This window comes from Humulus lupulus, chromosome 3 (genome assembly GCF_963169125.1).
Source record: "Humulus lupulus chromosome 3, drHumLupu1.1, whole genome shotgun sequence".
Lineage (NCBI taxonomy): Eukaryota > Viridiplantae > Streptophyta > Magnoliopsida > Rosales > Cannabaceae > Humulus > Humulus lupulus.
Window position 1 is genome coordinate 111,904,916 of NC_084795.1, and position 72,089 is coordinate 111,977,004.

The 72,089-nt window shown below is 39.1% G+C and overlaps 1 protein-coding gene and 1 pseudogene across 1 annotated transcript; one reads left to right on the top strand and one right to left on the bottom strand.

The window, feature by feature from the left end:
• Positions 1-24,798: 24,798 nt before the first annotated feature.
• Positions 24,799-59,385, bottom strand: LOC133824938 (importin beta-like protein KAP120; annotated as a pseudogene).
• Positions 59,386-61,699: 2,314 nt separating this feature from the next.
• LOC133824939 (uncharacterized) lies at positions 61,700-62,380 on the top strand. Its single transcript, XM_062257953.1, has one exon. It carries the CDS (start codon positions 61,700-61,702, stop codon positions 62,378-62,380), a length of 681 nt encoding a protein of 226 aa, XP_062113937.1.
• The last annotated feature ends 9,709 nt before the right edge of the window (positions 62,381-72,089 follow it).

A 72,089-nucleotide genomic window follows, 5' to 3' on the forward strand; every position in this document is an offset into this window, starting at 1 on the left:
AATCTACCTCGAGGCTAGCTTACCCTTCACTCCAAATCTCGTCACACCAAGCATGGGAGTAACTTTCAAGAAGACATAGTCACCAACCTCAAACTCAACTTCTCATTAGAGGAGATCAGCATAACTCTTCTGACGACTTTGAACAACCTTAAGTCTCTCTAAAAAAAAATAATTTGATCTTCCTAGTAGTACTAGCAATTTGAGATCCAATTGTGACATGCTAATCTGGTTCTGCCCATCACAAAGGTGATCTACATTGTCTCCCATATAAGGCATCATAAGGAGCCATGCCTATACTGTCATGGTAACTATTTTTATAAGTGAATTCCACCAATGACAAGTGTTCTCCCCAGCTACCCCCAAAATCCAATATACAAGAATGAAGCATGTCCTCCAAAGTTTGGATAGTCCTTTGAGACTGCCCATCTGTCTGAGGGTGGTGAGCGGTGCTGAAGTTAAGTTAAGTTCCTAAAGCTTTTTGCAATGCTCGCAAAAACCTTGACATAAATCGAGGATCTCTATCAGAAACAATGCTGGAAGGCAACCCATACAATCGAAGTATATTACCCACATAAGGTTGAGCTAGTCTAGAAACCTTATAATCCTTCCTAATTTGAATGAAATGAGCAGATTTGGTCAAACAATCGACAATCACCCAGACAGTGTCCTACTTTAATGGTGTTAATGGTAATCCCATCACAAAGTTCATCGTGATCTTGTCCCACTTCCATTCTGGTATTGGTAAAAAGGTTAAAGCAACCCTGAAGGTCTCTGGTGCTCAACTTTAACCTGATAACAAACCATACCCTTAGCTACAAAGTTTGCCACATCATTTTTCATACCTTCCTGCCAGTATTGTCTTTTCAAGTCTTGGTACATCTTTGTGCTTCCAAGGTGTACAACAAATTTAGACCTATGAGCCTCGATCATAGCAGACTCTCTAAGATCAGGGATATTTGCAACGACTAATCTTCCCTTATGGTATAAGAATCCTTCAGCATTTACTATCCATCCATCTAACTACTCACCATTTTGGATTCGATTCCATATAAGTCTAAATTTCTCATCTTGCCACTGACATTGCTTAACCTGTTGAAGTAGCACTGTGTAGCAACCACATGAGAAACACGAGCAATCTCTTTTCCTTCATAGTATGCCAAATTATAATCACCCAACATGATCGTTAATTTCCAATCCTCAAGAGCCAAACTAGCCAAAGTACCATGAGGTTTTCTACTTAATGCATCAGTGACCACATTTGCTTTTTTTTTTCCAGGATGATATTGCAAAGTGAAATCATAATCCTCCATGTACTCGACCCATCTTCTTTGCCTCAAAGTCAAGTCTCTTTGAGTAAATAGATATTTTAAACTCTTATGATCGGTATATAATTCAAACTTTACCCCATATCTGTAACATCTCCAAATCTTCAAGGCAAAAATCATTGCTGCTAGTTCTAAGTCATGTTTAGGGTAGTTCTTCTCATGTGACTTCAATTGGCGTGAAGCATAGGCAAAAAACTTGCCATTTTGCATGAGAACTCCTCCTAAACTAGTACCACAAGCATCAGTGAATACCACATATGATTCATCACTATTAGGCACAGTGAGAACAAGCGTCATAGTCAATCTTTGCTTAAGTTCTCTGTAAGCTTCTTCACAACTGTCATCCCACACGAACTTTAAATCCTTTCTTGTTAGCTTTGTCAAATGCATAGAAATTCGAGAAAAATTCTCCACAAAGCGACAATGGTAACCTGCTAACCCAAGAAAACTTGGAATCTCAGTAACGTTCGTTGATATTTCCCACTGCAAGATAGAATCTATCTTCACATGAATCCACAGTAATGTCCTCTTGATATTTTACATGCCCTAAGAATTTGACCTCAGTCATCTAGAAGTCACATTTTTCTTTCTTAGCATATAATTGATGGTCCCTCAATGTTTGCAACACAATTGTTAAATGTTCTGTATGGTCCTCAGGTGTCTTGGAATACACCAAAATGTCATCAATAAAAACAACCACAAACTTATCCAAATACGGTCTAAAGATTATATTCATAAGGTCCATAAATGATGCAGGTGCATTCGTTAATCCAAATGGCATCACCAAAAGCTCAAAGTGTCCATAACGCGTTCTGAAAGTAGTTTTAGGAATATCCTCTTCCTTAATCATCAATTGATGGTAGCGTAACCTTAAGTCAATCTTGGAAAAACACTTTGAACCTCCGAGCTGATCAAACAACTCATCTATCCTTGGCAAATGATAGTTGTTCTTAATTGTCATCTGATTCAATTTCTGATAATCGACGCACAATCGCAAGGATCCATTAGTTTTCTTGGCAAACAAAACTGGAGCTCCCCATGGATAAGTATTGTTCCTAATGTAACCTTTTTCCATTTGCTCACCCAATTTCCTTTTCAATTTAGACAAGGTGCAGTAGAAACTGGTTGAGTCCCAGGAATCAAATCAATGCAAAACTTGATCTCTCTATTAGGTGGTAGTCCTGACAAATCCTTAGGAAACACATCTGGAAAGCCACTAACCATTGACATCCAAGAAAACTTGTTTAGAGGCCTAGACTCATCCTCAATTACAAATAGACTCCCATAACACTCTGAGTTTCTTTTCCCACCTAAACATGCCTTAAGGATATAATTCTGTCTTACTGCATTCATGTTGGCTCAATATACAATGAAATCTCCACTTGGAGTTAAAAGAGTCACCATTTTGCGTTAGCAATCAACAATAGTTTGGTACTTAGACAGCCAATCCAGGCCAAGAATCACATCAGCTTGTCACATAGGTAACACTATTAGGTTTCCTAATAACTTATGCCCCTCGAACACAATACAAACTAATTTACAGATGGTTGATACTTTACCATGCCCTCCCATAGGCACACTCAACCGTAGTGCAAGACTAAAAGTTTCCCAACTCAAACCCATCACACTAACAAACATTCATGATATATAGGAATGAGATGCACCAGTATCAAATAATACATGAGCCCAAGAGTGTGAGATAAGAACCACACCATCCATAGCCTCCTCCTTGAATGAACCCTCTCTGAATCCCAGTAGAAATAGGAGTTTGAAAACTCTGCGAGTACCCCTGGTTGAATCCTGAGCCTTGGGGCTTGAGCTGATGTTGATATTGGGATTGTTGCCCTGGTGCAGGTGTGAAACCATAGGATGAAGTCTGAGACTGGTTACTCTTAGGTTGTCCTCTGAAAGGAGTAGTCCTAGCATAACTCCCTATGGGTCCTCCATGTGATGGTTGGAACCTCTGTTGCCATTGTGGGCAACTTTCTTCTTATGACCCTGTTGGCCACAACTGAAACACCCATATGGCTCCAATTCAAGTCTTTCCTGAAGATCCGCTACTATTGCTACCCCCACTAAGTTGTTGTCCTTGGGATAAACATCGCCCTTGTTTCTTCTTGTTCATTTTCCTATCATTTCTTCATTCTCGAGCCGGATTCATTCTTTCAATTCCTTCTTGATGAGCCTCAGTCTGTAAGGCTGTTGTCACACACTCATTCAAAATTCCAAAGGTCATAGGGGCAAGTGGACCCAATATTTAAGGGTTTAAGTGACAGAGGAACTACTCGATCAAAAGAGGTTGATCGACCGTACCAACATAAGCATAGGAAGAACTACAAACTTCATGTATAATTCATTTACTCACATCCATCATTTTCTAGTCATTCTGTGATATCATCAACCTATCATTGATCTTGAGCAATCAAATGATCCAATCAAGTCCTCCTATGAGATGGGTTAAATTGTTGTTATTTGAAAACCCTTCTCAAAATTCCCTCAAGTCATCCCATCAATTTCTCTCATTCTACTTAAGGCTCTCTACCAATTTGTTGCGATTCTTTCCAACTTGGACACATTAACATTACCACGATACTCTTTAGGTGTTCCCACAATGTTTAATCTCTTCTTTATCTGCCTCTACCATCTTTCAGCAATCATGGAATCTTTTCCACCTTTAGACTTAGGCATTTGAATCCGATGGAAAATCTGGAAGTGATTGCTCTATCGGGCAGCTCGATCCATCTGTTGGGCAGAAATGCCTCTCAAAGCCTCACGAATGGCGTTCACAGGGAATACAACTAGGGGAGAGGAAACCTCAGCCTCAAGGACATCATCTGCAGACCTTCTCCTTGTTGTCCTTCTTTTCGGAGGCATTTTCTTAGGTCAGTAAATCAAAAGCTAACTAGTTAGTGAGGAATGGATGCTATCTATATACATACGCCTTTATAGATCAGAATACTTTATTTTAAAATAAATTTAATCTATTTTGTGACACACTCCGAAGTATTTAAATCCGGTGCTCTGATACCATTTTTTTGTCATGACCCAAGCCTTAGGCCGTGGCAGATTTGTAATATCAATAACTTGGGTGGTCAAAGGTCAAACTTTGACCCATGTTGGATAATAGTCTTTATAAATGATCATTTCATTTATATTAAATAATACTATAATTATAAGTTAAAATAATGGAATAACTCCTATAATTATATATATAAAAATATTAGTGATAAAAGCATGATCATTTATCATTATACATAGAACAATAATATTCCCACAATTATGTTATCACCAAACAGTTAAATTTAATAAGTCATAAACACCCAAAATAATACTTAACATCCACCATTCCTCATCCCTAACTATTTCATAGCTCATTCAGATATACCGATCATTAGATTCGAAGTCGAATACATATAATGTTCAAAAGATAAGACAATGACATAAAATAGAAATAGGCTAAACACAATGGCTCCATCGATAATTCATCTTTTCCACATTCGCGTCACTAGGCTCCTGGAATGGGAGAGATAGAGGTGAGCTTATAAGGCCCAGTAAGAAAGCAACTACTAACATAGGACCCAAAAGTTTAATACAACCCCTGCATGGTTAGCTTTGAAAACAAAACATACATCATCATGTATAAACCAAAATAGAGAGAAATCACAAATAATCATAAGAGCATAGCTACAAGTGCACATCACACCGTCCACTGGATCCCTAGTTCCTGTTACCCACCATTGAAAAATCGACATCCTAAACCGGGTAGCTGGAACTGATAACCACCACAATGGGAGGGCTCAGAACACTTCCTGTATAAAGATGCAAGGTCTTTACACCTACAGGTGAGTGGACACCTGATCTACCTATGATGACACAGAGACTAGGTCGTGAAACAACAACATACACAAATCATGATCACTATGGCTCTCATCGGTATAACCAAATGCAGGTAAACATGAAAAGAAAGAAACATATTCCCTTTATATTTTAGAAAATTGGGCAGCATAACAGCTAAATTTGAATAAAACCCAACAATCATAACCTCATAAATAAGTGAACAAAAATATATTTGGCACTCAGTGCCCTCAAAACAGATCATAAAACATGCAGATTAAGTTTTCAATTTTCAAACATTTTATAAATATCAAAATTGGAATATGTTTAATGCAATTCAATACGAGTAAAATAAGTCCAATAGTCAAGTTGAGTCCCTACCTCCTTAGAATTTTCAATCCAAGCCCAAAGCGACGCTCCTAAGCTTAACGATGATCCTAGAGTGATTTAGTCCGATTTTAATATCATGTTTTTCCTACGTGCACCAAATGAGCAAAAAATTTTCATCATTGCATTCCTTATTCAAAATCGTATCCAATGACATATAATATGACCATATTTAAAATTTCAAGTTCCGAAACCTCACCCACACGGTGCACAATAGCAGTTGGTGGCGATACCAGAAACGTCGACGAATATATGCATGTCATATATCAAAACGATCCTCTCGATGCGTACATCACAGAAGTACAGCTCCTTTGCCCAAATGACCTCCGTTGTCGCCAGAAAATGCTTCCAAAGGGGCGGAGATACCCAAAATCTCGCCAAAGAAAAATGGCGAGTTGAACGGAATGACTTAGTGGGCGACGTTCCTCTCGCGATGCTGATTCCAACGATGCCACCCACTCTTCGAACGGTGGTTGGAGTTCGCTGGAAAGCCACCTCAAAGTTTCGATGACAAAACATCGTAATGGTCGTACGGGCACGTCCTTGCTTCGACGGTCACCAAACTTTAGGGTTGTTGTCGTCGCCGGTCGGGGAAGCCGCAGCACCTGCGCGTGTCGGAAATGGTGGCCGGCGATTGTTGGGTCTGGTGCCCTTGCCGAGGGAAAATCAAGGAAAGAGAAGAAGAAGAAGAAGAAGAAGAAGAAGAAGAAGAAGAAGAAGAAGAAGAAGAAGAAGAAGAAGAAGAAGAAGAATCAGGGAAGGAGAAGAAAAAGGAAAAGAAAAAAAACTGAATATTAATAAATAAAATAAGTGGGTCCCACCACTGATATATAATTTAAATTAATAAAAAAAAATTCCTTCTTTTTTTGACTTTTCAACCTCAAGTTTTACAATGGTGGTTTTGGTATGGTACCTCCTGGTATGTTGCCAAGTAAATCTCAGCCCTTGTTGCAGTCAGGTCAGTATAGTTGGTGAATCTGGGCTGGTAGGGCTGGTGCATAGGCTGTTTGTTGGTTGATGTCGACTTTGCCTTCTTTTCTCCACCCTGCTCTGCCCCTGAGGTACTCCTCTTCTTATTGTTGCCCCCATTGCTGCCCTGAGGGTTTGCGCTGTTTTTGCTTGCCTTGATAGTGGTCGAATGGTTTATGCCTTTTTCTTCCTTCATGATAGCATCATCTAGCTTCATGTATTTTTCTGCTCAGTCTAGTAACTCCTGCAAGGTGTTTATGAGGTTCCTGTGGATGCTATCCCACAAGGGAATACGATAAATGACTCCTGCCAAGATGGAAATGAACTTCCCTTCACCTCCTACCATGGATGCTCATTTTTCTTCTCTCATGAATCTTTGGATGTATTCTTTCAGGGATTCATCCTTCCCTTGCTTGATATAAGCTAGCTGATTGGCATAAACTGGTTGAATTCGTCCGGCACTGAAGACCTTGCAAAATTCCTTCCTGAACTGCTCTCAGGAAGTGATGGATCTAGGTTTGAATTTCTAATACAATTCCTGTGCTAAGTCAGAGAGAGTGGTATGGAATACCCTACACCTATAATCATGCTCCATACCAAGTAACTCCAACTAATCCTCGAACTTTCCAACGTGTCGCACTAGGTTTTCCTTCCCAATGTATGTTGGAAGTTCTGGGGTCTTGTACTTCGGTGGTAGTAAGCTGCCTGGATCTTGGCACTGAAGGGACACCCGCTTCTATGAGCCAGCTTGATATTAGAAGGTTTCTTTGTCAGGTCTCTAACAATGTGGTGAGTGCATCTATCTGAGCTTGCACTGCTAGTGGGATCGCTGCTCCAGGTGGGGTAGACTTCCCCGGCACTCCTTCTTGAGCGCTGGTCCTCCTGTTGATGACTTCCCTCAGATCCTGAGGTTGTGCATCTTTCTCAAGCCTATCGAACACGGTATTGGTGTTGTTCATCGGTTCCTTTCCCTTGAGAGGCTGAGGGTGTAGGGGTGGTAGGTTCGCCTTGCTCTTGCCGGTGCGATCCCGCGAGCCTCTCCTCCTACATGAATTTGAGACTTTGGGTGACCATTTCCATTCATGTCATGCCTCTCATATGTCTGACCTTCCTCTCCTGTGTCATTTCGTCTATCCCCTTGGGAGGGGGCATTCGGGTTGGTAACACTCTTACTCCAAGAGGAATTGTTATTCTTCTTAGTCATGGAGGAGGCAGTCTTGGACTGCGTCTCTTCATCCTGTCTCTGGGAAAGTGGCTGTAAGATCATCCTTGGGGTTTGACTCCTCCCCTGGGACTCCCTGTTTCTATTGTCTTGAATCCCTGTTGCTTTGGTGTGATCCTCACTCAAGAGTAGCAACTTTAGCTTTAGCTCAGGCTAAATGGGTAGCCGCCTCCAGGGCCACAGCAGCCTCCTGGTGCCTCCGTTCAGCTTCTTGCTCCCTCTAGATCATCCTCTGGACATGCTCATCTATATCCCCCCATTTTCGTTCAATAGATTCGCTCTAGAGGGCAGTTTTTGTAGCAAAGGCCTCCTGCCTCGCCAGAATTTGCACCATCTCCTTCTGGTGAGCATCCTATGGATCTTTCGCATCAAGTTGATCTCAAACCTCCACCCGAGGTTCGTTAATGGGATCGACGGGATCTTGAGTGGTTGAATCCTTGGGAGCCATCTTCTTCATTTGACTAGGTTTTGGAGGCATCGTACATTGATGAAAGTGTGTTTTTTGATTTCGTACTCACATTGAAAGCACCAAAATGTTGACCTGTGAAATTGGCCAACGATCGTACGTACGGTATACGACACCTTTTGAAGGAGATAAATATAAATATATGACAGGGTACAAATATCCAAACAAACACACAAAAATTTATAGTGGTTCAGCCCTGTTCTGCTGAACAGTAATAACCTAATCCACTTATTCTTTAGTATTCAATCACTTGGTTGACAATTTACAAAGATGAACTGAAGAGTTCACTTGTCACAAATTTGGCCAGAGTCTCTCCCACAAAAAATGTCCGTCCCTGAATCGTCCCCTTTAAATGAAGCCCTGGGTCATTTATTAATAGTACCCAGGGGTTGTTACATGATCAGGAAGACTGGGGATCGTGGTTTGGTACACGATCATTGGGAGTGGAGATATGTGTCCACGTCCCCATGATTATGAGATCGTGGGTCTTCTCGTTGTTTCTCTGGATCATGGTTGACGATGCACGATTGAAACCTTCGAGAAAACGCTAATTCTTGGTTGGTCTATGAGATTTAGGTGCTAGACCCGGTGACTCTTTAGAGCTTGGGTGCTAGGCCTAATGACCCTCTGGGTGCTAGGTTTGATGATTTCAGCTTGAACGAGCGTGAACTTTATCTAGCGAAGTTCATTTGGGAGTTTAGGCCAACCACCCTATGAAGAATAGGGTGGACTGACCACCCCATGCAGTGCTTGAGCATGCTAGGCCGACCACCCCTAAGGGGCTAGGGCCAGACCGACCACCTCCAGGAGGTTTTGGCCTGGTCGACTTCCCTATAGGTCCTGGACCTATCTATTTTTGTTCATTGGTCTTTTTTCAATACTTTTTCATTTTTCCATGACTGGTGATGTCGCTTTCTCATTCGCCACATCATCTCTTGGATTTTGAGGGATAACAGATCTAATAGTTAAATCTTGGTAGAATCACTTAGTAATTGAAATATGAGATATCTTAATAGAAAAGACCTTAATCCTAAAATAGTGAGTGAGAGAATCTTATATGACAATATAACCTACAATCTCTACTATTGGTTGAAAAACGTTGATTTTAGGCAACTCCTCGTTGCTGATCGTCCCCCTAAAGATGGTGCTTGTTTAGGATCTTAATAAGTAAACCTCTTAGTGATATGCTTTCGAGATGTATTCAATGTTTAACCGACTCTAAGGCAGCACTCATGAGTTAAGTCTTGAACTCGAAATAGTAGGTCATACTCATGAAAATAAATCTACCCTAGATAGATATATTTAGACCTAAAGAACGGTGAGATGTCTTGATATAACAATAATTGAGATAGCCTTGTATTAACCAGTGAACATTTTACCTCCCGAGATGCAACACTTGTTCATGTTAGTTATTACATCGCTGTACTAAAATAAATAGGTTTTTTTTTGTAGATATTCTAAAATGTTTATTTTTATTTCATAGTACAAGAATACTTGATATTTTTTGTAAGAGTGTATGGTTGTTGTAATGCCCTACTAATCCAAGATCGTTACACTGTGTGTTAAAATAATGCTTAACTCGTTAAGCGAGTCAATTGGACTCAAAAGTGTAATTAAGATTAGACAATGGTTTAGGTACTAAAAATTTTGGTAAAAAGAATTAGAATTTTCATTAAAAGGTTTGAATATACAAGGGATCCCAAACATTTTGACCCAAAATACAATTATAACCAAGAGATTACAAAAATAGCCGACCAAGGCGGCAAAGCTAGACTTATATCCTAAGTCCCTCAAAATAAATCTCGGTCTTGGAAGCCGAGCAGTTTGAGTATGTACATGCCGCCCCTACAGCTCTCCAACTCATTGCTGGTCCAATTTCTCCTTGCCATTACCTGCACCACAAAGGACCCATGAGCCAAGGCCCAACAAGAAAACTCAACTAGGCAAACAAGTATTCAATTAAGCATTAACATCAAATATATTATGCACAAATCATAAACAAACTCATATTAACTTATCAACAAATATACGACCTATGTCGAATAGGAGCATACTGCACTCTCGTAGTGGCCATGCCATAATGACCTACATTCCACATAATTATTGCCGATTAAGGCCCCCTAGTCGATCGATCACAAACAATTACACACAACAAATGCAACATATGCAGTTATAGAATAAAGACATTTAACTCTAAACAAATTCAGGGTACGGTCATAACCGTGTTCACAAGTTAGGGAAATTTCCCTATAATCTATGCATGTGTTAGTTTTCTTACCTCGAGTCCTGCGTGGAAGTTGAAATGACCTCGAGTGTGATCCTTTTCCCGAGCCTCGCGAAAATCCTAGTCACAACGTAAATGATACACTTATCAGGGATTAAATCTAGATCACAACTTCCAATCCAAACCCTAGCTCTCAGAACTGCTAACTCCAATCAATGCGATGATGAAATCATCCCCTTAGCCCCCAAGTGCCCCCCCCCCCCCCAAAAAAAAATCCTAAAGTCCCTGTACAAAAGCCCAAAAATCACAGAAACCACCAATTTGGGGACTAGCGCAGTCGCGTCTGACCTCGGCGCGGTCGCCCTGGTGGCCTAGAAAGCCAAAATTGAACTCAAAATTCTCTACTTCCTGGGACATTAGTGTGGTCGCGCTACACCCTAGCGCGATCACACTAGGTCACTAGAAACCCCAAACGAACCATGAATTTGATGTTCTTCCCCAAACCATTCTTACGACTTTCCCTTAGAAAACTAGACCTAAATAGATTTTTCCAACATATTTTGATCCCAAATCGCCTCAAATAACTTAGACAAGCCACAACTAACATCAAGACAACACAAAATCGCATCAAAATACCTTAGAACATAAAATTGTATTTCTGAGTCTCAAACTCAAACTTTCTCCCCAAAATCCGAGAATCACACCACAAATCAAGAATACCATAAGGAAAAAAAAAATCCTCAATTCAGTTTATAAACACTTTATTAACATAATTCTACACCTCAAGTAGCCTTAAGTCCTCAAAATTCAAATATCCAAACTCAAATTCCCCAAAGCTCAAGAACACAAGAAAGTTGAAGAGAAATTTAAAGTTAAGTGATTGTACCTCTGGATTTTCAAAAATCTCTGGTGTGGGTATGGTTGGACAGCTCCTAATCCTCCCAAATCCTCCAATTCTCCTAGAAAGTTCCCTCAAATCCAAGCTTTGACTTAGCCCTGTCTTTTGGTGTCCTTGAGAGAGTTCTTACAAATGAACAAGAGAAGAGTGAGAGTGCCTAGAACGTGTAAGAAGAATGGATGCCAACACTTGGCAAATTTTCTCACTTCCTTGGTCAAATGACCATTTTACCCTTACTACAAGAAAATGAGGTCTTTACCTACCAATTGTAAGTGTAGGTAAAACTAACCTAATGGTGGGTAATATGGTTTACCTACTAATATTGAATTGGTAGAGACTTGTAGGTAAAGGTTAGTGGGAAAGAGTCTTTACCTACACTTATTAATACTGGTAGGTGAAAGAATTAGTGGATCCCACTATGTTATAAATCAATTGATGAGTCATCAGATGACATGTTTGATGACTTGTCATCCTACGTGTCTCTTGACATGGTTTCCATAGTAGCATACACGTGGCATACGTCAATACCGCCACTTGGCATCTTGTGGTTGCTCCACGTGTCAAACAATAATTTGTCCACGTGTCATTTGATAATTAATACATATGTCATCATTTGATATAGACCACGTTGCATCATTTTATTAGTCCACGTGGCATCAGTTTATTAGTCTACGTGGCACAATATTATTGGACCACGTGGGGTCATTTTATTAGCTCACATAGCATGATTTTATTGGTCTGTTACACAATTTATATTTTGGTCAAATTTAATGGTTATGTGTAGGTAAAAGATAATAACAGTTATTTATAAATGTTCTATATTAGAAATAAACTAGAAAAAAACCATACAATCATCTTGTGACTCCCGAACCAAACTCAAATAAATTATTTAACATTAATAATAAAATAAACAAATATATATTATAAATATTCATTGCTTATTAAAGATGAGTGTTAAACTAAATACATTTCATAAAAAATATCAACAAGTCTATTCTTCACTTTGAGATTATTACACGAGAGCATCCTTTTTCTCGAACTTGTGAATGATGATGATGGCTTTGTGAGGTGGACAACAACGATGGTTGGAGGTGGGGTTCGGGTTGGCAACAATGGGAAAATATAATTAATCTCAATAAAATAATTATCCCCAATTGAATCATCATAATGATTTCAGAAAATATTATTATGGGCATTTATGACACTTGATACACCAGCATATATTAAGAAACAAATATATGAACACATCAAGTCCCATAATCACCAACATAAAATAAAATTATTTATCAACATCACAGGCAAAAAAAAAAAAAAAAATCAAAGTAGAATAATGATCCAAATCGGAAAAAGAAAATATAAGTCAACATTCAAAACTATTTAATATGCAATATGCATCGAAAACTAGAATTCATGTGATAAAACAAAGAAGTTCATATGCAGTATATATGAACATGTATATAATGATGAAGATAGTACAAACTAGATTCAAAGTTTAACATAAAAAAACTCAAAATAAAAAGTAGATGTCTCTTCTCCTTTTTAAAAAGAAAAACAGATTCATGTATATAATCAATGAACATAATACATAACACATCTTGGAGCCTCAGAACATTTGAAACAATAATCAAGACAATGAAACAAAACTCTAGAACACAACTTAATACCTCAAACCAATAAAGCACATAAACCTCATTAAAGTACTTAATATATCAGCATAGCCAAATTATGCAGTTGAGTATATACCAAATTTATAAATCTAATTCATATTTGAAAAAGAGCATTGGACTTTGGATATGCCATATATTTATTAGAAAAGGAGCAAATAATTATGTCAAACCTTATCTTAATAAAACAATAAATAAAGTTTAAATATGCAAAAAGAATAATAAAAACTAGTTTCTTAATTACATATATAGACAACAAGCATATAAGTTAGTTCAAACAAATCCAAAATTATGTCAAATTCAACAAGCATAAAGATTATGATGTTACAATCAAAGAATCTCACCAAAATCAGTTTTTCACCCATACTCAAAATCTCATATTACATTCAAGCCAATTAGTCAACAACCTACAATATAATTTGACATAAATCATTTAATAGATTTGAATAACCACAGAAAAAACTAAAAAAAAATCATAGAGCTACTCTCATTAGAAATAATACATCATAAGCAAGCATGAGAAAAGAGTAAGACAGTAATGAATGAGTTACTCTCATTAAAAACTAACTGAACCCCATTTGGATAAGGAAGCAATTAATCTACATAACAGTGGAATAAACATTTAATTTCTCACTAACATATATCACCCATTGATTCATTGAATCCAAACTTTTAATGTCAAAATCACACAAAATGCAAAGAACTGATAAATGTTCACCATCACAATAGGCAATATTACACAGATAATAAAAACTCATCAAAACATATAAATTATAAAAACTCATCAATATTAATAACTATTGCTTTCAAACAAGATAAAAATGAAGATATACAAGATTCTAGAGCCACAAACTGTGACATTTAAAGCTTTTCATCTAAACACAATCAAGCTTGTAATTCATAAATACAAGAAGTATCCAAAGCCTAAATGAAGACAACAATGAAGAAAATACAAACCAGAAAGCAGAGTCCCTAATTTGAATACAAATCATTTAAAGTCCCTTAAACATGTTCCTTAGTTTCAATTTTTGTTGTCCTCTTTTAATTATATTGTTTAAACTTCATTGACTATGAAGGTAATATGTTCTTAAAAAAGTATGACACATTAAGGTAATATGTTCTGAAAAAAGATAGATCATATCCAAAAATACTCAAGCACTAGAAATTTAATCTCATAAAGAGATCAAAGACTATATCTAAAATAAACCAAGACACAAGCTGCAAAGCATTGCTAATAGACACACATATATACAAATTTAAGCTAATAGACATTAAAGGAGAAAGAAGTATTGCTTCACTAGAAATCAGTACCAAGCTGCGACACCACTGTCAGAAGAAAAATGCCAAAAACCAACAACATAGCAAGATGTAAACAGAACCACTCGAACTAATTGTTACATTAGATCAAACACTTGCACACAATAAATCTGAATACAAATATCATAAACAAAGTACCAAACAAAACAATTAAATCAAATCCTTTCACAAAAGAGATCCATTTAAAACATATTTATTGCTCAAAACAGAACCATACCTTAAAACCTAAGAGCAACACTAAATCTGAATACAAATATCATAATCAAAGTACCAAACAAAATATATTAAATCAAATCCTTACTAAAACAGACCCCTTCATATATAGACAATAAAACAGATTCAATGCTCAACCAAACCTTACAACCAAAGAGCAATACTGAATCAGAATACAAATTCAAAAATCTCAAATCCAAAACATATGGCAGTACATAAACATAGAAAAAATATGCCTCAGATCAAATAACAGAACCAAAACATACTCAAACACATAAAAATTGCCTCAAAAATTACAAGTCATCATTAATCATTCAGATTTTGGGGATTTTCATAAATAGTATTATGAATATACCTCAACCAACAATCCACCTAGTCGTTCAATCCACCAAGCCTCATCAATCCGCTACCAGCAATTGTAAGCCTATTCTTGCAACAACACTATCTGAATTTTTTTTTTTAACAAAAGTAAAATACAACAATGTTTTGAGGCAGATAACACAATAAAAATAAAATTAATGGACTTACAAATTGGTAATGGCTGAAGCAGAGAAGATCACAAGAAAAAAATCAATTGACTTACAAGTCGAGTAAAGTAAAGGCAAGGAACGATGACGAAACCAATAGCAAGTATTGTTGCATAGACTACAACAACTGCGGCAACAGAGAGCAAGAGGGATTTGACGAAGAGCGAGGCAGCGGAGAGCAATGGTTGATGTGTGCGAAAAAGAGGGAGGTGATTGGGTCTAACGAATAGGGAGGCGGAAGGGTTCATTAATGGGGAGGCGACTGGGAGAAACAGTGTTCGTTGATGGGGAGGCGGCGGGGAGGGACCTGGTTCATCGATGGGGAGGCGACTAGGATGAAGCTGGTTCATCGATGGGGAGGCGGCTGGGATGAACCTGGTTCATCGATGGGGAGGCAGAGAAGAGAGGTGAGTGCTGAAGAGAAAGAGAGATTCGAGATTTTGAGTGATAGTGCTTTTAGGTTTAGGTTTATAAAAGATTTATTTATGTTTTTATTAAATAATATTTATATTTATGTTTTTTTATATATAAATGTATATGTGTTGACCCATAATTTGGTCAACTGACACGGAGTCAGAATATGTTTGATATAAATGAATGTGTTGATAATAACGTAATGACGAAAAAGTAATAAGAACACGATATTTTTATAGTGGTTCGGCCCCAGGATCTGGTAATAACCTACGTCCACTTAGACTGTTATTGATATAGGAATCAAAGGAGTGATCAAAGAACAAGGGCTCAATGAGTTTCACTAGCCTCTGAAGAACAATACAATATTCCAAGGAGAATTACTCTAATCTCAAATAATTCAAAAGCCAAAAAGTCCCTTCCTTGAGCTATCTTTTGCTATTTATAGGCTTATGGGGGATTACAAAAGATTGTTACAAATACTCTCCCCTGAATCATCGGATATTCCGGAGATTGAGTGAGTTAAATTCGGGATTTACAAAGATCTTCACAGTAATGTTACTTTGTATGCGGAACCATCGACCAGGCTGGTCGCAGGTAAGACCGGGCTTACTGCTTCTAGTGCATCCTCTAGTTGATACCCTAGCAGAGCTCTTCCAGGTGTCAGCCACGTGTCTAGGGATCACTTTCCATGTCATTAATGCTAATTTTTGGATAACATTTGCCCCCCAAGTTTATTTATCACGAGTAATAAATAAACTTTTGAGCGAACGACTCTTCGGTAACCCCACCATACGTGTCAGAACCCTTCGTGTGTTCTTGGAAAAAGTAACCTACTTCAGTCTAATCATGACTTTTCGGTTCCCCTGTAATAATTCGACGGCCATTCTGCTTCCCCATACTTCGAAAAAGGGAAACTGATGATTACACCTTTTCAATGCCATAGACAAACTTATATAATACCTTCGAAATCTTCCTTTTCTCTTTACGCACACCATTGTCCTCACAAGAAACCCTAAAAACTAGAGTTTTAACCTTCTCCGGAGACCGTTCTTCCGCATTTTCAAGATTCAGTCCGAGAGTTCCCTGACCTCCGAAGACCCTTTTTCCATCTCCACGATCATTTTCTTGGTGAGTTTTCGAATTCTTATGCTTCAAATTTTCATGATGCATGCTTTTGTATGTTGACTGTTTGAGTTCATCTGTTTTTGGTTTGAGACGCTTGTGAGTAGAATATTTTGTAGGCAAAAAAGGGTCACTTGTTAGTGTAATAGTCGGGATCATACTTTTAGGACCTAAAGTCGAAGTAAAAATTCGATCTTTAGGCTAGTTGGAAAATAGGTTTTTTCCCGCCCTAAAGGGAGTTGAAAAAGCTTTCTTGAAAAACTTTTTACTTTCACCCTTTGATCCGTCTTTCAAACTGTTCGTGCGGAAAATTTAGCTTTTTGTTAGAATGTTGATGTATAAAAGCTTGGCTTTTATATTCGACCAGCGTTATTCTAAAAAGCCTTTAAAAATTCTTCATCCTCACCTCCCCATTTTTCTGTTTGCAGACATTGATGCCAGATTTGTGGGGAGGTGAACGGCCCATCGATGACGATCTTCTCGCCCAGCTGCTCGAAGGCGAAGAATAACCGGCCGACCGAGTCTACGAGATTCCCTTCTCACGATCCTCCTTCAGACCTCATCCTTCTCCTCCTCAAATGACCCGTTCCAAGTCTGTAGGCAAGAAAAGACATGAATCTGATAATCACCCAAACCTTCCTGCCCAGCCTGATTTGCAGGCTAGGGCTCCCTCGACCAGTGGTCGAGACGATCCTGTTCCTGACCGTAACATCCAAATTAGAGCCCGCCCTCGTCATCAGAATCTGCCTGATGTCGAGTGGTATACCTCCCCGACCAGCGTAGTGACCCTTCGGATGGTTGCTAACTATTTCAGGAAGTATCCCCTCACAGGGGTTACTATCAAAATTCCTGCCGCAGACCAAAGGGCTAACCTCCCCGAAGGTATATATAGCGCCTGGTCTCGGTATCACATAGAGGCGGGGGATTTCCTCCCTCCACATCCTTTTTATCAGGGGGTGGCGAATTATTTCGACGTCGTCCCCTTCCAAATTACTCCAAACGGATATAGAATGCTGGCCGCACTCTATATCTTGTACAAACTTAAAAAATGGCCAGAACCTTCTCCCCACGAGGTCAATTATCTTTTCGACCTTAAATCCAACCCACAACAATATGGAACGGGTTTCTTCTACTTCTGTCACCAGGAGACAAACCGGACATTCTTGAGTGACACTACGCACATATCGAACATGGGGCAGTACAGTAAGGAGTATTTCCTTACACCGGACATAACCAGCAACAACTTGGCCTTCGCTCGAGGAGGTAAGTGTCATCTTTGACTGGTCGATACTTTTAATCAAAGAGTCTCCTTTCATTTTTCTCAAACTTTATTTTGTCTTTCAGGCCCATGGTTACGTCCGACCCCAACACCAGACATGATGTTGAGGTCCAACACATTGGCCAGGATGACAGACACAGCAAAAAGCGTCAAGTCCCTGGTTACTGATGAAAACTTGACGCTGTCTGGCCTCCTGGCTCCTCGCCATGAAACAAGAGGGTCCATGGTAGACGATGCCACTGCCAAGGGGGCTCCCGTGTCTCCTCCTCGAAGGAGGCCAACGGGGGTTACAATCAGGGAGCCCACGGGCAATCCTTCCGCAGAAAGGCCTTCTGCTCCCCAAGGCAAGGGGAAACAAAAGGCCAAAGAGCCAGTTGTGGATTTGGGGGAATCCTCTGATGAGAACGGTAAAATTATTTTGCTTTTAAATAGTTTGCCAATTCCCTGTCATTTGTTTGACGGGGAGGGCAACTTTACATATACTCCAAATCTAGGGCCAGACTTCTTCATGCCAGATAGTGAGTGTGTGACTAATAGAGTCAATAGTATAGCGAACAGTAGTTGTAGCTCGGGTACTAACTCTGTGACCTTCTTTTTCATTTTGATAAAGAGTCTTGATCTGCTTTTATCTTTACCCTTTGCATGTTTTTACTTATGTGCAGATATGGCCACTCCCAACGTCTTCGACTTATACCAGGCTGAGGAGGAAGAGGAAGTTCCTCAGCTTCGGAGAAAATCGTCACGGAGACATACTGGCGAGACGAGCCAGGGACCTGCAAAAAAGAGTCGAACAGAAGACCCTCCTAGGGATGTGCCTACTGGGAAAACTTCAGCTCATCCTCCGGCCCCTGATGAGAAGGAGACTCCCCCTGCTCCAATGAACCCTCCTCCGGTTGCGCCCAGAAGGGAACAAGACAAGCGAGAAGAAACTCTTGGGGCCAAACTCTCGAGCCGTGCCGTACGAGCAGCCAAAGACCGTATTGTGCACATTGGGAAAAATGACCGCGTCAAGGATGCAATGGTTGAGGTAGAGAGTATGATGGTCGACCTGATTCTGAACAGGACCCTGAACGAAATAACCAGCGTAAATACTTCTTTATCTTTTTGGCTTCAGTCTTTTAGTCTTTGCCGCAGGTTCTAACTTTTATCCTCTGTCCTCAGGCTTTGCTGTCTGCCACCACTGCTCGCACCCGCACCCAAGCCACGATCGAACAGGCTAAGGCAAAGGCTATCGAGAGGCACCTGGTGAAGGCAGCCGAGGAAATTTCGGCTGCAGAGGCCAGGCACGCAAAGGAGTTGGAGGCGATGGCTCAGCAGAGGGATGCTGCGGTGACAAAGCTATCACAGGCTGAAGCTACAAAGGCAGCTATAATAAAGCAGAGTTAGGATTATCAAGATGCCAGCCAAACCCATCTTCGCGAAGTCAAGAGGATGGAAGAGGTGCTTAAGTCCAAGGACGAGGCCATCGCCACTCTTGAGGGCCAGGTGGAGCAGCTGAAGCTCAACAACTCCAAAAATCTGGATAGGTATAAGAAGACGACGCTCCGGTGTTTTTACAACTTCTGGAAACACAATCAGGGTGCCGACTTCAGCTATCTTTCAGAGGATGTCCGGACTGCTGAGCTAGCTCGCTGCACTGCTCAACTGGCTGAAGAGGAGGCAAGAGCGAGGATCCCTGCTTCCCCAAGCTTGGCTGGTGTTGAAGAAGAAGGGGTGTTTGAGGACGCGTCCAATCAGAATGCTGATAAAGACCCTCCTGCTCCCAGTGCCTCTTGAGTTTTTTTTTATTATTTTCTCTATCTTTTGATTACATGACCTACGGGTCATGATGTAAAGACAATTTTTTTATTTTAAACTTTGCTGCACGGGCAGTAAACCTTTTCTTTTACTTGGACAGTTACATCCAAGCAGTGATGCTTGCGGTGTAAAAGATTGCATGATGCTATAACATTTTTTTTATTATAACATTTGTCCGTATGACCGAACTTAGCATAGTACTTTGGCATGATTTAACAAAATATAAATTTTGAAAAATACTCTAAGTACCTTAGCATGCTTTCACTCATTTTGTTCATGTGTTTACATACCTCATGGTACGCTTTGCTATCGATGTGCCTTATATGCCCCCCAAGTAATCGAGGAGCTTTAGGTCCTTGGTCACTTGCCTTGACCATGACCTGTTCGAACATTTCTGCTCGGGTGAATAAGTAATACTTGTAATACAGCAAAACAACACATGTAATGAAAAAATACTTGTAAATATAAATTCACAAAGGTTTGCAAGAATGACTGGCTGCGCATAGTCCCTTATAACCTCGTATTAAAAATGGACTAAACATGTCTTTACGAGCGATTCTGAAATAGAATCTTATATATACGAGCGATTAGCCATACAGCGTGGCTAACCCTCTTTGCTAAACTTGTATAAAGAAAAATTAATACAAGCCAGTCCTTTAAAAAGGACTGTTCACTGATAATACTTGCGCAGGTGTTCTCCATTCCAATAACGTGGAACGAGATCTCCGTTTAAGCGTGCAAGTTTGTAGGTGCCCGGATGAGGACTTCTTCAATCTGGTAAGGTCCTTCCCAATTAGGTCCGAGCACTCCAGCAGTAGGGTCGCGGGTATTTAAGAAAACTTGTCATAGCACCAAGTCTCCGACGTTGAATTTTCTTTCTTTGACTTTGGAGTTAAAGTACCGGGCGACTTTTTGTTGGTATGCAGCAACTCTGAGTTGGGCCTTCTCCCGTATCTCGTCAATCGAGTCTAGGGATTCCATCATCAGTTGGCTGTTCTGGTCCTGGTTGTATGTTAGGCGTCGATGTGAGGGGGGATCTAATTCGACAAGCAACATTGCCTCATATCCATAGGCTAAGGAAAATGGGGTATGTCCTGTCGCTGTTCGGTGAGACGTTCTATACGACCAGAGGACTTCAGGCAGTTGCTCTGGCCACGCTCCCTTAGCTTCTTCAAGCCTCTTCTTCAGGGTGTCTTTAAGAGTTTTATTCACGGCTTCGACCTGCCCATTCTCCTGGGGGTGTGCAACTGAAGAAAAGCTTTTCATGACTCCATGTCTTTCGCAGAAATCGGTGAATAAATCGCTGTCAAATTGGGTTCCGTTGTCTGAAACTATCTTTCTAGGCATGCCATATCGACAGACAATGTTCTTGATAACAAAGTCAAGAACTTTCTTGGTCGTGATGGTAGCGAGCGGTTCAGCTTCGGCCTATTTGGTGAAGTAATCGACTGCTACGACTGCGTACTTTACTCCGCCCTTCCCCGTAGGTAGGGATCCAATCAAATCTATCCCCCATACTGCAAAAGGCCACAGACTTTGCATCTATTTTAATTCGTTCGGAGCTGCTCGTGGAATCTTGGAGAATCTTTGACATTTATCGCATCTTCGTATAAACTCCATTGAATCCTCGTTCATAGTTGGCCAAAAGTAGCCTTGCCTTAGAATCTTCTTTGCCAAACTCTGCCCCCCAGCATGATCCCCATAGAAGCCTTCATGCACCTCTTTCATGAGTTCCTTAGTTTTTTCTGGTGTAACGCATCTGAGTAGCGGCAAGGAATATCCTCTTCGGTACATAACTCCACCCACCAGTATGTACCTAGCAGCTCGCCTTTGTTGGGTTCTGGCTTTGTTTCTATCCGCTGGTAGCGTACCGTTTATCAGATACTCCAAATAAGGTGCCATCCATGTATCCTCCATTTGAATCTCCATACTGGATTCAACCACTTGTATGCTTGGCTTACTCAGTCTTTCTACCGGCACAATGTTCAAAGTGTCAGCATCCTTCGCGCTCGCGAGTTTGGCTAAGGCATCTGCATTTGAATTCTGATCCCGCGGAATTTGCTGAAGGGTGTACTCCATAAATTGGGCTAGCAAGTCTTTTGTTTTATTTAAGTAGGCCACCATTTTTAAGCCTCGTGCTTGATATTCTCCTAGAACTTGATTCACCACCAGCTGTGAATCACAGTAGATATCAAGCGTCTTTATGCTCATATCTTTCGCCATTCTCAACCCAGCGAGGAGTGCTTCGTATTCCGCTTCATTATTTGACGCGGCGAAGTCGAACCTGATGGCGCAGTGAAATCGATGCCCTTCCGGCGTTATCAATATCACTCCTGCTCCAGCGTGGGATTCGTTGGATGACCCATCCGTGAATAACTTCCACGAAGGAGCTTTGTCTTGAGGCTCAGGCGGTTTAGGCTGTTCGCACTGTTCGCTGTCTGGGAGTTCGGTGAACTCTGCAATAAGGTTGGCCAAGACTTGTCCCTTGACTGCTGCTCGCGGTGAATAAGTTATGTCGAACTGCCCTAATTCGACTGCCCATTTTAATAATCGCCCAGCCGCCTCTGGCCTTTGGAGGACTTGCCGAAGGGGCTGGTCAGTTAGAATTGTAATAGGATGGGCTTGAAAGTAGGGGCGTAGCTTCCTAGAGGCAAGAATTAGGCAATATGCTAACCTCTCGATTGGTGGATATCTCAATTCTGCCCCGATCAGTCTCTTGCTGACATAGTAGACTGCTTTTTGTACGCCGTCTTCCTCTCGCACTAGTACCGCGCTAGTAGCAACTTCAGTAATCGCCAGGTAAATAAACAAAGTTTCTCCTTCGATTGTCTTTGATAAGATGGGAGGTTGTGCCATATGGGCTTTCAAGGCCTGGAAAGCTTGCTCATAGTCTCCTGTCCATTCAAACTTCTTATTTCCTCTAAGTAGGTTGAAAAAAGGGACACACTTGTCTATTGACTTCGAAATAAATCTACTTAGGGCTGCGATTCTCCCGGTTAAACTTTGTACATCTTTGATCCTTTCTGGCGACTTCATGTCGATCAGGGCTTTTATCTTGTCGGGGTTGGCCTCGATTCCTCTTGAATTTACAATAAACCCCAAAAACTTCCCTGATCCAACTCCGAAGGAACATTTGAGGGGATTTAACTTCATTTGGTATTTGTTCAATACATCAAAGAACTTTTGTAAATCCCTCACATGTCCTTCTGCATTCTTAGACTTTACCAGCATGTCGTCTACATACACCTCCATGTTTACTCCGATCAGCTCCTTAAACATGTGGTTGACTAGCCGTTGGTAAGTTGCACCTGTGTTTTTCAGTCCGAAGGGCATTACTTTGTAATAGTATAAGCCCGTATCGGTCCGAAAGCTGGTGTGATCCTCGTCAGGGGGGTGCATGCTAATCTGGTTGCAGCCTGAATATGCATCCATGAACGAGAGGATCTCGTGACCAGCAGTTGCATCGACCAGCTGGTCGATCCTTGGGAGTGGGAAGCAGTTTTTTGGGTAGGCTTTATTGAGGTCTGTAAAATCCACACAGGTCCGCCACTTGCCGTTAGGCTTGGGAACTAGCACTGGATTGGAGACCCACGATGGATAAAATGCCACCCTGATGAACCCATTCTCTTTTAGTCTTTCAACTTCTTCTTTTAAGGCTCTCGATCTATCTTTATCGAGCAGCCTTCTCTTTTGTTGCACGGGTGGAAAGGTCTTGTCTATATTCAGGACATGGCTGATAACTGCGGGATCTATCCCAGCCATGTCTTTATGCGACCAGGCGAAAACCACTACAAGAAAAAACAGTATTCATAACACTTAAAAACTGCTAACCGGGAGTATTGATAACACTTCTGAAAACGCTAACATAGCCCCTATTGTTAAAAGTCCTGTCTTTTCTATAACAGTATTTGAATGTTATGTTCGATGTTATCTTAAACTATTCAATATCACATTTGAGTTGCTATAATATTCAAATAATAACATTTAGTTAGAGTATTTGGTTATAAATTTGACATTTAATCTTATACTTTTTGCATAACACTTTTCAACTGTTACATTTGATTATTTTGATAGCATTTTTAGTTTGTTATATTATATAAATCATAACGATTTGTTACGCTTATAATATGTTTCTAAATCATAACATATTAAAAGTCTAGTAATAAAATTTTGTTACTTCTGCGTGGATAATATATTTTAATAAGTATACTTGTAAGGTTTTTTTTAATTAAAAGATTTTCATTATTGTATTTTGATAAAAAAAAATTAAAATTAATCATAAAATGTAATTCTCAATAGATTAATAAACCATAAGTATTACATTAAAGAATAACTAATTCAAACGATAAATGTGTCTACTTCATGAGATCTTAGTTCTAACTTAAGTTTGAAAGCATAACATAATAAAGTATTATAATCTTGAACATTTTTTACTTCACAAATGAAAAACAGAAACATTACAAGATACACAAAAGTAAACCATGCATGAAACTTGCTCCATTATTCAATTCATCATCCTTTGTGCACTTGTCTTTATTGTGAGTCCATTTGCTTAACTACAACAAAATTTAAATAATTAATACTTCAACTTTTGGAGGGTTAGTTTTACTCTAATGAATTATGAGAATGAGAAAATAGAGTCAGCACACAAAAAAAAGTTGAGAAATCCCTCTACTGAAAACTACATAGAGAGGGAGAAGGATGGGGTGCTTGCTTCATAGAGACATGAAAATTACAAGAAAATGCAAAACTAAAGACACTTGAAAACAAAAAAGGAAATTCAATTTTTCTTATTTTACAGTACCAAAAAGACTAATCTAAACAAGATAATCAAGGCACTAATTCTGCCATAGGAAGATAATAAAAATACCAATGTTCAATCCAGTATCAAGTCAAAATACTAATTCAACCACTGTCATATTTTTTTATTAATCCAATCACAATACTTTCAGCCACTATTACACCCAAATACACCAGTAAAAAGAAATCTCATTTTTTTAAACACTTTTATACAAAATAAATCTCATTTTTTATTAATACTAGTTTTATAACATTTAAATTATATATAGTAATGTTTATTTATTTAGATTCTAAAGGGTTTAATTTACATGTGCCAACTCAATTAAGTTTAAGTATACCATTAAACATGGTGCAACATGACTGCAATCAATGCACGAAATCAATAAGTATTAACAATTGAGTTAGAGATATATAGTAAGGAGAGAGAAAGATACATTCTATATGCACAGATATAATCAATTATATAAAATAAATAAATAAATAAGTAAAGCTAAAGTGCTGGAGTTATCACTCTAAATCATTTTGAAGCTAACAAGAGACAGAGTCTACTAATACTCACAACCTCCTTATAAGGAGATTAAGTCGCAACCTTCTTATCACTATCAAATTTTGTTTTTAAAACTACTTTACAGAAAAAGTAAAATATAATGAAACTCTCACAAAAATACCTTCTTCTACTTCTAGACTTGCCAGGTAACGGGGAGCAGTACAAGTTGCGTCTTGTGTGCACCTTTCTGCAACAAGGGCTACCAAACTGCCATTTGCACCAACATCATGCTTGTCTTCTAAAGATTTTTCAAAATTTGAATGCTGAAGCTTTTTATTCCTGGAATTTGGCCAGCTAGAGATATGAATTTCATCATCATCAGTGGCATAATTTCCAAGACCCAACACATCTGTTACTTATAAATAAAAGTACAAATTCAAACTGTAACAGAGTGAGGTTGGTTAACAAATCATAGCTTGGTCAGAGTTGCAAGATTCTTACTCTGTCAAAATCGCTCACCCATAGAGAATTGTTGGGATTAGGCCATGATTTGAAGCAGAATCAGTTATGGGAGCAAAAACAAGTCTACAACAGAAATGAAAAAACAAAACAAATGAGTGCATTATATATAGAAGAAAAAACTCTGAGCATTAAATATAAAACAATAAAATGAGCATCTGTAATACTAAAATGCCTGGTTGAAGCTGTAACAAATGTTAAATTAGATAAGAATTGACAGCTTAACATTTGAGAGCATGGTGGAAATGCCTAAAACTATATAGCTTAAGAGGCTAAGCTATATATTAATATTTGGTTTGAAAATTTTGCAAAAGAACGTCAATTTTCTGTTTTTGAAGAGAAAAAATATGACTGTAATATAAACAGGTAATATACTGTTGTTGATTCTAATTTTCTCTCTATGAAACTATTGGTATAACTTCCTTGAGCAATGATTGTATAACAAAATTAATGTAAGTTGTCCAAACAATAATTTTCTACCTTCACAAAAATGGAAAAATATGTAATTTTTAAAGAGTGCAGGTCTTGAAAGTTGAAACTGGCAAATAACTTCTAAGTCCAACAAGCAACAATACAGAACAGTTTCTATTATTTATAATCTAAATGAGAAAGACAAAAAGTTGTTTAAAGGAAGGGTACTGCAGATGTATAACAACACATAAGTCTTAAGTCTCAGAAACAAGTTTGCTTCATAGTAATGACTTCCAATCATCACTAACCTCACCCAAGGTAGATTAATGAAAAAAAATATTAGACATAAATAAGTTAGAGAAAAGAGAATCTAAGAAAAGATAGTCTAAAAATCAAGATAAAATTAACAATGCTACAAAGTGTAAACAGAAAATGGAGAAGGTAATTAAAAATGATAACATACAACATTGCAAGTGGAAAAGCTTTACATAGGTATCACCAATTGCCAAACTCAGGTATCTTTCTTGTGAAGTTTTCGCCCCACACAACTCATTGAGTTGCGAAAAAGAAAAAATATCTTCACCATTCACCAAGCATCCATCATGAGAGCTAAACAATTTCAATTTGCAACATGAAACATGAAAGAAAATCAAGTGCCAGATACCTTAGATTCGTTAACTAAAGTTGAGACCTAAGTAAAAAATGTCTACAATCACTTCTAAGATACCATAATCCGCACAAAACCAAACCAGAATTGGTACAAAACTAAACCAAAATTGGCACAAAACCAAACCAGAATTGGCACAAAACTAAGCCAATGTTACCACAAAACCCAGCCAAATTAATCATAAGAAATTAGATGAAGATATAAATTTGACCTATAACTATAGTTAAACACCCCTTATTTCTATTTTGCCCTTAATTTTAAAAACAAATCACACGTCTAGAGTATAACTTGTAATTTCAGTAAATAATTATTTCTATCATATCAAACAGCATAAAATAAAATTAGTTAGTTCACAATATAGATAGTGAAGTAAAGAATTGACAGACCAATCTTTAAAGGTCATGTAATTTGAAAGCTCATAATAAACATATGCAGCAGCAGCATAAGCAACATCTTTCAGAAGCAGCCCTGGAGTGATTTCAGTAACTGATGTTGGGCAACCATTCATTGCTTCTTGAAGAATTGAAACCACAAGAGGGCCTAAAAGCTAAAAGGTAGAAATCTAAATCAAATAAGTAGATAATTATTTGCTCAAGCCAAAAGAAAAAGTAAGTTATTTATTCAGCAGAAAACACTTTGGGTTATTACATAACAATAAAAACCACCAACCTCGCTATGGCTATGAAACAAAACAATGTACAAAGCCTGTAACGCCCTGGATAGCCAAGACCGTTACACTGTGTGTTTATAAAGTGCCAGACCTGCTAACCAAGTCATTAAAGTAAAAACGTGTTACTGAAACAGTAAAGGTACTAGGGTTAAAAGCGTTTTGGTCTCAAAAGTGCTGTTCTCATTACTAAACATTGTTAATGTACATGGGATCCCAAAATTGACAGTGTAAAAGCCATTTACAAAATTTACAAAGTTTAGATACATTGACTGGCCATACTAAGGAAAAATGAGCAATTAGGTAATCTCTGTCCTGACACGCTCCTCGACCACGGTGATCGAACGGCTGGCTATGTACATTATACCTCGGAGCTCTCCACCTTAGGCCTGGTCCAGCTTGCCCTTGCCCTTACCTGCACCACGAAGCACCCGTGAGCCAAGGCCCAGCAAGAAAACACAACAATAATAGAGCATGAACAACTAGCAATCAAGGCAATTACTCATATAGCATCTCATAAATTCAAGTATATCATCATTCAAGTATTCCACATACTAAGCATCTCAACTCATCATACACAATGCACAGACGATAACCAGGGCTAGCGCTCACAGGCTGCTCCCTCTGTTATCCTATTGTTTCTGGCTCCCAGTGGCCAATTCGCGCCCCGTGCGCTAAAATCATGAACGGTACTCTTAGACCGCTTAAACGTGTCCCTTGGCATAATACCAACGATGACACAATATAACTCTCGGGAGCACTTAGTCCCAATCACAACCATACACTCGGGTGCAGTTTTCTTACCTTTCAGTTCACTGGTTTTCGATGCCACGTAGCTGCAAGCACGGTCCTCCTACCCCGAGCCTCTCCGAAGTCCTAATCACAACACAAATAATATTCTGTCATTAACCAATCCAAAACTACCTTCCCGGTACCTAACCCACACTCTCGGAACCCCCAAAACCTTAGAACAACACCTCGGAGACATCCCCCGAACCCCCGGGGCAAAGGCCTAAAATTGTCAAAAATCACACCCTGAAATTAGCCTTGTGCCGCGGCACCACATCCTTGTGCCGCGACACCCACCAGTCAGAGCCTCCAGGCCGCGGCACACAAAACCCGTGCCGCGGCACGCTTTCGCAGCCCAGAATTCTGGGTTTTTCCTTCGCGTTTTTCCCGAGCCTAACTCACTCCAACTCACCCCAACTTCATACCCAAGCCCCAAAACTCATTTGAAACCCCACATAGACCAACCAACAACTTATAAACACTATAACCCAGCTCAACTACACAATCACCCACAGAATTCATACCTAGATTCAAACTCTAACACCTAAGCTGAAACTTGAGAAAAGTACAAACCAGGCCCCTAAATCTTTAAACCATAACAGCTATGAAATTGCAAACATACTTAATACCCTTACCTCAAATAGAAATTCGACCTGAGCTTCCTCCAATCCAAGCTTGAGCTGAATTCCACCTTAACAAACCAGCTGAATTCCACACAAGAAAAACCATGGCTATCTCTCAATTCTTTCAAAAACCAAATTCAGAACTTAACAAAACAGAAACCAATCCCTTACCTCAGTATAAACCTTGATATATGCTTGATTCCACACCCTTAAGCCCTTCTCTAGCCTCAAAGAACTCAGTTCAGCTCCTCTCCCACCTTGCCTCTTAGGTTCTTGATTCTCCCTTTCCTTCTTGACCTTTCTAACCTTTCAAAACTTAACTTCAGCTTTACTTATCATAAATAAATCGTACCTATCTTTTTCCCTCAGCCAAAGACTCTATATTACTGCCAAAAGACCTTTTTAACCTTCCTCAACTATCCTTTTCTAACTAAACCTCAAGGGTACACTTGTCTTTTCACCAGCTTTGCAAATCTACCACTTTCCCCTTAAAACTTGTTACTCTCTATAGTTACTAATAGTTACACAGATTACCAAATTACCAGTTACCACTATCTAGCTTTCTAGGACCGTCTCGACACGTGCATCACATTGGTATCACAGCACCCACGCGGTACAATTCACACATCATAATTATCACATAATATAATTCACCTAATCGTATAACATGCCTAAATCATTATCATGCATCTTAATCATAAAAATCACACATAATTCCCATCATGCCCTCCCGGCATTCTAATCAAGGCCCTTAAGCCTTATTAGTGAATCTAGGTCGTTACAACTATCCCCTGCACAAGGCCTCAATTTTTCCGTCCACTGAATCATATCCTGCTCATGATGAAATGATTCAGGGTTGTCGTACAACTCCTCCAAATCATGAGGAGTTAAAACAAAGTACCTGTAGAAATATAAGTTGACAATTTAAATGAAACAATATTGTTCAAATTTCTTGTCTGCAACAATCATAGCCATTGTACTTTCTCAACAAATGCTTAAGGTAATCAGAAAACTAAGAACAAATTCTGAAAAATGATTTTACAGCACATTAAATGCTATTAGTAACCTCAATAATATCATTGTAGACAACCCTGCATTGTAACCTAATTCTGATACTGCAGTATAGTCTGTTTGGTTAACAAAAAAAAAAATTCATATGTCAGGGAGGACTAGACAACTGAATAGATGTCAAGGAGAAAGGTTCCCCTCAAAAGAGAAAAAATGATGATGCATGTGAAAAAAAAGAAAACTATATAAACTTTTTAAGCCTGGATGAAAGGTTCCCTCTCAGAATTGCCCAGATGGCTCACAAATAAATGTTGATGACAAAGCACTCAGTGACTTCTTACATACCTAACATTTCCCAAGGGATACCAAGAAATATCACATTTGGACCATTCCTTTGAATAGTCACAAACTTATAAATTAACATAGTAAAGCACAACTTCAAAAGATAACACATGCATGTAAAAACAGAAGCTATTATAAATAATCAGGATGATTTTTGTTCATGTACATCACAAACTTTACAAGTTAAACTGGATCAGGCCATAGCATGAAACAGACTGAAGCAAAGGCCAGAGCACTATTACCTTCTTATTAACACATTACATAAGAGTAGTATACGATCACTTGGCATGAGGGAAGTTAGGACACCATTAACAGCATTGGATATGTCTTTCTTCATCTGCTCTAGTGTTACTCCATTGTCTTCCACTACCCGACCTGTAAGACTTCGCTTGTATTCTTTACATTCCAACACACTTTTCACCATTACCATACATTGTATCAAAAATTGCTCAAATGATAATGCATCTGGCTATCTTATTTAAACAGAAAACCATGACAAGTGGAAGAACACTTTTATAGCTGAACGAAAAAGGATGAATTTCTTGAATTTTAATTAAAACCTTCATCAATTTAATGCATGCTCTCTTTATGAAGTCCCAAAATTTAGCGGGTCCCTTCTGAAAAGTTGAATTTGCCAAAAAATGCATGGAAGAACAAGCAGCTGTTTAGAATCAAATTAACAATCATAAATCCAATCCTTCCTTTTAGCTAAAGCACTGCATAAATATAATCAATGAAATATATTTTCCACTAAGGCCACAAATCATAAACTTATAACTCTGTAATATTAGTCGCAAAAAATTTAATTTACAACTTATATATCTTCAATCCATCTAATTTCTTTTTTCTAAAGTAAGTTCCCCACCCAACCCTACAATAATGTTAAGTAGGTACACAAGAGAGACTCAAACCTCAGACTTTACCCCACCCATCTTGGATATCAGATTCTTCTAATATAATGAAGACATAGAGTAGGATAAAAAAATATATAAATCAAAAACAAAAAGGAAACAGTGAGTCTTAAAGTGCTGTTATAACATTAATAGAGAGGGGCATAGAAAATTGCTAGTCTTTGATGGGTCATTTAAAAAAATGAAAGGTTACCTTGTCATCTTTCCTTTCTAATCCAACTTTTTTTATTTAAGAAATTTACTTTCCAAATTTCTTTTTCTTTTTCATGAAACTAGGATCCTCGCCTAACTCTTTAATATTTGGGGACCAGAAACTATAGTAATAATTGCTATGTAGATAACCAGAGGGACTCGAACCTCAAACAAAAGTTCACCCTATAGTAAACATGTTTGACCATTTAAGCTATCCCTCTAGGATGAACATTTTTTTTTCCTATCAAAAGCACATAATCTTACAAACAATTGATAGTACAAAATTCAAGAAATGACAAATCTTAAAATAGAAAACACTCATTCGAAGCAAAAAGAAATGTACAGCTTTATAGTCTTATAAGGAAAACCACCAGAAAGAAGACAAGTACCAAATTATATCCCATAGAAAAGCAGTGTTAATATTTCTTCAACATTTTCCCAAGTAATTTCCAACCCTAAAACCAAAGACTTCTTAACGTGGTCCATATTAATGTACATTTACTTAGTTTCTTGTGGAGAAAGACAATATGTTCGACAACAGTTTTATAATATGTATCAACTAATGATAACAGATAATCACTCGTATAAAAAATAATCATACGAGGATCAAAAAGATTCTGTGAGAAGAGAGAACATCTGCTGAATGAAGTTGTTGTGCTAAAACTGAAAAGAGATCTGGCCTGTATAATAATTCATCACATCCAATAGATCAATACGATATTATATATTACATGAATGCTTACAAAATGAGAAAACTGATCACACAATTCCTATATACAACATGCTATATAAACTTGTAGCTTCCATGCATAGAAAGTTCAACACATATAATCAAAATCATATTAGTGAAAAATTAAAATAGATTAATAAGTTTTCATAAGAAAAGAGACTAGGACTAATTATTGAAAATAATGCAAGCACAAGTGGGGAATAGGAAACCCCGCAGAAACACCAAAACACAAATAAGATCTTCTATACCAGATAGCCAAAGCATAACTAAAAACTTAACATTATTGCAAACACTGTCCTATTTCAAATTCAATTGAACTAAACAAATATAATTTCTCATCAGCTCAAAATTCTTAGACAAATCATGTCCATTCAGTTAACCATAAAACTCCTAACAGATCTTGGGCATCACAAACTCAGATCAAAATTGCAGAGATGTAAATTAAATTTTCTTGTAAAGAAAGCCGCAAACTCTACGCGACATTGTGTGACCCAACCAGTCTACCCTATTAAATGGGAATAGGAGAGAAAACTACAAATACATATCATAAAATTATATATCGTAGTCTTTATGAAAGCAGACATTTTTATTGAAACAGCATAGTTTCGAGTCGACAAACATCACAGTTACAAGAAGAACAACAAATACAGACCTAGAAGGGAAAAAAACTCACCATTCTACTGGATAATCAATTCGAGCAATTTTTGAGATGAGCACAGCCAACGTGAGAGCTATCTGTTTCAGACATATAAAGAGCATAGTAAGAGTGGATTCTTTCACTAAAATAATGTCACCTCAAAAATAAATATATAAAAGAAAATCTTATATAAAAGAAAATCTCATATGAAGAGTTAAAACTCGGGCTAGGATGATGAATCTTGAACGATATATGATGAGATAGATAAATTTATATACATATATTTAGAGAGAGAGAAAGAGACCATGTTCCATTTGTAAAAAAAAGAAGGGCAACAAACACCTGATAGTTTTCTTCTCTTAAATGGGATACCAGTTTTTGCCTCAGATGTACTTTCTCCTCGTTGCTGATTCCCCTGAAGCAATATGTTCACATTAGATGCCACTATAGATGTGATAAAAATAAATTATTTACCTTGATAAAAACATATCCTGCCCACACACATGAAAAAACGCAGATACTACAATGCTTTTACTAAATCACATACTCGCATAAATGGATTGCCTTGTATATGAAATTAAAGTACTTTTCAATCAAATAAGCTGATACAAGTATCCAAACTCACACAATGTGAATTCCTGTGCTCTAAAATCTACCAATTTCACCATATGTTTCTAATATCAAAAACCAAAAGAACAATGAACAATGTCTCACGAAGAATCACGTCTTTTCCTCTAGTAGCGATTAATACTTTTCTTGAAATACAGTGAAGCCATCAATCGAACGTCCACCTGAGGGGCCAAATACTTGGCACTAATAATCTCCTACATTGCAGTATAGAAATTCAATCAAACTAAAAGTAATTAGAATAAAAATATATCCTTTGGCTTTATTACCAAACAACATAAAAAACGGACCAAACAATACTAGGTCTAATGAAGAAAAAAATTCAAAAAGAAAAGAGAGAGAGTACTCACCATGAGACAAGAGCAAAAGTCGGGCCTAGCCTCGCACTGAGCGAGAGCCTCCTTTGCTGGCTTGCGGACGCTTTCGTCGCCACTCAATGAATTGGTCAAGAACGAGATAATAACAAGATTCAAAAAGAAGATATACCTAGATTCAAGAACAAACATATAATGTGGTAAACAACATATGAAAATTAAACATTGTAAAAATATTAATACCCTCATACGAAGACTGCGTCCACCATGAATGGCAAGGTCAGCCACCAAAAGAGCACATATATATTACTCGGAGATCGTGAGCTCAAGCACCTCCGCACCCACGCCGTAGACCCACCGCCGCAAGCACCGTCACACCCACGAGCGAGCCACGCCGTAGACCCACGAGTCGAGCCTCCCTGTCACATGACCCAAGCCGCAGGCCCCCATCATCTTGTTACACACCTGCAACAAATAGACAGAAAGAAGGAAAGATTGAACGAGAGAAAGATAGAGTAAGAGAGAGTTACTGAGTGTGAGAGAGAAATAGAGGAGGTGTAGGGTTATTAGGGATTCTTTTACTTTTTTCTTTCATTTGGCGCCTAAGTGTATCATTTACCGCCTAAAATTTTTAGCCGTGTCTTTTTCTATTAGAAAAAACAATAGCACTTTTTAAAATATGTGATATTTTAATGTAATATATGGGCATAATTGTTGTAGTGAACCTTCTGGTTCTTTCACAAAAATTCCACCAGTGCGTGCTTCGTGGTAGGCTCTAAGTTTTTCCCAACCTTTACGACTCTGGTCGGGTCTTCTCTGTCGAGTTGGACCTCCTCCAGGTCCTCGATGGGTCCAAAGTTTTCTTCAAAATCCCCAAAGCGAGGATCTAAGTCTCTATCCTCACTTTGGGCAACACCCTATTTGGTGACTTCATCACAGGATTGGGCTTGTGTATCACCTGCCATTTGCAACCTATCTGAGGTAGTGTTCTTCGACGTTCCATTCTTCGCCTTTGTGATTGAGGCGTTGTAGCACTCCCTGGCTTCCCTCTGGTTTCCCAACACGCGTCCTACCCTCGCGTCTGTTGGGAACTTCATGGCCAAGTGCCACATAGAGATGACGGCCCGTAGATCAACCAGTATAGGCCTTCCAATAACGGCATTGTACGACGAGGGACAATCGACCACTACAAAAGTGGCGAGTAATGTCCTTGTTGTAGGCGTTGTACCCATCATTACTGGCAGTTTGATCAACCCGGCGGGGGCGAGTCCTTTTCCAGAGAATTCGTATATCGTCTGGTTACAGGGCTCCAAGTCTTTAACGGACAATTTCATGCGTTCCAGTGTTGATTTATACAAGATATTCACTGAACTTCCTGTATTGACCAGTACTCTCTTCACCATCATGTTGGCCATCTAGATGTCCACGACCAGTGGATCGGAATGTGGGAACCGGACGTGTTGGGCATCGCCATCAGAGAAGGTTATCTCACCTTCCTCTGACCGAGCCTTTTTTGGTGCACGGTCCTCCACAGTCATCATCTCGATGTCCTGGTCGTGGTGCAGAGTCCGAGCGTATCGTTCCCTGGCCTTTCCGCTATTTCCCGCGAGGTGCGGGCCTCGACAGATGGTTAAGAGTGTGCCAGTCACGGGGGCAGGCTGTAAGGGTGGCGAGCATTGGCGCGCGGGCGCCTACTCATTGCTACCCGGAGCTTCTCGTTGGGAATTTCCCGAGGCCCGTACGTATCTTCTCAAGTGTCCTTGTCTAATAAGGAACTCGATTTTGTCTTTTAACTGGTTGCATTCATTGGTGTCATGTTCGTAGTCGTTATGATAACAACAGAACTTGGTAGTGTCTCTTTTCGAAATATCCTTTCGAATGGGGCCAGGTTTTTTGTAAGGCACACTAGAACTTGTGCCCTGATAAACCTCTCCCCGAGACTCAACGAGGGCAGTATAGTTTGTGAACCGAGGTTCATAATGATTACCCTTGGCTCGTTTATTGTCGGAGGTGGAAGCCTCGTTATACGGCCGTTTTCCACCATTCTTGCCATTGCCGTTGCCTTTGCCGTTGCCATTAGGTTTGGAACCATTGGCGGCTTTGGCGGGTTCAGAAGCCTTCTTATCTTTGTTTGAGGCTTTCCATCGTCAGCAATGGCTTCTTCGAGCTTGATGTAGCGATCAGCCCGGTCCAAAAATTCTTGGGTAGTTCTCACTCCCTCCTTTTGGAGACTTTTCTAGAGGGGAGAACGACGTTTAACCCCTGCGGTTATGGCCATCATTTTGCCCTCGTCCCCCACCATTTTCGCTCCAGCTGCTGCTCACATAAAGTGCTGGATGTAGTCCTTCACTGATTCTCCATCCTGCTGGCGAATTTCAACCAGCTGGTTTGCTTCGGTCGGATGCACCCGACCTGCATAGAACTGTTCGTAAAACTCCCTTAGGAACATTTCCCAGGAAACTATGCTTGCGGGAGGGAACTTAAAAAACCATTCTTGCGCGGCTTCAGAAAGTGTTGCAGGGAAGATCCTGCACTGAGCGTCTTCGGACACTTTCTGAATGTCCATTTGTATTTCAAACTTATTGACATGAGACACTGGGTCTCCATACCCGTCAAAGTTTGGAAACATAGGCATTTTGAACATGCTTGGAGTTTCGGCATTAGCTATCCTCTGTACGAAAGGAGTGCCTTTCCTCCTATCGTGGTCGATATAAGATGTCCTTCCCCCGACCAGCTGTTGCACTGCTTGGTTGAGGGCGTCTATCTGGGCCTGTACAGCGGCAGGAATCGCTGTGGCCTCTGTTGCTGGGGGGACGTTCTCGCCATGCCGCTCGCGGCAATCGTTAAGTACATCTCGCAAATCTTCGTCTCTTCTCCGCTGCTCGCTACCCCCGAGCCGGTTGAAGACATTATTTTGCCTGGGCTGCCCCCCAGCTTCCTGTCTATCGGGTTGGTCATCTTGAGGTACCTGGCTCCTGCCTTTACCTCTTTCTTCATTCCTTCGGCCAGCGTTTCCCTTGCCTGAGTCGGCCTCATTATACCCATGGCCATCCCTAAACCTTGATTGTCTATGGCGGGACTGATTGTTCCCCCAATTTTCGTCCCTGGCTGAAACGTTCCGAACGTTAGAGGGTGGCCTGCGCTGGTCGTGGTGTCCTCGTGCATTATCATGCCGCGGGGGACCCCGGACCGCAGAGCCTAACTCTGAGTCCCTCCTATTACCAGGGGGGTACTGACCTCTGTTCGGTAGGTTTGGCTCATCGCCCCTACGGCGTCTAGGACTACGAGGCTGATGCTCGGCCCTATTCTGCCTCTGTTGCGGGGGATTACCGCGACCAGCTTGGGATGGTGGATGCGCCTCAGGGTCCAGCGGGACATCGTCATGGGGCGCTTGAGGCTGCTCGGGCCTTTGTGGACTCGAAGGCTGGATCGGTGGGCTTGGATTAGGACCCCTCTGGGGTGGCCCATTGACAAGTTGGTCAGGCTGCGAAACAGGTGCGGCCTGATTCCTTGCCAGCTGCAAGGCCGCCTCGAGGGCTACCATGGCTTCGCTCTGGCGGTGGTCCATCTCCGCCTGCCTTTCGCTTAATTCCGCGCGCTGCCATTCAATTTCCTGCTGCTGCTGCGCCACAACTTCGGCAGCAGTCTCTTGACTGGCTTTCAGACTAGCCAGCTCCTCCTACAACGCCCCCAGGGTACTCTTCAGCGTTGCATCATCCATTTCTTCCTCCTCAAAGTCCAGATGTGGTTCATCCTCCGCCACGCTTGTAGGGGGAGGAGGAGGTGGATTTGATGGCGCAGCAGCGGCCGCCTGTCCAGCTTTCCTTCCAGTTTTTGCCATTAGTTTTCTTAGCAATGATAAATCAAGCTCTCAATAAAAGCACCAGAATGTTGACCAAGAATTTGGTCAACTGACACGGAGTCAGAATATGCTTGATATAAATGAATGTGTTGATAATAACGTAATGACGAAAAAGTAATAAGAACACGATATTTTTATAGTGGTTCGGCCCCAGGATCTGGTAATAACCTACGTCCACTTAGACTGTTATTGATATAGGAATCAAAGGAGTGATCAAAGAACAAGGGCTCAATGAGTTTCACTAGCCTCTGAAGAACAATACAATATTCCAAGGAGAATTACTCTAATCTCAAATAATTCAAAAGCCAAAAAGTCCCTTCCTTGAGCTATCTTTTGCTATTTATAGGCTCAAGGGGGATTACAAAAGATTGTCACAAATACTCTCCCCTGAATCATCGGATATTCCAGAGATTGAGTGAGTTAAATTCAGGATTTACAAAGATCTTCACAGTAATGTTACTTTGTATGCGGAACCATCGACCAGGCTGGTCGCAGGTAAGACCGGGCGGCTTACTGCTTCTAGTGCATCCTCTGGTCGATACCCTAGCAGAGCTCTTCCAGGTGTCAGCCATGTGTCTAGGGATCACTTGCCACGTCATCAATGCTAATTTTTTGGATAACAATATGATTATGTTTTTATGAAAAGAGATTGAGTATTATAATGTTAATGTTCTCCACATCAGCATTAATTTTAATTAAAAAAAGAAAATTTTAAATAAAATTGGTGGGAAAAATAAGCTCCAAAATCTGAAAATTTTTCCCTACAATATATTCGTAGGAAAAACTTATTACCTACCTATATTATTGGTACAAAAAATATAATTCTAGAAAATTTTAATAATTACCAATATTTACCTACCAATAGTACGGACAATTAAATTTTTGGTAGGTAAAAGTAACTTTACCTACCAATATATATATATGTAGGTAAGCAATTGGTAGGTAAATGTCAGATTTCTTGTAGTGTCCATTCCTAACTTTTCTTCAAATCACCTTAAGGGAGAAATGGTCTTTAGCCTTAAATTCCCACTAAATTCTCAATTTTGCCTAAAATTACCAATTTAATCCACTAATCTCCCAAACACAAATATTTTTCCCAAAAATATTTCATTTATCGAAAATTCCCAAGATATACGAAATTAACAAAATACCCCTAGGCTTGACGCGAGCTGGGCATCATTCGTGTTGTGACTTTTTTTTTTTCACTAAAAGTGCTCAAAATGACCCACTCGTGTCGAATATCACATATATCAATGTGGTCCCAATCACATAACACATCAAAATAATGAATATACCCTCAATGGGTCAAAATTACGAAAATGCCCATTTTTAGCGACAGCGTGTCTTCAAACACATTTAATACACATAATCATGCATACTCAATCATATAATCATATAAATCACATACATCAATTAATTCACACATAATTACCCCACGTCCCCTTCCAGCACGCTAATCAAAGTACATAATTCTATTAGAAGTCTCGAGATGCTACAATTGTACTTATTAATTTTATTTTAAATATTTCAATAATTATGGATAGTAATGAAGTACCAACAATGATTCAAGAGAGAATTTTTTGTTATGGCTATGTAGTGTCATGATCTTCTTCATTCGAAGGACATGAGATTTGTTTTCACGAAGGATTGTCCTCAATTTTGTAGCCCATCTGATGGCAAGATAGAGAAAGATGCTACTGAAACTGGATTGTTGCTTATCACAAGGCCAGAGATCTGCTTCTAGGGTCGATGAGCCTTGGCTTCCAATGGGTTTATGGAGAGTTTATAACTACTCGGGACATTATTGATGTTGGGAAACACCTTTTCCCTGATAAACTTAGCACACAGTTAAAAGTTATAAGGCATATTCTTAATGCCAAAATGGAAGGAGTCTCAATACACTCTCATGAATGTGACCTGATTATTCATCACGCAGTCGCTAATGCTCATGGAGTTGTCATATCAGAAAAATGACTTGTGGACCTTACCATTGTGTCACTCTTAGCTGAGTTTGATGGTACATCGGAAGTAGATTGAAGTATAGTCTAACTCGGATACTTCTAGGGTTAAGTGGAAAATGAGGAAAGTGAACTTGACCCCCAATTCTGAAGCCGAAGTGAGAGAAGAAGACAATGAGGAAAGTGAACATAAAGAAGAGAAAACAATGTGTGGAAAGAGAAAGAACGTCAGTTTCTTCTAGAAGTGTCTCGGACACTGTAAAAGGAAATATCCTGAGTATCTTGCTTTTCATCAAGCTAAAGGTAAATTAGATTCGCCCAAACAAAATCTTTGTTGATTAACTTAGTCTATTTAAATGATTTTCTAAATAATAGATTCATTATTGACTAATAATTTAACTTTGTGGTTTTTGCTTTTCAGGATCCTAAGTAGGAGAATCTTGGGAGAGTCTCAATATGAGAGATGAAGAATATATTTTTAATAAATAATATAATACTTGAATAATGCAAGCTTTAGAAAATATAATTGTTATGATTTTTAATTTTATCATAATTGTTATCGATAATACATTACTTAAGTTTATGAGATAAACTATTTATTCTTCAATATTACTTCAATCATGTATGTGTGATTTTGAAATCCAAAATTAGTATTTTATTTATTTATTTTTAAATTGTTCAAAATCCATAGAAATAAAATCACCATATAAAGTATAGTTTTACTAGTGTTGACGCGGTTCTTCGCCAGCAGGTAATTAAGAGAGAGAGAGAAGAGGATTAGTGCCAAATATAGAACCGTAACATATATAAGATATGAGTGAATGAAATAGGTGACTCGAGACACGTTTTTAAGTGGTTTGAAGGTTAAAATCCTTCTACTCCACTAGTCAATATTATTGATATATTCTGGGTATTTTGTTACAAAGTATATCTCTCCAGAGACTATTTGTTCCAACCCTTATCAACTCCCAGGGTCTCCATCTTTATAGGAGAAGGCACTTGGAAGTTGGTAAGGAGGTCATCCCGTGACCTTCTTATTTGTCATATCAACTCTGTGACATTCATGATTAATTCCTAAACCTGACACATAAGTATGGTCAAATCGATAGATAAGGAGATAATGGGCCGCACGGCCCAACCCAGTCGTGGGTGTCTGAACACGCACGTTCCTGTAGCGTGTCCAAGAAGTCAGGGAGATATCGGACACGTGATGTCAGATATATGCACGTTTATCTTGCGTGTGTTGACTTTACAAGGGGTCATGGCCTCCATATCCAGCTCGTACCACGAGCTGTGCACTTGACCCGACCTTCGGCCTTTCGATTCCTTGCTCCAGTCTTGGGAGTCTTGGCGAGTCCTTGAGGATTCCTCGAGCTAAGGGGGTACGACCTCAAGACAGGATCTCCGACCTGGGGGATGTTTATGGACTAACCATGATTAGTTCGAAGCTCGGCCTGCTAATCAGCCCGTGGGAAAATCAAGGCGTACATCTGCCCCCCAAGCTCCTGCTTGTGGTATATGACGTCATATATAAGACCATAGTAGGGGCTTTTAGACTTCCCCACAACTCTTCACATTCCATTCTTTAAGCAGGTGCCTGACACGTGGCACATCGTGGGTGGTGACGGTACGTCTCATGAGAACCGCATTTAATGGCCTAGCCTATGCCCAGCCGTCGTTTCGTATTTCGAATGGAAGGCCTCGGATCCCTCATCAGGGTCATCCAAGAGCCTTCTACATGTGATACTCCACGCATATAAAAGGGGGTGGCCACCCTATGCACGGGCCACCCTTTCACTCGAAATTCTTCAAACCTTTTTTCTTCTTTCCTCTCCATATTCTAGAAGAACGATACCCTTGACTCGGTTGCTGCCATTTTCATCGTTCAAGAAGCTCAGGCGCACGGATTTCTCCGAAGCTTTGGAAGCTACTACACCGACGAAGCTCCTGTCAACGCAACACTCCCGTTTACTTCCCAGTCATACACAGTAAGTTTCTTGACCCTGCGTACTTCGAAAACATGCTACTGTAGCTTAGGTAAAAAATTTCACTGTAGCCGCATGCAAGGGTTTTTTCTGGGTTTTGTGGATATGGAGGGTGACAGCCCTTTTTAGGTTAGGGTATATTTATTGTAGGAAATCGCTTTAGAATATGGGTTTCAGGATACTTTTTCTGGGGAAAATTTCTGGGTAGGAGTTTTGGGAATTTTGGGTGCAAAACCGGGTAGCTTAGGGAACACGCCTCATAAGCAGTTTCACAATTTTCTGCCTATTGAAACTTTCCCCCCAAGGCGAATTCTATTCTGAACCCCCTGACACACGAATTCCGAGTAATCTGGGATCTGTTGGGAGCATACGCGCGTGTCCACTGAACTGCGTGGTTCCACTCTCCGCGAGCTGGGCTTACCTCAGCTCGTGCTAATAATAATTGCTTCTTCCTCTTGCTTGGGTCGCCTTTTCTAAAGTGTTTTCTTTTGTTAGCTAGGCGACCAGATGGCTCCAACAAAGAATCTCCCCCAGAAGAACGTTGGAAGCTCAGCCTCCCAGCAGGAAAAAGGAAAGGCGGTGATGCCTAGCTCCCCGATCCCCCGTTTCGGGCCAGCAGTGGAGAAGGAGGTCGAGGTGGCCCCTGACGCATTCTTTGAGGTGGAGAGAATCGTCTCAAAGATAACCGATCAGGCGAAGATTAACAAGCTCTTCCTCACTCACAACATCGCGCTGGGGAAAGCCTCCGTCATTGCCCGACCTGCTGCGGAGGGCGAGCGGAGCTGCTCGCCGCTTGAAGAATCGTTCGCGGCCTGGAGCGGGGAACACTTTAAGGTAGGGGCCTTCCTTCCCCTGGATCCGTACTTTGCTGATTTCTTGAACTTTGTGGGGTTGGCCCCATTTCAGCTCCCCCCCAACTCCTACCGTCTGCTGGCAGGGTTGAGGTACTTATTCCAGAAGCATGAGTGGGAGGTCCCCACTCCTGCGGATATTTTATATTTCTTTTGCCTCAAAGCCAGCCCGGACCAGCGGGGGCGAGGCGACGGGTTTTACTAATTAACCTGTTTTCCCAACACGGCGGCGGTCATCGAGCTGCCTAGCCATACTAATGATTTCAAGGACCAGTTCTTCATGTAAACTGGGCTCTGGAACTGCGAGCACCACTACTTCAACCGTCCTCGTAAGTGCTCCCGTCCTTAGCTCGCCTTTTAAGCGTTATTTTAGCTCCTCCCATACTCGAACTAATCTTGCAGCCATCTTCGCGAGGATCGAAAAGTCTGTGACCCTCGGGGGCCAATATGACACGCTGGCGGGCTTGCCCCCCAGCGAGAAGGATTATCCTGCGCTCGTGACGGACGAGACGATGGTGTTCTGCAAGCTGATTTTTCCAAATCAGCCCTTGAACCTGAAGAGGCCCCGGGGGCTGCCCCCAGCTCGGGACACCAGACCTGTCATCGTGGAGGAGGTCGCGGGCGATGAAGACAAGGAGGACGAGGGTGACGAAGTTCCGCTCGTGAGGAGCAGGAAGAGGACTTTGGACGTCGCCCAGGGCATGGGCGAGGAGAGGATCCAATCCGTAGCAGCCGCGGGTTGCTTAGGAGTCTAGATAGGGCCGCTGCAGACCCCCGGCTGGCTAGGTTCAATCCTAGGCAGATCGTCCATCGTCACAGGAGCGATCTGGACTTGAACACACTTCTGCTCCATTGTGTCGACCGGCTCGTGCTGGATCACCAAGAGAGCCGGCCTAGGGGCACCGTAGTAGTAGATAATACCCTAGCTTTTAGGTCGATCCTATTCGAGGAGTATGGGACCAACCTACGCACATGGCCTTCACTCCAGAGAGGTATCTATGCTCCGGGGCTTAGGCAGTATGTAGAAGAATTTAGCCCCGAGTCAGAACCGGACCCAGAACTTGCGCCAGTTCGGGAAATAATTTTCTTAGGCTCTTCCAGCTCGGGGGGTAGGGTTTCCCTTAGTAATCGTATACTTTTTTAGCTTTAACCTTTTGCCTTTACCTCTGTATGATTGTTAACTTGTAATAACCATGTTCTTTGTTTGACAGAAGAGATGTCTCAGCCCGAGGGGAGCTTGCGAGGCGCAGTCTTCGGGGGAAACCCTGCAGCCGGGCCAAGACTGAAGAGGCTCCGGGGGTCCAGGAACACTGCTGGGACCTCCACCAAGTCCCCGGCAAAGGAGAAGGAGAGAACCCCGCCAGCCCAGGACGCGGGAGCGATTCTTCTTGCTGTCGGGGCAGGCCAAATGCCTCCGGCCCCTCAGCGAACTCCAACTATCACCCAGGACGCAGGGACGGAGCTCGGGACTCCGTCTGTGGCGGCCTCCGATGTACGCATCCTGGTCAACCCCCAGGTCCTGGAGAAGATCCCAGAGGCCTTCCAGGGAACTGTGTACGAATCGGCGAACTACGCCGTTAGCCATATCTATAAGTTCACCGAGAAGGAACTCCGGGCTATTGAGACAATGAGCCCGGTTGACGTTATGGACTCTTCAATGAGTATGACCCTAACGGTAAGCTGCCCTATTCTTTTAAAGCTTTTACCATTATACTCCGTCTTATTTTTCCTCAGAGCCAGTTTATCTTCCATTCCTCGCAGGGTGTCGTCGCCCTTCATCGGAGCATCATCAGGGCCAGAACTCAGCTTGATGACATGAGGACCGAGCACCAGGCCACCCTTCAGGAGGTTAAGGCGACTAAGGATGCCCTGACGACCTCGTAGGTCGAGTTGGAGAAGACCCAGGTCGATCTGGAGAAGACCCGCCTGAAGGTCCAGGAGCTCGAGACCTCTCTTGCCACCTCGCAGGTAGACCTAGAGGCGGTGAAGACTGAGGTCCAGGCCGCCCTGGAAGCCGAACGGGCCACATCGGAGCAGTCCCTGCAGGACCTGTTCTATCACTGCTGGGCTTTCAACCCGGAGGCTGACTTCTCCTTCATGTCACCGAGCCTTTGGGCGAACTTGGTGGTGAAGTTTCAAGCTCGCCTTGATAAGGAGGCGCCGCCTTCGGAAACTGGGGAGGCCTCTGGCGCGGCGGAGCAGGGTGAAACGGCGACCTCTAAAGGGCCGACTGACGGGGCCTAGGGTGCTTTTTCTTTCTCCTTTTGAGTATTTTTAAGTTTCCCTCTTTTTTTTGTATGTAACCTTTGCATGAGGTGTTTTCACCTCGAGACAATTTTCTTTATACCTTTAACTTATATTTTTTCATGCTTTTGGCTACGATATATATATCTTTTTGATAAACTTAGTCCGTGTTAACCGCTATTTTTATCTCGAGCTCTTTTGAAAAGAGCAGCGATAAATAGATTTACATCAACTTCTAAGTTTTATGACCCAGTTAAAACCAGGAGCTTATTTGGAAAACTTAGTTCGTGTTAACTTTTATCCAAATCTCGACCAACGAAAAATTGATTTATATTAACTTCTAAGTTTTGTGACCCAGTTAAAACCAGGAACTTATTTAGAAAACTTAGTTCGTGTTAACTTTTATCCTTATCTCATGCTCTTTAAGAAGAACAAGGAGAAGTAGATTTAAATCAACTTCTAAGTTTTATGACCCGGTTAAAACCAGGAACTTATTTAGAAAACTTAGTTCGTGTTAACTTTTATCCTTATCTCATGCTCTTTAAGAAGAACAAAGAGAAATAGATTTAAATCAACTTCTAAGTTTTATGACCCGGTTAAAACCAGGAGCTTATTTGGAAAACTTAGTTCGTGTTAACTTTTATCCATATCTCAAACAACGAAAAATGGATTTATATTAACTTCTAAGTTTTATGACCTGGTTAAAACCAGGATAGGACTTAGTTAGCGTTAACCCTTATCCATATCTCGAGCTCTTTAAGAAGAGCAACGATCCGTAGACAAGGATCAACATCCAAGTCGTTAAGGAGACCTAGTTATATCCAGGTACCATATGCCCCCAAGTAACTGGGAAAGGGTCTTTCGTGGTTACTTTAAGATTACAATTGCAAATATGCGTAAAAAGCTTATTTTTATTAATACATAGAAAGTGGCTTTCCAGGCCTTACAAGTAGATCATTGATAATATCTCTTTAAGTGGACGTCGTTCCAAGTCCGTGGGACGGTCCCTCCATCAAGTCGAGATAACTTATAAGTTCCCTCCTTGATGACTTCGATGACCTGGTAGGGTCCTTCCCAGTTCAGTCCCAAGACTCCATCTTTGGGATCTTTTCTGGCTAGGAAAACTCTTCTTAGGACCAAATCGCCAACGCTAAAGGCGCGTTTTCTGACCTTGGTGTTAAAGTAGCGAGTGATCTTCTGCTGATAATGGGCGAGCTGGAGTTGCGAATCCTCTCGCCTTTCATCAACTAGGTCTAGGGAATGGCATAGGAGCTCATGGTTCCGACCTTGGTCTTTGGACTAGACTCTATGCGACAGAACCTTAACTTCCATGGGGAGGACTGCTTCACTCCCGAAGGTTAGGGAGAAAGGAGTATGACCTGTAGGAGTCCGATGCGAGGTCCGGTATGCCCATAGGACCTGGGGGAGCTGTTCCGGCCAGACTCCCTTTGCTTCGTCTAATCTTTTCTTGAGGCTCGCCTTTAGAGTCTTGTTGACAGCCTCGACCTGGCCGTTCGCCTGAGGATAGGCCACGGAAGAGAAGCTTTTCACAATTCCATGTTTGTCACAGAACTCAGTGAACAGGTCGCTGTCGAACTGAGTGCCGTTATCGGAGACGATCTTCTTGGGCAGGCCGAAGCGACAGATGATGCTTTTAATCACGAAGTCAAGCACCTTTTTAGATGTGATTGTTGCTAATGGCTCTGCCTTGGCCCACTTAGTGAAGTAGTCGATGGCGACCACGGCGTAACGGACCCCGACCTTTCCAGTGGGTAGGGCGCCCACTAAGTCTATTCCCCAAACGGCAAACGACCAAGGGGCCGAGATCATTTTTAGCTTGACCGGAGGAGCTCGGGCAACTGCAGTGAATCGCTGGCACTTGTCGTACTTTTTCACATATGAGATCGAGTCTTTGGACAGAGTCGACCAGTAATAACCTTGCCTGGGAACCTTTAAGGCCAAGCTTTGCCCCCCAGTGTGGTATCCGCAGAATCCTTCATGAATTTCCTGCAGGATGGCCTTCGCTTCACTTGGAAGAACGCACCGGAGGAGCGGTAAAGAGTGCCCACGTCGGTACAACACTCCATCGAGTGTCGTATATCTCGGAGCTTGATATAGGACTCGCCGCGCATCGTTACGTCCCTCGGGCAGCTTGCCCTCGATGAGATATTCAAGAATGGGGGTTATCCAGGTCGTCCTGGCGTCGATCATCTCGACCTCTACCCGATATCCTTCTATACTTGGTTTTTCCAAGAATTCTAGTAGCACCAGCCCCAGTGTCTCTGTCTCTCCCGAGGTGGCGAGCTTGGCAAGAGCATCTGCATTGGTGTTCTGTTCTCGAGGTATCCATTCGATCGATCCTCGCCCAAACGCGGACAGCTCGGCTTTTACCTTTGCCAGATAGGCGGCCATCTTGGGTCCCCGTGCTTGATATTCGCCCAGAACCTAGTTAACCACGAGCTGGGAGTCATTGAAGCACTGGACGGAGCTCGCCTTTAACTCCCTGGCTATCCTTAGGCCGGCCAGCAAAGCTTCGTATTCTGCCTCGTTGTTGGAGGCCTTGAACCCGAACCTTAGCGCCGAGTGGAACCTATGTCCCTCGGGGGATATCAGAATGATTCCGGCCCTGGAGCCGTTTTCGTTGGATGAACCATCTACAAAGATCTTCCACAACGAGGTGAGCTGAGATGAGTCCTCCGCTGGATTCTCCTGGAATCCTGTGCATTCTACCACAAAGTCGGCCAAGGCCTGACTTTTTATGGCAGTTCGTGGGGTATAGAAAATTTCAAACTGACTGAGTTCGACCGCCCACTTTAACAAACGTCCCGATGCTTCAGGCTTCTGCAGAGCCTGCCTTAGAGGTTGATCGGTCATGACGTGTATCGAGTGAGATTGGAAGTACGGCCTGAGCTTTCGCGTGGCAGAACGCCAATTTTTCCATCAGCGGGTATCGTGATTCTGCCCCGAGTAGTCTCTTGCTGATGTAATAGACTGGCTTCTGAGCTTGGTCCTCTTCTCGTACCAGTACGGCGCTAGCTGCATCCTGAGTGACAGCTAGGTAGAGAAAAAGAGGCTCGCCGGCCTTGGGCTTGGATAGCACAGGCGGTTCAGCCAGATGCACCTTCAGGTCGAGGAATGCGCTTTCGCATTCTACTGTCCAGTCAAACTTCTTGTTTCCCTGAAGTAGGTTGTAGAAGGGCAAACACTTATCGGTTGACTTGGAAATAAACCGGTTCAGTGCGGCCACTCTCCTTGTCAAGCCTTGGACATCTTTCCGCGACCTAGGCGAAGGAAGCTCGAGCAATGACCTGATCTTGTCGGGGTTTGCTTCGATTCCTCGGGTATTAACTATGAACCCCAGGAATTTCCCGGATGCGACACCAAAAGTGCATTTCTGGGGATTGAGCCTCATGCCATATTCTCGTAGTATTTTAAAACATTCTCCCAGGTCGTAAACATGGTTGTCGGCAGTCTTTGACTTGACAAGCATGTCATCAACATACACTTCCATGTTCTTTCCGATCTGGTCCGCGAACATTCTGTTTACTAGCCTTTGGTAGGTAGCTCCGGCGTTCTTCAGACCGGACGGCATGACCTTGTAGCAATAGACATTAGTCGGGGTCATGAAGCTGGTGTGTTCCTGGTCCGCCGGATTCATCGCGATCTGATTGTAGCCTGAGTACGCGTCCATAAAGGACATGAGCTCGTGCCCCGCCGTGGCATCCACCAGCTGATCGATCCTTGGCAATGGAAAACAATCCTTGGGGCAGGCCTTATTCAGGTCGGAGAAGTCAATGCAGGTCCGCCATTTCACATTGGGCTTTGGAACTAGCACGGGATTGGCGACCCAAATTGGAAATTTGGCTTCACGGATAAAGCCACATTTTTTGAGTTGGGTCACTTCTTCTTCTAGGGCTTCACCTCGGGTTGTTCCTAAACGTCTTTGCTTCTGAGACTTGGCAGGAACGCTTTTATCCAGGTGGAGCGTGTGCATGATGACACTCGGGCTGATGCCTACCATGTCCTCGTGCGACCATGCGAATACATCTAAATTAGCCCGCAGAAACGTAATTAGCTCCGTCTTCCTCTTGCTACAGAGGTTTTTCCCGAGCTTGACCATCCGTGATGGATTTTGTGGATCAAGGTTTACCTCCTCAAGCTCCTCAATAGCCTGGAGCTCGAACCTGTCTTCGCCTATTCGGGGGTCAATGTCCTCACTAAGGGCGACACTTTCCCCTTTGGCGTTTTGAGGTTTTTCAATCTCAGGAGCCGCCAAGGGTTCCTGGGATTCCTCTTCACTCAGAATGGCCATAGCCAGCTGCCCGGTTTTAGATTTTCCCTTCATGGAAATGCTATAGCATTCCCTGGCAGCGAGCTGATCGCCCTTGATGGTGCAGATTCCTGTTGAAGTAGGGAATTTCATGGCGAGGTGTCGAATGGAAGTGATAGCCTCGAAAGCTATGAGCGTAGGTCGGCCCAAAATGGCATTGTAGGCAGCGGAGCAGTCAATGACCACGAACTCAAGTAGTTTAGAGACTGTCCGAGACTCTTCTCCTAGGGTGATCACCAGCTCGATCGTCCCTATCGCTGCCGATCCTTCTCCCGAAAAACCATACAGCATCATGGAGGTTGCCTTTAGATCGGCGACAGCCAGACCCATCTTCTCTAAGGTGGATCGGAATAAAAGGTTCACCAAACTCCCGTTGTCTATCAGCACCCTTTTTACTTTCCGGTTAGCGAGTTGGACTGCTACAACCAAGGGATCATTGTGAGGGAACTGGATATGGCCTGCGTCTTCCTCCGTAAAAGTGATTGGTTGCTTCTCTAATCGTTGCTGTTTTGACTGACGCTGCTCTGGGATGAACTCCACTCCGTTGTGGAATTTTAGTTCATTCACGTATCTCTTATGGGCGCCTCTTCTCGTGCCAGCCATATGCGGACCTCCAGAGATGGTGGATATCTCTCCTCCGACCACGGGAGGACGGACGTCCTGATCTATCCGAGTCCCGGGCTGACTGGCCGGGGCTTCCGGAGCAGGTCGACTTGCTGGAACCCTGTTCCGTGAGTATTGAGCCAAGGGGCCGGCTCGGATGAGAGTCTCTATTTCATCTTTGAGATGCTTGCAATCGTCGGTATTGTGTCCGACGTCGTTATGAAAACGGCAGAATTTGGAAGTATCTCTTTTTCCCTTGTGGTGTTTCAATGGTTCCGGCCTCTTCCAGGGGACCCGAGTAGAGATGGCCAGGAAAATACTTTCCCTTGACTGAGTGAGTTCGGTATATGTCGTGAACACGGGCTTGAACTTGTCTACAGACTTATTCTTCTTTTGGTCGTGTTGATTGTGTTTCACCATTCCCCTTTCTTTTGCCTCCACCGGGCTGGTTGTTCTGTGTGACGTCTGGGGTCGCTACCACGACCTCCGTCCCCACTCCAAAGGGCTACTCGGGAACCTGGCTGGTTCCCGCGGCTGAGGCTTCGGCTTCTTCCAAATTTATCCACTCTTGGGCCCTATTAAGGAATTCGTTGACCGAACTGACTCCCTTCTTTTGTATATCCTTCCAGAGATCTCCTCCGACAAGGATTCCGGTTCTCATAGCCATGAGCTTGGAGCTTTCATCCGCGTCCCTAGCTCGGGCAGCAAAGTTCGCGAATCTGCTCAGGTAGGCCTTCAGCATCTCACCGGGCTGCTGTCTCACATTGGCCAGGGAGTCGGCCTGAACACGGGTGGCCTGGGAGGCGCGGAATGCCCTTTTAAAGTCAGCTGAGAAGGTCTTCCAGGAGCTGATCGACTGTCTTTTACTTTGCTTGAACCACTGTCTGGCAGGTCCGGTCAGTGTGGAAGGGAAGATCAAGCATCTCAGCTCCGGGCCAATGTTATGGGCCATCATTAGGGTGTTGAACATCCCTAAATGGTCCGACGGATCTCCGTCCCTGTTGAACTTTGATAAGTGAGGCATACGGAAACCAGATGGGTATGCCGTCGCTGCTATGTTGGGGGCGAAGAGTTCCATCTCATCTCCCGAATCATATTCGTCTTTCTCCTTTTCTGACAGGAGCTTCCTCATCAGTTCCTCCATCTGAGTTAGGCACTCGAGGGTTTGGTCCTGAGATCCTTGGTTATTCCGGGGCTATTCAACAGCTCCGGATCCATTGTACATATTAGGTGGGTTATTGCCCCTCCTATCTTGAGATAGGTTGTTTGGGGCATTCCCTCCATTACGTACTTCGGATCGGGCCCCCCCCCCCCCCCCCCCCCGAGCGAGCCTGACTACCATCTCTAGCTCGATCCTCTCTGTGAGAGTTGAGGTGATCTTGAAGGTCGCCTCCCTAGGTGGTCTGGTGGCTTTGTGCCGAACTTAGTTGCTGACGTAGGTCTCCTCCAGACAGATCACTCCGGCGACTGCTGGTCCAATGACTCCTGCTGGATAGGCTTGGAGTCCATCTTTGGTGGTGAGGACCTGAGCTTTCTTCCGGCGCCCTGCAACGCCGGGAAGGTCCCGCTGATGGTGGGTTTCTCCTACTACTCCCGTAAGCTGGGATGTCTCGGACGGGCCGAGGAGGAGACGGATATCTGATCGGAGATGGAGGATGCCTGACTGGAGAAGCGATCCTGGTTTCGTCTGGACAGATTAAATTTGGTGGGGGCCTTTCAGCCCTGCCAACTTGCTGGTCCCGCAGGACGGTCTTCGGGGACGGGCTGACGTCGTGGGCCCTCCCCGGATCTCCTCCGAGAATTTCCTCGAGCTCTCCTGGGTGTCCTCGAGGATGGTTGAGAGCTAGGAGTCGACATCCTAACCGAAAGGCTGTATTGCTGTTGTCCGGTCCCAAGCATTTCCCCGAGGTTTGCGTCTCGATGGTGCGATGAAGGGGTGGAGTTGGCTGCTGGAAGTCTATCCGAATGGCTATGCCTGGATCGATTACCTCGACGAGACTTAGGAGCCTCACCTTGCCTCTCTCCAACGTTAACGTTGGTTGTGAGAGGGGGTAATCGGGCCAGGATATCCTGGATTTGCCGACTAGCAGTTGCTCACTGGCTCCTCAGCTGAGCGTTCTCCATCTCCACCGCAGTATAATAACACGGGTTCGAATTAGGTGGCCGGGGCGCCGAACTACCAGTATCGTCTTGGTCCGCCGGCTGCTTTCCTGGTCGCTGCTGGACTTCAGGAATTTGTTCCTCAGGGATGGCAGTATGATGAGCCTCCTGCCCATCATGTTGTTCTATCTCGTTGCCATGCCTGGATCGAGTAGTCACCATAGTTAGATGTTTGTAGCAGCACTAATCGAACTTGCTCTCAATGAAAGCACCAAACTGTTGACGCGGTTCTTCGCCAACAGGTAATTAAGAGAGAGAGAGAGAAGAGGATTAGTGCCAAATATAGAACCGTAACAGATATAAGATCTTAGTGAATGAAATAGGTGACTCGAGACACGTTTTTAAGTGGTTCGAAGGTTAAAATCATTCTACTCCACTAGTCAATATTATTGATATATTCTGGGTATTTTGTTACAAAGTATATCTCTCCAGAGACTATTTGTTCCAACCCTTATCAACTCCCAGGGTCTCCATCTTTATAGGAGAAGGCACCTGGAAGTTGGTAAGGAGGTCATCTCGTGACCTTCTTATTTTTCATATCAACTCTGTGACATTCATGATTAATTCCTAAACCTGACACATAAGTATGGTCAAATCGATAGATAAGGAGATAATGGGCCGCACGGCCCAACCCAGCCGTGGGTGTCTGAACACGCACGTTCCTGCATCGTGTCCGAGAAGTCAGGGAGATATCGGACACGTGATGTCAGATATATGCACGTTTATCTTGCGTGTGTTGACTTTACAAGGGGTCATGGCCTCCATATCCAGCTCGTACCACGAGCTGTGCACCTGACCCGACCTTTGACCTTTTGATTCCTTGCTGCAGTCTTGGGAGTCTTGGCGAGTCCTTGAGGATTCCTCGAGCTAAGGGGGTACGACCTCAAGACAGGATCTCCGACCTGGGGGATGTTTATGGACTAACTATGATTAGTCCGAAGCTCGGCCTGCTAATCAGTCCGTGGGAAAATCAGGGTGTACAACTAAAATGAAGAGAAATTGTATTAAGTAACGTAACACTTGCTTATTGCAAGAACAAATATATAACTATTATACTTTCCTTTCATAAAATAATAATTATTTATGACACATTATTGATAAATATTTTCTTTATTCATAATATATAATTGAATTATTTATTAAATTTTGAATGTAAAAAATTTAGTTTTAATGTTGAATGTCAACTTTTGTGCGTTTGATTTTTACATCACAAAAGATAAATACTCTTATGAATTGAGATACCAAAGTGTATAGATAATCACCATTGCCAAAGGAGACCACTTATTCTCCTTCAAGATATAATATGGAAGACAAGTAGTCAAGAAGTTTGCTCTACACTATTAGTGCCACATGCATAAGAGAACAAATATCAGGCTTTGGATATGCGTCTCAAGAGGTAAAATTTTAGTCTACACTCTATGTGAATTGTAATAGATCTACATACATGAGAAATATAATATTCTAGTTCTGATTGGTAGAGTGTAATTCTTCTCATATAAAAATATAAAATTATTTTAAGAAATATTTTTACATGAGATGTATATTCGTTGCACTCACATACATGTAATAAAAAACCAGCACAAAGAAAATAAAAACCCTTAAGCTAGCAAAACAAATCAAGACATCAATCTAGAATGACTAGTAAAAAAGGGCATTGGCTTCGAGCACTATAAGCAAAGAAAATAGGGTAAGGATTACCTCAAACATCTCTTCACACAAAGTGTCAAAGCTAATGAAGACACGCATAATTTTCTGTATTATGGTGTGACCCTTGTCTTCTATGAGGCCTCAAAATTCTCAAAAAAGGAATTACACCCTTTTATGAGGCTATTATGAATTGTGGGATCATTCCTCCATTTCCTGGGTTTATCATTGATATGTTGAAATACTTTGACATAGAGCCCTTTGAATAGAGCCCCAACTCTTATAGAGTCCTAGTAGGACTCTACATTACATACTGAGATGTTGGGTATGTGACCACCCCAATGCTAAAAGCTAAACTAGAACATAAAGGTTTTGGTATTTTAGAAAATGGTCGGACAAGTCCCTCTTAGAGCATCTACAATCTTAGCATTCTATAACGTTGCCAAAAAATTAAAATATTAATATTTTTTGTATTATCTTTCCTCCACCTAAACAAAAACAATTGTATTAAAATAAAAAGCAAAATAGTAACGTTGCCAACTTTTGGCAACCTTTCTCAGCAATAATCTAGTATAGGGACCCACATTCTGACACAAATGGTTATGGCAACCCTCTAAACATTAGCATTGGAGTTGCTCTTAAAGGGAATTATGGAGCTCCTTCCAACATGTGACATTGGATGGAAAAGTGGTTTTGGGTAGTCAATCTTTAAGTATTTCCTAACACTTTTAAAAAACAAGGTATGTATTTTAACTTTTTAAGTATTTTAAAATAACTAATACCCGCTCTGAGTGCGACAAGCCTAATCTTATCTTCTCTTATTTTCAGTTGATCATTGTTGAATTTTGCTAGAAGGAGTACCATTTCAACAAGCAAATCGTGTCAATTCACTTCCCCAAGAAATGAGGGACTAAAATAATTTATGCACTTTGTAATACAAATTTGTAACATATTAAAATTTGAGATTAATATATATATATTGAGATAATCAGTTTACAATGAATATTGATACCTATAATCAAGGTGTGAAATAATCTTTGCCGAAAACTTGAAATTTCAGCGAATGCCCAAATTGAAAATCTTAATCGGGAAGGGGTTTTGAAATTTGTTTATGACCATTAAATAATGATAAAATTTATTTTTGGGCATTAATATATGTTAATTATAAATAGGATAAAAATATAAGTAAGATTTTTGAACCAAGAATTTTTACTTGGAAAATTACCGAAAAGTATGAAAAGAACATTTTGTGTGTTAAAAGTGATATTTTTCTAATTTAGTGCTACACATATTAAGTTAGGTTGTTAAATGTATATTTATGCATTTATATATACTAAGTGATATGAAATATTATTCTAATTTATTAGAAGCACATACATTTAATATCAAGAGAAAAATGGGTAAATAATACATCATTGGAGTAGAATTTTTTATATTTTTTTGGGACATGACAAGTGGCCAATTGGTGGTTGACTCTTGAAAGGTTCGACCATCATAGGGGGATCATGTGGCTTGATAAGGTGAGAGAAAATATGAATAAGGGATAGAGGTTTGATACCCTTTGATTCATTATTAATTTTTATGGCCTCTAAGCAAACAGGGGCCTGGTTGCGAGTTGGTGGAGCTTAGGCAACTGTTCCCAATCTAGAGAGGGGCAAATGTTCTTTCATTGGAAATTTATAGCATTCATTATAACAACTAAATTAAACTTTCTATTTGTATTGTTTCTTTTAACAACTAAACTTTGATTTTTATTGAAAAAAAATTCATATCATATCTTGTGTATATTTATTATTAGGGTTCCTTGGTAAAATAGCATCTCTTTATAGTGTAATTTGTACTTTGGTCTAGTTTCAATAGTTTTAGCTAAATGATCTCTTTTATTAATGAATTTTTTGTATTACCTATTTTACCTTTAAAATAAAATAATAATAAATTAAAACAAAAACCCTAAAAACTATCATCTTCTTCCTCTCACCCATCTACCCACACCTATCCATAACCACCCACTTTCATCCCGTTGCCACCACCACTACTGGCGACCACTACACCTTGCTGCCGCCACCGCCACCGCCGACGAACACTGCTCATCATCGGCTGCCACCGTCTCTCCACAAATCCGGTCACCACCTATTCAAAAGGTTGGTTTATATTTTTATGAAAAATGAGATTTTTTATATTGCTTTTGTATATTTAAAATGCAAAATGATTGCTTTAGTATATTGAAAGTATAAGTAAGGATTTATGTTTATTTCTGGAGTTTTATGGAGGTTAAAACTTGAACATCTGAAAAATTTAATAGTGGTTTTGGCCATTTTCGAGATAGAGACACCTAGAATTTTTTGACAGTTTGTCTAATTTTTCGACAATGAGTCTGATATTTTAGACCAGCTATCTAAATTTCAAACCAGTAGTTGCATTTTTTTGACCACCTATCTAAACTTTAGACCATTTGTCGAATTTAGACAAGTAGTCTTATTTTTAGACAGATCGTTGTATATTTTCAACCACCTGTCGAATTTTTAGACGGGTTGTCGAATTATTAGACAAGTTGTCTAATTTTTAGACAGGTTGTCGAATTTCTAGATTTTCAATTTGATTTTCATTTTTTTATATAACTTTTCAATCAAAGTAATACCAATAATTTATATTTGTTTATTGTATTTTTTTCAGATGTCATTAAAAAATATTGTAATATTATGTGACGGATTGTGGAAAAAGAATGAAGACTCATGGAAATGAATTTCAAATGGCTCACAATCAAGATCAAGTTTGGTACAAACTAACCTATCTTATGAGGAGTTAGTTGAATACATTTATGAAGTTACAAAAATTGATCGCAACATCTTTGATATAAAATTAACTTACAAGATAACGACAATGGTGGAGATTGAACCAATTGCAATAAAAAATAGTAGAGACATTATTAGTTTATTTACATGGCAATTGCAAGATAACGACAATGATCGCAACATTCTTGTACATGTCGAGAGTTTTCCATTGATAAGATTCCATATGCTCAGGCGTCGCTGCGACAATGTATCATGGAGCAGATGTATATAGTCTATGCTCAAAATACACGACTGAATTTTGGAGGATGACTTATGCAGAATCTATTTACCCTTTACCACCTGAAATAGAACGACATCTTCCAAAAGAGGTTACGTCTCAAGTTGTTATCAAGCCAATGAAGTTAATTCCTCCAGGGAGACCAAAGAATAAACGAATTCCTTCGAGATGAGAGTTTCCAAAGGAGAAGACTAATTCTGCACCTGAATCTTCATCAAAGAAAGTAAAGGGTAAGGTTTCTGATGTTGATGGGGGAAAAAAGCAACGGAAGTATTCCAATTGTGGATGTTATGGACACAACAAAACCACATGCAAGAAATAATTATTTTTGGATTTATTTTGGACTTGGTTTGATATGTAATGTTTTGATAATATTATGTGATTTCATATTTTGGACTTAGTTTGATATGTAATGTTTTAACTAGGTTGTCTGAATATTGAAACTGGTTGTTGATAGTTTTAGACTGCATATCAAAATTTTTAACTGGTGGTCGAAAATTTTAGACAGATTGTCGAAATATACAAACAGGTGGTCGAAATTTTTAGATAGGTTATTGAATTATAAGACAACATGTCGATATATATATAGACAAGTGGTCAAAAATATTTAGACAAGTTGTCGACTAATTGTCAAAAATGTATAATTAAGATCCAATTCTACATGATAAAGTGTTGTTCTAATATTATGAAGATAATCATCATATCAGTACCTCAATAGCATATCTACCACCTAATCCTTGATCATCATAGTAGTTTGATTGAAATATATACCACTCAATCTGTAATCATCATAATCTCATAAAGATTAAGTTTTGTTTAACTTTATAAAATATTAATTGGGATATTATAATTAATATATATCGTTATATAGTTCTTGGAGCCTTTTTTTACATTTCAAACTTTTTGGACAACCTATGAAAATGTTTAGACATGTTGAAATTTGAGACTACCTGTCGAAATTTGAAACAAGTTATCAAAACTCATGACTAATTGTCAAAAAGGTATAATTAAGATCCAGTTCTACATGATAAAGTGTTGTTCTAATACTATGAAGATCACCATCATAATAGTACCTCAATAGGATATCTACAACCCAATCCTTGATCATCATAGTAGTTTGATTGAAATATGTACAACTCAATCTGTAATCATCATAATCTCATAAAGATTAAGTTTTGTTTAACTTTATAAAATGTTAATTAGATCATTATATAGTTATTGGAGCCTTTTTGTACATTTCAAACTTTTTGGACAATCTGTGAAAATTTTTAGACATGCTGTCGAAATTTAAGACTACCTGTTGAAATGTTTATACAAGTTGTTGAAACTCATGACTAATTGTCGAAAAGGTATAATTAAGATCCAATTCTACATGATAAAATGTTGTTCTAATACTATAAAGATAATCATCATAGTAGTACCTCAATAGAATATCTGCCATCCAATCCCTGATCATCGTAGTAAATTGATAAAGATTAGAATTTATTAGATCCATTGATCATAATAGTTGATCATCATAGTAGTTTGAATGAAATATTTACCACTCATTAAGATTAAGTTTTGTTTAAGTTTATAAAATGTTAATTAGGATATATGTTGTTTTATTGTGTTATTGGAGGCTTTTTGGACATTTCAGACAACTTGTCAAAATTTTAGACAACCTGTCGAAAGTTTTAGACATGTTGTCAAAATTTCAGACGAGGTTTCGAAAGTTTTAGACGGGCTGTCGAAATTTCAGACGAGGTGTCAAAAATTTTAGACAAGCAGTCGATGTTTGAGACTAGATGTCAAGATTTTAGAAGAGATTGGTTTTGGGATTGAGTTTGCTTAGGAGTAAACATGTCTTTTTGGATTTGGGACTAAGTTAAGATGGGGCTTTGGGCTAAACACTCTAGAAGATTCACGTTCATCCCCTCTCACTCTCACTTTTGGTCACTCTAAAGAACACACTTAAGGAAATTATTGAAGGTCTTTTGAAGTTAGTTGAATTTCTTGAGAGAAGGTGGGATTTGTTGATGTTAGGAGCTGCTCATGACACTCAATCATCTTATAGTTCGACGGATTATTATTAATTGTGAGAGGTTCTGTATCATTTTCGACATACAGTCTAAAATTTAGAATACTTGTATCAATATTTCAACAGGCTGTCCAAAATTTCGACTGCCTATCTAATGATTTTGACAGGCAGCTTGATATTTAGACTGCCTATTTCAAAATTTCGACAAGTTGTCTGAAATTTTGACTGTCTGTCTAATAATTTATACTGCCGATCTAAAATTGTGAAAATGTCCAAAAAAAAGGTCCAATAATTAAAGCTAAATAAAATGAATATCGTCATTATTGGACTATAATTAATATTTTTCAAATAAAATTTTGTTAACAAACCATCATTTGATGATTAAGCATTTAGTAATGGATATCCTAGTAAAACTACTAAGAAAGGTCATGATATAATTTCATCCATCCAAAGTAGTAGGTTTGACTATTTTAGGATTATTTTGAAGCATCAAAATCACATATATACAAAATAATATTGCATTGAACCGTAGAGCATTAGATGAAAAATACAAATCTCTACTTTGGGACATTCATTGTATAATTTGCATTAATTTTAGACCACATGTGCACTTACGTGCACTTAACCATGGAAATAAATGTTTTTCTGTAATGAAATTGGATATGAGTAAGACATACGATCGAGTTGAATGGTCTTTCTTAGAGATGGTCATGCTCAAACTTGATTTTGCCACACCTTGGGTTAATTTGTTGATGAATTGTGTTCGTTTTGTTTCCTATTTATTTAATATTAATGGTGAGGTCAAGCATGTGTGCTTTCATCTTAAACTCTTTCTTATCTACAAAATATTGACTAACATAAAAAACCTCTTCAACAATACTTGTTCCATTTGAGCTTGGTGTACTACTAACATGACTTGTTTCATTACAATGATCATCATGGCATACATGAGAAAGTGGACCATGGTTTTCTTCAACAGTATGAGGTGCAGAACTAGAATCAGAAACATTACATATGTATGCACCATCAAAGTAATCATCAAAAGTTATATTTTCATGACATGAGACATTCAAATTTACTTCAGCAAGACCATCATCAATATTGTTTCTTTCCCCCTCTTCAACACCATCATCATCATCATCATCTAAACCAACATCGTTATCATCGTTTAAACCAGCATCATCAAAATCATCATCACTAGAAAGGTGTGCAATAGAATCAACATTTTTAGTAGAATCAATATTAGTAACAAGTTTATCCTTAGTGAGTGCATTTTCCATATTCTTTATCAAACCCACACATAATGAAATCAGATCACGCTCTTTCCATGTAAAGAAACTAACAACGTCTCTACTATTCTTTATTGCAATCAGTTCCACTTCCACAATCGTCGTTACCTTGCAAATTAATTCTATATCGAAGAGGTTGCGATTGATTTCTATAACTTCATAAAAATGTTCAACTAACTCCTCAAAATTGAGGTTAGTTTGTACCAAACTTGATCTTGATCGTGAACCATTTGAAATCTATTTCCATGAGTCTTCATTGTTTTTCCATAATCCATCACATAATATTACAATATTTTTCGATGACATCTGAATAAAAAATACGACAAACAAACAAATATAAATGATTGGTATTACTTAAATTAAAATATTATATAAGAAAATTAAAACCTGAAAATTCGACGCCCTGTCTGAAAATTCGATAGTCTATCAAAAAATTCAATAAGTGGTTGAAATAAATGACATGCTGTCTGAAAATTCTACATGTGGTCTAAAATTTAGACTGGTGGTCAAAAATATACTATGACTAGTATGAAGTTTAGACAGCTTGTTTGAAATATAAGACAATATGTCGAAAAATTAGACAGGTTGTCGAAAAATTCTGGGTTTCTCTATCCCCGAAAATGGCCGAAACCACCATTAAAATGTTCAGATTTTCAAGCTTTAAGCTCCATAAAAATCCATAAATAAACTCAATTCCTTACTAATACTTTCAATCTACTAAAAAAATTATTTTATACTTTTAATCTACAAAAACAACATCAAATCTTATTTTTAATAACAACTCATATAAACTAACCTTGTTGGCCATATTTGGGGAGAGGCGTGGTGGCGGCTGTGAAGGGCAGTGGTCCCCGGCAACTATCACAGGTGATGGTGGTGGCGAGGGGATGAGGGAGGGTGGTTGTGGGTGGGTGGGTGAGATGAGTGAGGAAGAAGAAGATAGTTTTAGGATTTTTTTTTGTTTTAATTTAATATTATATTATTCTAAGGGAAAAAAGGGTAATAACAAAATTTCATTAATGAAAGAGGTCATTTAACTAAAAATTATGTAAAGTAGGTCATAGTGCAAAATGCATCATAAAAATAGGCCATTTCCACCAATTTCTCTTATTATTATACATGTATCATTATAACAAGGGGTCCTTGGCAAAATGACCTCTTTTTATAGTGCAATTTGCACTTTGGCTTAGTTTCAATAGTTTTTAGTTAAATGGCCTATTTTACTAATGATTTTTTTGTATTAACCATTTTACCCTTTTAATAATATAATAATAAATTAAAACAAAAACCCTAATAACTATCATCTTCTTCCTCTCACCCTTCCACCCACGATCATCCCCCCTCGCCACCACCACCACCACCACCACCACCACCAACCACTGCCCCCTACTGCCACCACCGCCGGCGAACACTGCTCATCACCGGCTGCCACCATTTCTCCACAAATCCGGCCACCACTCATTCAAAATGTTTGTTTATAAAGCTTTTTTTTATATATAAAATATGAGATTTTTTATATTGTTTTTGTAAATTTAAAATGCAAAATGATTGTTTTAGTATATTGAAAGTATAAGTAAGGATATAGGTTTATTTCTGGAGTTTTATGGATGTTGAAACTTGAAAATCTAAAAAAATTAATGGTGGTTTTGGCTATTTTCGAGATAGAGAAATCCATAATTTTTTGACAGCTTATCTAATTTTTCGACAAGGAGTTTGATATTTTAGACCAGTTGGCTAAATTTCAGACCAATAGTAGTATTTTTTTTGACCACCTGTCTAACTTTTAGACCATCTGTCAAATTTAGACAGGTAGTCTAATTTTTAGACAGATCATCATATATTTTCAGCGACCTGTCAAATTTTTAGACGGGTTGTCGAATTATCAGACAGGTTGTCAAATTTCTAGAATTTCAACTTGATTTTCATTTTTATATATAACTTTTTAATCAAAGTAATACCAATAATTTATATTTGTTTATTGTATTTTTTTCAGATGCCATTCAAAAATATTGTAAGATTATGTGATGGAATGTGGAAAAAGAATGAGGACTCGTGGCAATGTATTTCAAATAGCTCACGATCAAGATCAAGTTTGGTACAAACTAACCTAACTTATGAGTTAGTTGAACATATTTATGAAGTTACAAAAATCGATCGCAACCTCTTCGATATAGAATTAACTTACAAGATAACGAGAATGGTGGAGATTGAACCAATTGCAATAAAAAATAATAGAGACATTGTTAGTTTCTTTACATGGCAAGAGCGTGATTTGGTTCCATTATGTGTGGGTTTGATCAAGAAGATGGAAAATGTGCTCATTAATGATAAACTTGTTACTAATATTGATTCTACTGCAAATGTTGATTCTATTGCAGACATTTCTACTGATGATGATTTTGATGATGCTGGTTTAAACGATGATAATAATGTTGATTTAGATGATGACGATGATGACAACGACGACGACAACAACAACAATGATGATGATGATGACGATGATGATGATGATGACAAAGATAGTGACGATGAAGAGGGGGAAAGAAAGAATATTGATGATGGTCTTGTTGAGGTAAATTTGAATGTCCCATGTCTTGAAAATAGAACTTTTGATGATTACTTTGACGATGCATACATATGTAATGTTCCTGATGCTAGTTCTACACCTCACACTCTTGAAGATAACCATTTACCACTTCCTCGTATATCCCCAAGTGATCATTGTAATGAAATAAGTCATGTTAGTAGTACACCAAGCTCAAATGCAACAAGTATTGATGAAGATTTTTTTTTTGTTGTTCAATATTTTGTGGATAAGAAAGAGTTGAAGATGAAAGTACACATGCTTGCTATACGGCGAAACTTTGAATTCAAAGTGAAAAAGTCAAAAAAGAAATTAGTGGTTTTGGTTTGTGTTGACCCCAATTGTAAGTGGAGAATTCGTGCGACAAAGGCATATACAAAAGGTTTGTTTGGTTTGTGTTGACCCCAATTGTAAGTGGAGAATTAATCAAAACACATACAAATGTTCGGATGAAATACCTGGATTGGTCTTGAGGAATGTCACACAACCTTCGACATGTAAATGGCTCAGAAATTTTGTGAAGACGACCCATAAACTTACCACTTTGACAAAGAAAGTACGATAGCATGCACTGGAAAGGCTCCAAGTGTTTGGCCAAATTTCGTTCAGGTGTGAGGTTTATAATACTATCGAACACTACAATCTCCCACTTCTCCAACTTGACTACCAAAGACACTTAATGTTTGCCTTCGATATTTAGTGGCGTGTAAAGTGTGTGAACATTCTCCCAAGCCTTTCCTCTAAGTGGTTTCTCACCATTAACATACTTAATAAAAACATCATCAAATACAAACTCCTTGTAATTGTTACCTAAATTGAACTTCTCCCAATGTCCACAAAGCCACTAACAACATTATAATCAAAGAGGTCATGATACTTTTGTGACCTTTTTCTCATGCCCCATAAAGCCTCATCTATATGCTGCATTAGTAACATCATTATAAAGGGTAGTGTAAGCAAACATTCATTTATAATATTTGAATAAGTAAAATTAAAAGACAATTATACTATCATTAGTAGATAGCCATGTTGTTGGGGTAAATAACTCTTCGAAGTATTTCCTTTGGTAGCTGTCGGTTCCACAGTTAATTAATATGCTGCACACATCAATTTTTAAATTGTGTTAGGCCTGTAAAGACAATCATAATGCAAGGAGAAATAATAAATTAAAGTACCTTGTGTTTTTCTCATTGAACCACTTCCTAAAACCTCTTCCTTGTGCTCGTCAATCTTGCGAAATGGATCAACTTTGAACCCTTCACATTTTCTAAATTTTCTCCTTTTTGTTGGGTCTGTATATGGTGTCATCAGGGCAAGAGCACGTTTCCTTTTTCTCATTGGCCTAAGATGAGGAGATGTGACCTCAACTTCATTTTCGTTATTGCAAACAACATCATCGCCATTAAAAGTAGGTGGAGTGACATAGCTATACGCATCTCTGCACTCACCACCATCAACTTTTATGCCATTATGTTTAGCCTCCAACTCAATCTCAGGTAGATTAGATTTACAACCAGAACTACGAACCATCATTGATAACACCAAGTCCAATTTGGAGTCCATTTCATCTTGTTGCTTCATCAACTCATTAAAACGAGTGTTCAATTTCTTCTCCAAATCAACCCATAACTTTATCACATTGCCTGAATTCTGATTTGGATTGACATTTGAAGCTGAAGGGCACATTTTTTTTATCATGTGGATCATCTGAAACATCAATCTTCTCTTCTTCCTTATTGTATTCACTCAAAACAGGATTGCAAGCCTTAAGTTTTTTAACAAAGGTATCAATCAAGTCATCGGCTTTATCATTCAATAACTCAAAATCCTTCATGTATGGTTGGCACTTCTCTAACTCAGATGCATGGAGGATATTATGTATGTCAATCTATCAAACAAACATATAACGACTTAAATTTACCTACCCATATTAAAATTAAATTCACACATCACCAAAATGGTAAGTTTGACATACTTTTCCATGAGTAAGCTTCAATTCCTGACTAATCTCTTTGTATTCAGACTCTTTTCCTTCCCAATGTAAGCAACGAGGAGTCGCATTTCCTTCTTTTTGGTTTGCAAATAAATTTCCAAGTAAATATATTGCTTCATAAATCCAAACCTAAAAAACCAAAAATCAAAAGAGATAAATTAGACAAACTAAAGACAAGATACTAATGTTTAAATTCATTCAAATATATTAAACAACTAACCTGAAAAATATAAGGAAAACCATGTAATTTGTATGATTCTTTGCTTTTTTTCCCACCAACCTTATTTTGGTACTTAACATACTTTTTTTTCAAATTCGTCTTCAAACTATCTAATGTGAGATTATAACATAACCTACCCCATGGATATTTGTTAAAGACATCCAAGTCGTCAACAATACCCATGTTTTCCTCCCCTATAGGTTATGAAAGCTCATGTGAAAGCACTACTCCTTCCAAACAATAAAACAAAGCAAGTCTCAAATGATCTCGATTTTTCTTTATATATTTCTTCTTTTTTTTTTCAACTCCCCCGCTAGATTTTCTTCACTCATATCCACAAAAATAGTTTCCAAATCTTTAAGAGTAATGTGTCCTTCTACGTCCCTAAAATACTCTTTTTAAGCCTATTACCCTATCTTAGACTACTCAAGTTTGGGTCATTGGATTTTTCTGCAATTAAAGCCACTAATCAATGCAAACTCGTGCATTGAAAACCTAACAGGTTGACTATCAATATCAAACCATAACTCATTTTCTTTATTAGTTTGTACCCGCCTCTGTAAAAGAAAATGTATCAATTGTCCACTACTCTTTGCTAGGTCAATTAGGTTAAGAAGATGACCAAAACAAGAAGCTATGAATGCTTCCAAATCTTCATAACAAAGTGGTGATCGTATATTCATCAACCCTTGTATCCTGTAGGCTACAAATACACGACTTGAAAAATGCTCATTCTCCATCAATATCGGTCTTAGTGATGGCATGTCTAAAGATTTCACCTGTAAAATTATAACATTATGAATAAATTATATTCTTATTCTTACTTATCCAACAATGATATCACTCTATAATTTATTTATATACCTTAGACAATAACGGTGATGGTTTCAATGAATATTTTTCATTTGTCTCTTCTCTTGCATGTATTGGAAGGGAAGATGATTTATGTGGAGACTTTCTAATTGCTTCTTCTATTGCTTGAGTTGGAGGAGAGGCCGATGTCATTGGAGACTTTTCTGTTACTTCTTTTATTGATTGTTTTTTAGGAGACACCACTAATGAAGTGCTTGAACATCCAGACACTATTTTTCTTGTAATAATACTACCTGTAAAAATATTCAACAAGACCTTAGACAAGTAATTTACAATTTGACAGTCCAAAACTAAATACCTATTACAAAAAATGAGACAAACAATTTACAACTAACCTATCCAAAATTAAGTACCTATTACAAAAATTGAGTCAAGCAATTTATCCCGTTCACAAACCATGCTCAAAAGCTTATTGTCACTACCATATACTCCTAATGAAAAAAATACAACCAAATACTCTATCCCAATAAATTCAGTCATGCATTGTGCTATTCTAGTAAATATCCCAATTGATTTGTTCAGAAATCACAATTCAGTGCAGGAAACCAATCAAAATTGTAGCAGATTATGTAAGTTGGCTATAAAACCTTATTTTCCTAATGCCTCTCATCAAATACATGCATCACTAAGAAAGCTAAGATGTGAATACTAATGTTAGTGACGGTATATATATACACATATAGACTAATGGTACTTCAAATAACAATCCTTAAAAACAGTTGCCCAAAATAAAAAAAAATAAATAAAAGTTTATTTCTTTTTAAAATTAATGAAAAATAGAAAAGTGAAAAATAGAATCATTATTAGAAAGTAATGGAAATAGCTTAGAGATTACTCCAGTGATTCTCCAAAGATTTCTCACCAGATTGTGGACAGAATCACTTTAAGAAATTGACCCAGAATAATAATGTATATAAAGAGATTTTGTATGACTTTCTTTGCATAATTAAAAGGTACATTCACCCAATAAATATTCAAAGAAATGGCATACGCAAACTTGAAAGTTGAGCTTCTTTCTTTCTTTCCTTAATTATTATTTTTACAGTGAGGTGTATAATTCTCTTCTTTAGAGAAATCTCATTAGAACACTCTTAGTGGCTGACGTAAACAACTGCATAATAACAATGGTAAATGTTGTTGAAAAACTCTCTTAGTAATATGTAGAATTCCAAATGATAATGTAAAGTGCCCAAAAGAGGAACCTAAACATCATTAATTTAGCAAAAAAAAGCATGATGTGATATTTTATCATCAATTTCAATACAGCCAATCCAATACCATGCTTCTCTCAATAATTTTATGAAACATCTTTCATGCATAAACTAAATATCTCAATGTAAACCACAAGATTCTTAAAAATCAGTAAAACAAAACATAAATTAAAAATAAATACATAAACACATATATATATATATTGAGAGTAATAGAGAGAAGGGAGGAAGGGAGAAGAGTGAGTGAAGGAGAAGAGGAAGGTCGGGTGGCTTGCCGTGAGTGAAGGAGAAGATGGCTGTCGGGTAAAAAAGAGAACAAAGGAGATGGAGGGATAGGTCGCTCGGGTCAATGAGAGAACAAAGAGACAAGAGGGAGGGATGGGTCATATACCTGGGTCGGCGTTAGGGTCTTGCTGGCTGGAGTGCGCCACCATGAGTGACGGTGTCGTGAGCAGAGGAGACCGGAGGAGAAGCCGTGAGTGATGGAGAAGACCAGCCCTTTTTACGATTTAGGGATTAGACATTTCTTTTTTATTTTATTTTTCAAAGTAAATGAAAGGGTAAATTGGTAAAATTTTACCCATTCATTTAAAAAAGAGCCCATTTAGCTAAAATGTTTTGAAAGTAGGTTATTGTGCAAAATGCACTATAAAAAAGATCCATTTCCACCAATTTCTCTTATAACAAACAAACTAATAATATTCACAAAAGTGTTTATATTATACTTGTGCTATGTTTATTATTTTGTGAATCATTAAAATCAACTGACAAATAAAATAAATATTTTTTTTATATTATATATATTAACAATGAAATATTTTATTCTTATTTTTTTACATTATAAAATATTCACTAAAGTCTTTGTATCATATCTAGTCATTGTTTATTATTTTGTACATCACTATAATCAACAGACTTAAAAAATATACAATTTTGTTTGCTTTAATACAATTGGTCAACCTTAAGAACTTTATTTGTTTTTTCAAAATTCACCTTAATACAATTGGTCAACCTTAAGAACTTTATTTTTTTTTTTCAAAATTCACCTTAATATATTTGTCCAACTTCTTAAAAAAATAGATGGGAGTTAAATTCAGAGTATGTATACTTGGACGAGATCCTCTGTGGCCCACCAATAATGAGACATCTGCAATTTATTCTTACTTGCATACAGAGTAACTGAGTGAGCTATACAGCCTAGTAAGGAAGCAAAACTTAAGCAAGTGATCACATACTCACAACATATCATAATATCTCATCTTAGCTAATACCTCTATCTTAGCAATTAATTCATAACTTAGTAATATAGTTAAGACAATCTCATAGTCAACAAGTAATTGCAATCACAGGTCATTAATCATATCTCAAACCATTCCTTGTCATCGGACATAACTGAGAGGTGATCAGCCTCAAGACCTCCGCTGTCAGGAGAATACCACTTACCGTACTTGAATGGAAATTTCACTATTTACACGATGATAATGTTGTATATTGGGCTTACCCAATAATATGGTTAGATAGGTACCCACATCTATAGAACCCTAGCAAGAACAACACAACATATTGCACTTATACATAGCAAGCATCACCAACAATTGCTTTCATTCATAACAAGCAAACATAGCATTGTAGTAATCATAGAAAACATACACAACATTGCATTTTTTTTACCATATATATCTCATATACAGTCCTATAAACATTTCTAGAAACATACTAAGCATACTAAATGGTTACAAACCACATATCCTAAGTTACTTAAGTGTAGACTTGCATACCTCGAGTCCTTAGTACAACAACTTAACTTTTCTTTCCTTTGTGAGTCGCGATTGCTTCTAAGTCATATAATTCCAGAACAACATACATAACACTTGGGTCTTCAAACCCGTTGAAAACATCGCCACCACCATTCACCATGGAAGCTAGCAGTTGCATCATTTCCAAAAATAATAATAATAATAATAACTACCCCAAGAACACCATCAACTTAGATCTAATCTCCATAAACCAAAGATCATCATTCCTTAACACATATAATAATCGAAACTATAATTTAACACCAACTATCATATACAATTCATCAACATATAGATAGAAACTTAAGAACTTGTTGTCACCTTTATGGTTGAACCCCTTTGGTGTTCTTCTCCTCTCTTTTTCAGTTTTCTATCTCTACAAACATCAATTATGAATTTATTAGGAACTTAACTAGGACCGAAAAACACCAAAAGAAACAATCAAAACTCACCCTTGATATTGTTTCTTGCCTAATTTCCGTCATTAAGCAATAACATATGCTCTTAAATACAAGTAACTACTCATAACCACCCATTATTCCAATAATGAGTCCATAATAATCCAATAAATAATTTAAGCTTAAAACTATAACTTAAACTCCAAAAATGCTTTGATATTTTCGGTTATACCACTTAAACTTTGCAAACATTTTAATGATTAATGTATATCTCCAACATATAAAATCATAGTCTAAATCTCCCAAAAATATTCTATAATAGCCCAATAATTTTCTAAAAATATTTTAGGACTCTAGTGATGAGTTACAACCCAAAACTATACTTTATAAAAATATATATTCCCTCTTATATTTACTTTTACACTAAAGTCCTCAAAGGCTATCTAAGCTATCCACTTATTATTTTTATTATTAAAATAATATTCACTTTATTTTTTTTAATTATCAAACATCGTTCATATCATAAATATTCAGTTAAAACAAATATTTAATTAAATAAAAAATTTAACAGGATATTACAAAACAACTTATTCATATTGTTACGTGTAGTGCACAAAGAGATAGGTGTGTCATATATAAGATAGATTGTATAGGATAGGGACATGATGAAAAAAAGAATTATGATAATCTTTGTTAGAATATAAAAGTTTGTAATTCATGGATCGATGGTCATTTGAGACTTGACCTTAATCCTGAAGTATGTAATGGACTTCTGTTTGTAATCCTATGACTTTGAATTTATCAGGCACAATCATTGAAAGAACCTATAGACCTAATTTTTTGATATCTTGGAGTCATAAAAATACAGGTGGATAGGAACATACTTTACATATATGGAATCAACTGTTTCCTTGATGGGAAGTAGATGAGTTATTCCTTTCGGTTGATATGGTACTTGAACATATAGCGCTCAATTTCTGTTGAGAACATAAATCTCATCTATAATTGAGTTACATAAATATTCATTAGAGTATCAACAACACCGATTGATAAAAATTTAATTAGAAAGGTTAACACACATTAGAGCTAGCTCTAATTTGACAACTTTATGAGTTACAACTTCTAATTATATAAGACTATAGTTTTGAGAGTGAAACTATGAAGTTTTAGTGGAGTAATTTGTAGATAGTAAATTAATTCATTTAGCCAAGAGTTAGTGAGATAATTTACTTACTAAAGCTTAGAACTATGAGTCATTTTATCCTCAAACTAGCTTGATAACACAAATAAGATATTTGGTGAATAAAAGAAAAAATAAAGTATTATTTCAAATTATTATTTGGGAAATAATAATTTTGTTTTCCATTATTATGAGATAATAAAATAGGAAACAAAATATGTTAATGTTTTATAGGAATTAATCTTCGAGCAAATTAATTAATTCTACCAATTATTTATAGTGTATACATAAAATGGTATAATTAAAAAGTTAATTGCTAATAATCATATGATTTTGAACCATATGGTAGGCGCCTACCATAGTTGTGTACTATGATGGATGACCAAGTCCAAGCACAAGGAGAGCTAGGGCAACAACTCACTCCTCTAGTCTCATGGTTCTATAAATAGATCCTTAAGAGATAAGAGGTGAGTTAGACTTTTAACCCATCCATTGAATAGGAGACCACGCATCATCCTTGGTTTTTTGAAGTCATAGTTTGGAAGATAAACGACCTAGAAGTTATTACTACGGTGAAATGCATAGTAGAAAAGTTTTATTCATCTTGCACACTATTGAGGTATTTTCTCTATTCATGCTTTTTGTTATTTTTCTCATTAGATCCACGTGCATGAGAAGATCCCATTCTCGTTTATGGTTGCTAGAGTGCGATTTATCTCATACAATAAAATGTTTATTTTACAATATTTTGATATGGGATATCATACTTTTGAAGTACTAACACGCATGTAATCAAATCCAACAATTTAAGAAGGGTCTCAAAATGGTGTAGACCAACAATTTGTTGAACTATTTTAGGAGCTTGAAGCTGAATTATACCCTATTTTTCTTCCTTGATTTTTTTTAGCAAAACTGTCACACATGAAGGTCATCAATAAATGGACAAATGAGGCATTTGATGAGCTTTTTAAGTTATTGAAATTTTCATTTCAAAAGGAAAACAAGATTCCATGTACATACTATGAAGCTCAGAAGAAAATGAAGAAGTTAGGGTTGGGATACCAATCACTTTATGTTTGCAAGTATGATTGTGGTTTGTATTGGTAGAAGCATGCATAGAAGCAAAATTTTCTAATTTATGGTGAGAGTAGACGGGTTGACAATAACACAAAGGGAAAAAATGTTCCTTAAAAAGTGATGTGTTACTGCAATTTGACGCTAGGTTGAAACGCCTTTGTGGTTAAAGACATACTACAAATAATATGAATTGGCATGGTATTGGATGGGTTAAAGAAGATGGTTTGATGAGACATTTGGTTGCTAGGATTGCTTGAAAATATTTTTGACACAAGAAATATTGATTTTGCCATAGTACCTAGAAATGTATTCTTAGGTTTGGCTGCTCCCAAGTTTAATCTATTTGGTAACATAAGCATGTCAATTGTACCCCAAAATAAATACGGGCTAAATTACTCAGCATCGGGTACAGCTGGCAGAGAAGCGTACAGATAGGACATCTAGCTAATCCTGAAGTGAGAAGCTCGAGTTAAACTTGATAGCTTACGACAACTAGATAGTCTCCAAATCGCCTCTTGCGCCAACAACTTAGTTTGAGATGCACGATGGCCAGATCATCTTCTAGAAACTTTGAATCTAACCCGTGTGAAGTTAGGTTAGTTCTTCGACATCCAGCTCAAAGGAAGTGTTCAGCTTGCGGAAGCCTGGTCTTGAAGCTCAGTGAAGGATCCCAAAAGACTTAGAGATTCCTTATACGCTCATTAATTCTAAAATATTACTCTGTATTTATTACCCGATTTTGGGGGCATAGAATCGATAGGCATTAATATATTTATGTAAATGAGATGTTACCCAAAATGTAAGTTACCATATTTATGCACTGTTACCCAAAACTTTCCAGTCAGAATTCCCTATAAATACAGGGGAGAATGGACATAAAATGGGAGAACATTTTTATATACTGAAACTCTGCTGAAATTGTGACAAACAATTTCATGGTGAGAAACAAACAGATTAATAAGAGTGACTCATGGACTAGGTGAATTTTAACCACTGAACCTCGTAAAAGTGTGGGTGAACTTACTCTTTTTTATTTATTCAATTACGGTTTAGAAAAAGCCTAATATCTCTTTCGGATTTCTTAATCTACTGTTGGCGACAAACTGCGTCAACACCGTCTTACATATATGAAAAATAATATTGGCAATATACAATCTGCCACCCTAGTTATGTATGAATATGTCTTTTTTCATGTTGACATTGTTGATCCTAGGCCTTTGGAAATAACATGGATATCTTTTAAAGACCTCAGGTGGAAGTAATAAAAATACTATGTGGGTATTTGAGTTTAAATGCGAGATGTCACAACTAACAGTATCTTCACAATGCTCGCAACATTATAATGGATTATCAATGATTTCCT

Coding starts and splice junctions, on each gene's coding strand:
- LOC133824939 (XM_062257953.1), top strand. CDS start 61,700: ATGGAAAATGTGCTCATTAATGATAAACTTGTTACTAATATTGATTCT.